Raw genomic sequence first — 72,089 nt, forward strand, 5'->3', positions numbered from 1 at the left:
GTATGATGCTTGATTGATGATTGGATCACGATTAGTGGGTGAGCCATTTGAGGTGACTGAGGACCCCCAGCAGGATCAGCAGTACTCCCAGGATGACTTTGAGGAAGGCAAGTGTACCAAAGGCCCCTTGTTACCTATGAACTACTACCACTTACATTCATGCATGAGTTTAATTTGAATTGCCTTTAAGGACTTTTACTAAGATGATTCTTTGTACCACATATCCTTGATACCTGGGTTTATTGGGTAGGCATTTTGGATAGATGCTGCAACGCTTAACATGAAGTAATTGTTAAACATATTCAAAGACTATATGCAATGTGATAAAATGGAACTTTTTAGCAACAGATAGGGGGCTAGAGTACGGGGTTGAGTACTCTAGTGCCTCTCCATAAGGACTTAATCCTGAAGCGGCAACCCAGGAGGGACCGTACAACCCCGAGTGTCAAATGGCTCTGACTTTAACCTATTATCTAGTTTGTACTAGCTCGTCTGTAGCTCTAGTAAGGGGTAAGAGGGTATCTTTCCTTTTTCTGTTAGGGTGTGCACCGTGCTGCGATGCCCACATGTGCCATTCCTTTGTAGCTATGATCTGTTAGTGCAACTAGCTTAGGGTTTCATAGTGAAACTCTGCCACACTTCCTAGGAAGAGGTGTAGTGGGTCTCGCGAACCCCGGCATTGGGAATCACAGCTCGGTCAGTAAAGATGTACAATTTCTGCAGAAATAATTAACCTGTTATAACAGCCGTGCTCATGGATACGAGCGGTCTGGATCCTTCGAGATTAGTGGTTACTATGGATGATGGATGGTTGGGAATTGAGATAAAGCTTGATGATACTTTAATACCACTTGGGAATTGGGACTGTTCATTAAAGTAGTAATTCAGGTTGCTAAAAATTGATCAACTAAAATTGCGAACCGCAGTCAAACAATGTCAAGCCTATTTGAGCCTCATAGATCCCTTTGTTATACTTGCTAAGCATGGTGAGCTTACACTTGCTTTACATCCAATGAAAATCCCGGATGGGTAACAGATAATGGATATGAAGAGTTTTTGGAGGATGTCCAGGACTACTAGGGAGACGTTCACCAGTTGGAGTCCCTGTGGCAGTTGGGCTAGTTATTCCGCTGTGTTTGTAATAATATTGCTTTCGAGCAAACTTTGTATTTAAACTTTATGATGAGATATGCGATGTAATAAGTACTTTACTTTGATACTATTGCAATTTGTGATATATGTGTATTTGGATATCCTGGGTGCACATATATGAGTACTTGGTTTTGCTTTGCAAAATTGGGTGCGACGTGAGGATGTAACACCCCGGCCCAGGGCTTAACAGGATTAATAGGATACTCATACCAATAAGTTGCAACTTCTTTTCTAAAAGCCCTTCTCTTAAGAACTCCAAGGTTAAGCATGCTTGGCCTGGAGCGATGGGTGACCGACCGGGAAGTCCTTCCTGGGTGCGCATGAGTGAGGACAAAGTGCGCAGAAAAGACTTGTGTGGGTCTGTGAGGGCAGTCTATGTCCTAGAAAAGCTGTCAGATGTAAGCGGGCCCGGCCTTGTAGAGGCGAGACGTTACAACTTGTCATTGGTTCATGCCCATTAGCAAGAGGTTCTGCTCGCATGGTTTCCATAGCGTCCAATAAAATTCAAGCAGTAAACATTAGGCTACAGATAGTGAAAACCCAAGAGATTAGTTCATAACAAGTAACGCAGGTTTCATATTGATATGGATTACATAAGCACAACGCACAGGTACTGATATAGATTACATACTATGAAATTCAAGCAGTAAATAATAGGTTACAGATATGGATTACATAAGCACAATGCACAGGTATTGCAACTTCAAAATTAAATGATTATGCCAAATTTAGGGCCCCTTTGGTTCATAGGATTTCAAAAGAAAAAATGTAGAAATTAGTAATCCTATGGAATCAACACCGTAGATGCCTTGGGTTCATAGGAAGATATGGGGGAAGGAAAACCATAGGAAAGTTTACTATCCTTCAACTTTCATAGGAAAAATAAAGGAAAAACATCCAGTGAAACCTCACTATATTGGTTTCCTATGTTTTTCCTATACAAAACCAAACACCCCTTCTAACAAAATTCCTCTATTTTTCATTCCTTTGTTTTTCACATGCATTCCAATCATATTCCTGTATTTTTCTAGTTCCTATGTTTTTTTGATCCTGCATTCGAAGGGGGCCTTAGGCTCCTACCACTACTGCTTCTATTAACAGTGCACATGAGTTTCTATTTATACAAATGCTAGAGTAACAATAAAATACAACCATCACTTACAAATAATTGCAGTTGTACAGCATAGGAGCGAGATCCTATAGCCTGGTGGTACTTTACTTTTGCACAGTTTTCCTTGTTCTTCTCAGATCCATGAGTCAACTCTCTAGGTCATGTTGACTTTACTCTCTTGGACTGCCTTCCTCTAGGACTGATATCAGTACTGCTTTTTGTCTTGCTGGTGGAGCCTCCTCTGTGGCTTCTTTGAACTAGACGCTAAAATTGTAGAAACAAATTTAAGCAGGAAGCATGTACAAATTGCATTGCTATCCAGACAGCAAAGCATTGCATTGCTATCTGCACCCCCCCGGCCCCTCCCTCCCAAACTCAATACAAGGTAGAACAAGCACCTCAACAGCAAGGGCCACTAGCTCATCTTGTAAAACTAAATATGTTTAATATGTATCATCAAATCCCTCAACAACCACCCCTAGTTCTTCCATCTTCCTATGATTCTTTATGACTTGTGCCTCCTGCTCTCGGTCAAAAGCATTTAGTGGTTGTTCATCTAGATTACAAAGGTATTTATTAACTAAAGTTTCTAGCGAATGTCAACATAACAGAGAGCAAGAGTATGCAAATAAGCGCCTAACTAGTAATTGTATCTTATACAGAAGTCATTAATCCAATAAAGCACATGTCAGCTACACTCAACATAGGAAATATGCAACCCCCTCGCTATCTACATATCCTAGGTTGAACCACTACAATACAGCACCCATCATAAAAGGAATTTGGGTACCTCTTCCTCCGCATACCCTAGCTATGTTTCATCATCGGCACATCTATCTTGTCATCGTGGTTGCAAAACTGGTGTGGCCGGAGTTGACAAAGGGGTACTAGATCTAGCTCCGACTAGGGTTCGGATCTGGCTAGTCATAACAGGTGCCAAAGTAGGGGATATAGATCCAGCCTATACCATCGTCGAGGCGGTCCTTCCACCATCAGTAGACATGTTGTCGATGAAATGAAGGGGATCTAGCTCCGGCTAGGGTCCAGAAAGCTATGAGAGAGGGTACGGCTAGAGAGTGCAGATTGATGAGTCAAGCTACTGTGCCGATGGTGCCTAGGGTCCAGAGAGGGGTTGCAAAGGGGGTGGCTGGAGAGTGGAGAGGTCATGGGGCTAGGATTTGGAGCAGAAGGAGAGATTGTGGTGGCTGGAGGATGGAGATGGAGGCGGAGGCGGAGGCGGAGGCAGAGATGGCGACTCCTTGTGCTTTTATGTGGCCATCACAGTACCACAAGTACCCTTGTATGAAATCGATGGCATGGTAATCCTAATTTCTGCGTGGAGGGCAAAAGAGAGACATCTAATTTTTGGTGCGTGTTGGTGGCACTGCTCGGTGCGGTGCGAAATTTTCGAAGAAAATCAAATTTTCGCGTGGGCAGATCTCCTCGTCTGTTCAGGGCCCAACAACACTGCAAAATGGAATCCTAAGAAATGGACAAAAGAAACTAAAAAACTTATGGCTCCTTTGGAATGGAGGACAAACAAGAATTTTGAAGGATCCAAATCCTATAGAAAAAAAATCCTATGAAGCCCTTTGAACCGGTAGCTCCAGCAAGGACCCCCGCTCCACCACATGTAAGTCCATGTCTGAATGGAGGTAGGTGGCGGCTAGGGTAACATAGCCCATGGCTAATGCCATGCATCACTACCTCTCAGATTCACACTAGCAGAGCATAGATGCACTCAAGGAAGTTTGGCCCTGCCAGCAGCACGGACACAGCGTTCAGCTGCTTCATGACAGCAGGAAGAGCAAGAACGAAGAAAACCCTACCAATTAATAAGATGCGGTGCCACACAAAACAAGAAGATACGGTAATGACAATGCCTTACCAGCGGAGCTACGCCTACACTTAACCCGTTGCGACTTCAGCCGCGGTTGTCTCCCTATTAGCTACGGCGAGTGCCATCTCCATAGCGGAGAGGCATGACCATAGCCACTCCACCTCCTGGTTCTCTGCTCGAAGAGCCTGCCTAGTCATGTCCAGGTCCCGTACCATCATCTCCTCCCTTGGACGCTTCTCTGCCGCCATGGTTCAAGCTTAAAGGACGAGGTGCTAGGGTGGAGGCGGCGAGTAGGAAAGGTGAGTTCACAAGGTTGTAACGCAACTATACTGACTCCACTATTTTTCCTCTATTTTTATAGCAGGGGACGCACACGACCGATGGAATTCCAGCATACTCCTATGTTGGGCGATAGCGGGATTTAAGGCAAGGCCACATCTCCAATATCTCTGAGGAGCACACCTTCCGAGAAATACACATCGAGAAATGAGCTGACGAAATAGAGCAGCTAGATAGATGTTCATATTTTACTGCACTCGCAAGAAAGTCTAGATGCGGAACATTTGATCTCGTTGAACACTATACAGTACAGAGCTGTGAGTAAAACTATTGCCTATGGAGTGCACTCGGTCACAACATTTGTATCAGTAGTAGTAGTAATCATGAGTGGCTTTGATATGTGTTGAACCCAACTCGTAATATTTTTATGTATTTGATAAGATTTATTGAACTTGCATGAACCATGCATCAAGGATTATTTTTATTCAAAAATTTTATACTCTATAGGATCACACAAGGTCTGGTAGTCTAAAATCTTGACTATCTGGACGACGTGCTCCTGCATTCCCATGTAGGCATGTGTGCATGGGTGGCATTAGCAGCCTATTGTAGCGGCGGACATTGCATCTCGGCCCATTGCATTGACATGATGGGGCGAAGCCCCACCACCCACCCACACAAACGTCTTAGTCGTCGGGTGGTCGATGCCCTCAAACTATAGCAACAGAGACAATGGGCAAGAGGGAAGGTTACACCTACTGCCTTCTCTCTCCAGAGCTCCTAATTCCATCACAAAGCTTTTGCCTTCCACCCTACTATGCCGTCGATGCCTCCTGCCAAGACCATGGCAGAGTGGTCGAGGTCGTCTATTGACCAGGCTGAGTTCGACCAGTTGCGAGAGAGGGGGGTGATCCCGGAGGCCGCCGAGGAGCTCAGGTGGAGAGTCTTAGTGAGGAGCGAAGTGGAGCCGAGGCCAAAGGAAAATGAGGTCATCTCTTTCAACCCTTTCCACCCTCTTGGGTTTGGGCTACCGGCACACCCCTTACTTAGGTGATTGCTCTACTACTATGGGCTTTGCCTCCATGACTTAACCCTAGAGGGGATCCTCCACCTCTCGGTATTCATCATGCTATGTGAGGGCTTCCTAGAAATACCTGCCCATTATGATCTATGGTAGATTCTTTTCTGGTTGGTTTCGTCAGCTTGCTCTTGGCACCATCGTTGTCCGATGGGGGCACCTCGATCGAAGTTCATCCTAGATTGGAGGAGCACTACCTTAGCCTTGACCACCACTATGCCATAGACCTAGATTGGGAGCATAGGTGGCTCTACATCCTCAACAATGAGCGGCCGCCGCTGCTGACTTTTTCCCATGACCAGATGTGTCTTGACACGCTGGAATCATGGTCGACGACACCAACCCTATCAGAACCACATCATTTGCGCTTATTGCTTGATGCGATCGAGGAACTGAAGGACCAGGAACTGACGGTGCCGAGGGTGATCCGTACCTTCTTGACCCGTCGGGTCCTCCCCTTGAAGATGAGGGGCACCCCCAGTGGGAGTTCTAGGGTGCGAGGGATGCTACAATCGAGTCAAGTGTCCCCATCCACATGGAGGAGGTAGACAATCTGATGATGACAGCTATTTGAGTGTCCATGCTGGTTCATGGCGATGGGGAGGCCCTGGATGCCTTCCACGCCGACAATCCTCCTCCGACAGACGGACCTCTCGTCAGCATGGTCTCTCACCCACCACCAGTTCCCCGTTCAAAGGTGGATCATCACTGTACCATTGTTCATGTTGTTTATCTTCATTTAACTGAGTATGCGAGCATTGCTCACACTAGCTAGTATGTGTTCATGCTGTTTAATTTAACTAATATTTGGAATTTGCCTACTTTCTCAATAGGTGAACGTGGGCGTGATGGTGTCTTGAGCCTCATTGGCCCTAGAGCCTAGTTCTTCATCCACGGTCATGCTTAGAAAGTGTCCCCATGAGGCATCCCCCAATGGGGGCCGCCACCCGCGATTCCATGCCATGCTACGTCGGTCAGTTCGATAAGTCATTTGCATTCTCAATCCAATCGCTCTCCCCCTTATCCTATATGGGCTTCAACTTGGCTTGCATTGTGCAGTGCTTTCTCCATGATGGCACCATCCTCGGTCAAGGGGCTTCCATCCGGTGTTGCCAGAGAGTTGTCCCATCGCCGCATGATGGTGCCGTCCCTAGTTGTGGAACTGAGGACGCGGATCTAGACCCTGTAGCTGTGCGCGCAAGCCACCTGAAAGCATCTAGGCCCCTAGTTGGATTTTGGTGATTAATGTCAATACAAAGTTACTATGACTAACCTGTGTTTTGCAGAGGCAATTAAGTTAGGTCATGGTAATGGAGATCGATTGGGCAATCGAGGTTATCATGCCCCTACGATGGAAATCGTTTCGGTTTTCAAAGGACGGACGACAAGGTTAAGGATAACTAGTTCTAAGTGTCAATTGGAGTTGGAGAGACACTTAGAGTAGTTTAGGACTTTGTTTTTTCCTTTGGCCGTACTATGAAGGGGGGTATGAACGGGTAGCTTGACCTAGTTGAGTCTAGTAAGTTAGGTGTGGTGCACACTTGTTAAAACTAGCTCTAGGTAGCTCCTATGAATGCCTAAGATCCTTTGGAGCAAACTTCATTCACATATGTTCGAAAGTTGGAAGTGAATGGAGGGTCAAACACTGACCGGACGCTGGCTCCGGTGCAACCGGACGCTGGCCGTAGGGTCCGGTCAGTTCATTTGACTGAAGTGAACAAGTCTGGTTGACCGGACGCTGGAAGGTCATGTGACCGGACGCTGAGGGCCAGCGTCCGGTCGACTCCAGTAAGGGTCCAGACTTGGGAAAGAGTGACTGGACGCGTCCGGTCAGTGCTGACCGGACCCTGAGGGCTCAGCGTCCGGTCGAGTCCAGTAAGGTTCCAGCAAGGGTTTTATGCGACCGGACACGTCCGGTCAGTGCTGACCGGACCCTGCTAGCGTCCGGTCGACTCTTTAATACTGGTTCGCGGGTTGAACTGACCGGAGCGTCCGGTCATCACGACCGGAGCATCCGGTCATCCCGTAGAAGCTCATAACGGTTCGTTTTTTAGGCTGGCTTATAAATAGAAGCTCCACTCGTGAGTGGAGTATCCTTTGGTCATTCCAACAGCTGAGAAACACGTTTGTGAGTGCCAAGAAGAGCAAGATCCTAGTGAGGTGTTTATGATTTGAGAATCCAAGAGAGTAGCCTCACTAGCAAATCAAGAGTAGCAAAGTGTGCATCCATCTTCTCATTAGGCTTCGCGTGGTCAAGTGAGAGTTCGTGCTTGTTACTCTTGGTGATCGCCATCACCTAGACGGCTTGGTGGTGATTGGGAGTTTGGTGTTCACCCGGCGGAGCTTGTGGGTGACCCAACTCAAGTTGTGAGCGGCTTTGGGTGATTCGCCGCGATGGAGTGTCGAAGAATCAACCCGTAGAGAGCACTTGATCCTTGCGCGGATCAAGGGGGAGCTACACCCTTGCGCGGGTGCTCCAACGAGGACTAGTGGGGAGTGGCGACTCTCCGATACCTCGGCAAAACATCGCCGCGTTCCTTTCTCTCTCTATTTACTTTGAGCACTTACTTTGAGCATTTACTTTGAGCAATTCAATACTTGTTTTTACATCCATAGAATTGCTTGCTAGAGTAAGTTTGGAACTTTGGTTGCGAGGTTGTTGTGCATTAGATTGATATAAACACTTTTCTAGGCACAAGGGGTTAATTGGGCTATCCGTAGGATTTGATTATTGAAAGAAAATTTAGAATTAGCCCAATTCACCCCCCCCCCTCTTGGGCATCTTGATCCTTTCAATTGGTATCAAAGCCTCATGCTCATGTTTTTAAGCTTAATCGCTTAGAGGAAGATGTCTCACGGGGATGGACCTCCTCCTATCTTTGATGGAGATGATTTTCCATATTGGAAAATCCGCATGGAGGCATACTTAGAAGCTCTAGATGTTGGAATTCTTAGAGCCGCCTCTCAAGGGTTCCCCGCACCTAGGAATGCCGCACAACTTCAAGGCGATGAAGTGAATTATGAGAAATGGAATGCAAAGGCTCACAACACCATTTTTAGAGGCCTTTGCAAAGAGGTGTTCAATCGTGTAAGGAACCACAAAGACGCCCATGCTCTATGGTCGGACGTTTGTGCGCTCCATGAGGGAACCAAGAGTGAGCGTGAGGAACGCTATCATCTTGTGATTAAAAAGCTAAATTCTTTTGAGATGTTTCCCAAAGAAAGTGCTAATGAGATGTATTCTCGATTAAATGTTCTTGTAGAGGAAGTCAATGGGCTTGGACTTACTCAAATGTCACCATCCGATGTTGTGAGAAAAATCTTGAGTGTCCTCCCCATTGACAAATATGGGCACATTGTGACCGTGCTACATCAAGGTGATCTTTCCGCCGCTACACCGACACAAATCTTGGGAAAGATCAATGCTCATGAGATGTACATGCACATCACACCACAAGATGGCTCATCCTCTACAAAGAAGAAAGAGAAGGACTTAGCATTCAAAGCTAGCCAAGACAAGGGCAAAGCAAGACTTGAGTATAAGAGCTCAAGTGATGAAGATGATGAAGAAAGCCTTGCCCTCATGGTGAAGAAGACCACCAAGATGCTAAAAAGGCTAAACAAGAGTGGCATCAAGTTTGATGGCAAGAAGAAGAAGTTCTTCACTAGCTCAAGAAGAAAGCCAATCTCCGAGATGGATTGCTACAATTGTGGTGAACTTGGTCATCTAGCTCATCAATGCACAAAGCCCAAGAAAGACAAGTTCAAGAACAAGGGCAAGAAAGATGATTCAAGTGATGAAGATGAAAAGAAGAACAAGCCATACAAGAAGAGAGATGGCAAAAAGAGGGAGTTCTACAAGAAGAAGAAGAGTGGCAAGGCCTATATTGTCAGTGATTGGCTCACGGACATTGATTCATCAAGTGGATCATCCGATGATGATAGTGACGATGAAAAGGTGGCCGCCTTTGCTATTGATCTTGCATCTTCACCACCACCATCGCCATCATCCTCTACACACCTATGCCTTATGGCCAAAGGTGAACGCAAGGTGAACTACAAGACCGGTGGAAGTCATTGGGTTATTGATAGTGGTTGCACTCAACATATGACCGGTGATCCTCGTATGTTCACCTCACTAGATGAAGAGGTAGATGGACAAGAGAAAATAACATTTGGAGATAATTCAAAGGGCAAGGTTAAAGGATTGGGCAAAGTGGCAATATCAAATGATCATTCCATCTCCAATGTGCTCTATGTTGCTTCATTGAGCTTCAACTTGCTATCCATTGGGCAATTGTGTGATCTTGGCTTTCAATGCTTATTCACCGAGAAGGAGGTTGTTGTATCCAAGGTAGATGACAATCAAGTGATATTCAATGGATTTAGATACAACAACTTATATCTAGTTGACTTCACCTCCGAAGATGCAAACTTGAAGACTTGCCTATTCACCAAAACAACACTTGGGTGGCTATGGCATAGAAGACTTGCTCATGTTGGGATGAGCTCACTCAAGAAGCTTATGGAGAATGATTTGGTGAGAGGGTTGAAGGATGTGAAGTTTGAGAAGGACAAGCTTTGTAGTGCATGTCAAGCCGGCAAGCAAGTTGCAAACACTCATCCAACCAAAGCTTTCATGTCAACCACAAGAGTGCTAGAACTCCTACACATGGATTTATTTGGACCGACAACATACAAGAGTTTGGGAGGAAATCTCTATTGTCTTGTGATTGTGGATGACTATTCAAGATATACATGGGTGTTCTTCCTTCATGACAAATCCGAAGTTGCATCTTGTTTCAAGAAATTTGCCAAGAGAGCTCAAAATGAATTTGAAGTGAAGCTCAAGAAGATAAGAAGTGACAATGGCAAAGAATTTGACAACACAAACATAGAAGCTTATTGTGATGAAGTTGGAATCAAACATGAAGTCTCCGCAACCTATACTCCTCAACAAAATGGTGTAGTTGAGAGGAAGAACCGGACTTTGATCACTCTTGCAAGGACAATGCTAGATGAGTACAACACCCCCGAAGCTCTATGGGCGGAAGCAATCAACACCGCATGTTATGCATCCAACCGCCTATTTCTTCAAAAGTTCCTTGTCAAGACACCATATGAGTTGCTCAATGGGAAGAAGCCGGATGTCTCCTTCTTTAGGGTGTTTGGTTGCAAGTGCTACATCTACAAGAAGCGGCAACACCTAGGGAAGTTTCAAAGGCATTGTGATATAGGTTTTCTTGTTGGTTACTCATTGAAGTCCAAAGCATATAGAGTATTTAATCATGCCACCGGCTTGGTTGAAGAAACATATGATGTGGAATTTGATGAATCTAACGGCTCCCAAGGAGCACATGAGAATCTTGATGATGTAGGTGATGAACCATTGAGGGAGGCTATGAAGAATATTCCGGTGGGAGACATCAAGCCAAAAGATGATGAAGATGATGTACAAGTCATTAACCAACCTTCTTCATCAAATGTACCACAAGATGGTGATAAAGTTGGGAGAGTAGAAAATGAAGATACTCATATCTCCCATGAGCAAATGGTGGTACAAGCACAAGATGTTGATGCTCCACAACCTCCTCGTCAAGTGGTCAATAGAAGAAATACACCTCTCCTACAAGATCATCCACAAGATCTCATCATAGGGAGTCCAACAAAGGGGGTGATGACTAGATCTCAAAAACTTACTTCATTTATTGCTCATCACTCTTTTGTCTCTTGCTATGAGCCTACCAAGGTAGAAGATGCTCTTAAAGATCCGGATTGGATCAATGCCATGCATGAAGAGTTGAACAACTTCACTCGCAATGAAGTTTGGAATCTTGAAGAGCGACCAAAAGATGCAAGAGTCATTGGAACCAAGTGGGTGTTCCGCAACAAGCAAGATGATCAAGGTGTTGTTGTGAGGAACAAGGCAAGACTAGTAGCAAAAGGGTTCTCTCAAGTTGAAGGTTTAGATTTTGGAGAAACTTTTGCACCGGTTGCAAGATTAGAAGCCATCCGTATCCTTCTTGCATATGCATCACATCATGAAATGAAACTATATCAAATGGATGTGAAAAGTGCATTCTTAAATGGCTTTATTAATGAACTAGTCTATGTTGATCAACCTCCTGGGTTTGAAGACCCTAGATATCCTAATCATGTTTATAGGTTGTCCAAGGCACTATATGGGCTTAAGCAAGCCCCAAGAGCTTGGTATGAGCGCCTTCGGGACTTCCTTATTAAGAAGGGCTTCACCATTGGGAAGGTCGACACCACACTATTCACCAAGAAGCTTGATGGGCATATCTTCATTTGTCAAGTATATGTTGATGATATCATCTTTGGATCATCAAATGAAGACTCATGCAAAGAATTTGGTGAATTGATGTCTAAGGAGTTCGAGATGTCAATGATTGGTGAGCTTACATTCTTTCTTGGTTTTCAAGTCAAGCAAATGAAAGAAGGCATCTTCATCTCTCAAGAGAAATACACTAAAGATCTTCTCAAGAGATTCAAGATGGATGAATGTAAGCCAATCAAGACCCCAATGCCTACCAATGGACATCTCGACCAAGATGAGGGAGGTAACTCGGTTGATCAAACTCTCTACCATTCTATGATTGGTAGCTTGTTATATTTAACCGCATCTAGGCCCGACATCATGTTTAGTGTGTGTATGTGTGCTAGATTTCAAGCTAGTCCTAAGGAAACACATTTAATTGCCGTAAAAAGAATCCTTAGGTATCTTAAGCACACACCAAGCATTGGCCTTTGGTATCCCAAAGGAGCTTTATTTGAATTAATTGTCTATTCCGATTCGGACTACGCCGGATGCAAAGTTGATAGAAAGAGCACATCCGGAGGGTGCCATTTGCTTGGTAGATCACTTGTGTCTTGGTCCTCCAAGAAGCAAAATAGTGTGGCTTTGTCCACCGCCGAAGCGGAATACATTGCCGCGGGTGCTTGTTGTGCACAAATATTATACATGAAACAAACTTTACTAGACTATGGAGTAGTTCTAGAGAAAGTACCTCTTTTGTGCGACAATGAAAGTGCGGTAAAACTTGCAAATAATCCGGTTCAACATTCTCGCACCAAGCATATAGATATCCGCCATCACTTTCTAAGAGATCATGTAGCCAAAAATGATATATCACTAGAGGGTGTAAGATCCGAAGATCAATTAGCGGATATCTTTACTAAACCGCTAGATGAAGCTACCTTCTGTAGATTGCGAAATGAGCTCAATGTACTTGATTTTAGCAACTTCACTAAAAATTGAGTTTGTGTTGTCCCTTGCATTCATTGTAATATACAACATGTTTAATTTGTGGCAATGCATATAGGGCTTGTCTAACATGGTTAAGATAACCGCCGAAAAGCGTGTGAAGAAGCTTAACCTTGGATCAAACTTGACAAGCAACTAGATTTACTTACAAGCATTACATATGCATGAATGTTGTTTTGTCGTTTTGTTCCATTTGCCCTCTTGTTGCCTATTTTCTTAAAAAGAATTATAGCCTAAGGCAAAATATTTTGAAAAATATGAGGGTTTGAGAGAGGTCACTCACATCAGTCCCAATTGGTGTTTATTTGGATCTTATTCAAGTTGGGACTTGATTGGGAACAGGCAGCGCGAAGGAAGGTTGAAGGTTTGCTGGAAAAGGTGCACCGGACGCTGCACCGGATGCTGCTGTCCAGCGTCCGGTCAGTTCACAGGAGGTGAACTGCTGTTGAAGGAGTGACCGGACGCTGCGTCTGTGCGTCCGGTCAGAAAGGGTCCAGCGTCCGGTCGATGAAGAAAAGACAAGCTGTCCTAACCGGACCCTGCCTGCGTCCGGTCATGGACCACCGGACGCGTCCGGTCCCGATTCCAGAGGATTTGGACCTCTCTGGAATCGACCGGACGCTGGGTGGTAGCGTCCGGTCGCTACCACCGGAGCGTCCGGTCAGTGGATCTCGCGCGTCTTAAGGACTCTTTTCCCATTTCCTTTTCTATCGCGTTTTGGGGGTTATTTATCCGAACCTTTTTCTTCTTCCTTGACCTAAGCCCGAGCCGCCGCCGTGCCCTAGCCCAAGCCACCAAGCCGCGCCGCCGCTGCCTCGCCAAGCCGCCGCACGGTTGCGCCGCCGCCTCCTCGCGCCTCACCTCGCGCCCGCGCCTCCGTGCCCCTGCCCAGCCGCGCCGCCGCAGCCTCCTCGTGCCCGCAGCCGAGCCTCGCGGCTCGTCCAACGCGCCACCGCCTGCTTAGCTCCTCGCCGGCCTTCTCGCGCCCAAGCTCGTCGTTCCATCAGTGCCAAGGCTGAAAATCTTCGCCAAGTGATCTTGCCCTATCCTCCCATTGTTTGGGCGTTTGACCTAACCCTAGCCCGATTCCGTGTATCCCCCACGTGATACCTTATCTCTTCTCGGATCGCCGTTCGTCAGGTAGAAAGCCACTCGATTCAATTTCGCATCTACATTGCTTTCTCTATTAGGATTTCGCATCTATTAGATATATGGTATTTATTTGTATATCCATCTATTCTATCGTGCAGCGAGTTGGTTCCGTTGTGTTTCATCTGGCAGTTGGCAGTTAACTCGGAGCCAAGCTCGCGAGTAAGGATCGAGGCCAAGCCTCGAAAGCGGCAGGTTGACAGTTGATCTTCATCAGCATCAGTACACCATCTTGTCAGTTCAGATGGCTCGCACCAAGAATGTTGGTGGTGGCCCAGGTGATGATGATCGGAGGCCCCCATCTCGCCAGCCAGCCGGATCGAAGGGCAAGGCAACCAAGCAGGTGACATCCAAGAAGCGGAAGTACCCCGACGCAGAGACAGCAAGAGCAGCAGCTGTTGCAGAGGCTGCAGAGCGTGCCGAGAGAGGAGGTGCCCGCAGCGGAGTTGTCATTGCAGATCAGCCGGTTTCACCAGCACTCAGAGCTGCGATTGAGGAGGTTGAGCGTCGTCACGGTAGTCCAGCTGGGACTGCCACGTTTGCAGGACGACGGGTCGCCATTGAGGAGGGTCCGTCAGCATAGCAGCAGCCCCCACCAGCAGAGCCTCAGTCAGCCCAGGAGACTCAGGAGAGTCAGGAGACCGAGCCAGCACCTCAGCTACGCCGCTCGAGTTGTACCAGTGCTGTAGTTCCACCGAGGCCAGTTACACAGCGCAGGGGTTCACGCCCTCCGCCCAGACCACAGGGTCCGCCTCCAGTGGTTCACCTCGACTTGAGGGCCGCTACAGCCAGGCAGGTTCAGCAGCTGTGGTTTGTTGAGTTTGAGGTTTGGTTTCCTCCGAGGAGGGATGAGAGAGCAGCTGAGGGGTTCTACACGCCACTGCATGAGGATTTCTACAATGCATATCTTAACAGTGGGGTAGTGTTCAGATCACAGAGGGTCTGTCAGATAGAGTCCATTGTGGCAGCAGCCGGAGAGGGCATTCGGCAATACTTGTCATATTTGCCAGGACTGACAGATTTGATTGGACGGACGGGCATATATGTACCTTCTTGGGTCTGTCAGTTTTATGCCTCGCTCTACATTGATCCTCATCACAGATTCATTCATTTTGCTTTCAAAGGCAAAGACTACAGAGTGACTAGTGGCAGAGTCAGGGAGATACTGAGACTACAGGAGCAGCCTGTAAAGATGCATGAGGTGTGCTATGGACATCAGGGGCCTCCTAGGCGTCCTCATGGAGGGCAGGTGCCCCCTACAGATTTAGTGCGGCATTGCTTCAAGGAGCCGTTTGGAGAGGGGTCGAGCAGGAACCCCAGTAACTTGACTCCTACAGTGAGGATACTAGAGGCCATCATCAGGAGGACACTGCTTCCTAGGTTGGGATACAGGGAGGGCCTGACTCGCTTACAGCTCTGGCTTCTCAATGCCATCATGCAGATGACAGTGTTTGACATCTGGGACCTCCTTCTTTCAGAGATGGAGGATACTATAGCTGAGGGATTCAAGGGTCGCAGGCAGCTTCCCTATGCTCACTGGATCACGTTCCTCATCCGCAGGGTTGTGCTTGATAAGCCCCCTGGCATGATGGATGAGTATACAGGTGCCACTACAGAGTTCCCAGCTTACAACCTGTCACAGAGGATCAGACACGCCACTCCTCAGGCACCCAGTCAGCCTAGTCGTCGCCCCGACGTGCCAGAGTCTGCAGCTCAGCAGGACAAGATCATCAGAGGGATTGCAGCCACTGAGGAGGAGGAGCTAGAGGCACAGCAGGGAGTGAGTGAGTACAATGACAGCTCTGACGACGACTACCAGCCTATACCTCAGATGCCTCCACGCAGACACGATGCAGAGGCCGGTAGCTCCAGTTCTGCTCCACCTGCTCCACAGATAGACCCCGCTCTCATTGCTATTCTTGAGCGGATGCAGCAGGACCAGACACGACAGGCACAGGAGACAGCTACAAACTTCGCACAGTTTCAGGCTCATCAGGACGAGTTTCAGCGGCAGCAGCAGCTCCTTCAGCACCAGCAGTTACTTATGCAGCAGCAGCTCATGGGATTCATGCAGCATGTAGTGACAGCCATTGGGATCTCACTGCCACAGACTTCGCCCCAGCTTGCACAGCCACCTACCACTTCGATGACTCCAGCAGTACAGCCCATCGGGCTTCAGAGTCAGGGACAGCCTCTAGCTCAGTTCACGTCACCTCCAGTATAGGTGTCCCAGTGGTTAGCTTCACCTAGTGTAGCCCCGCAATTCACTCCTTATCACACGGGTTTCTCACCAGAGCAGACTTCTTCGCTATTCGTGCCTGAGTCGTCAGTCTCCAGGAGTCTTGGAGCATCATTCAGCGAGTTGACCGGCATGCCTACTCCGCCTCACATGCATTCTGCCGGTCCGTCTACAGCAGCTCCAGCTATTATGACCACTCAGAGGCTCCCCTTGTCTGTCGCCTCGTCAGATCCTACGACAGACATACTTGCAGCGTCACAGGCAGCACCAGCCCCAGCTCAGACCCAGACCGCTTCAGCGACACTTCCTGCTTCAGAGGGTCAGTCAGTTCAGAGCTCAGGGTCAGATGATGATGGTGCCCAGTTCCATCTTGCTCCACGTACTTCAGCGCCCGACTCGTCTGCTGCAGCCCCGCCGACCGACCCTTAGTTTTTGGTGTTTGACGCCAAAGGGGGAGAGGGTTTTGAGTATGTAGACTCAGGGGGAGCGAGCTTTAGGGGGAGCTAGTTATCCAGTATTAGCTTATTATATACATTTGGAGTTTTATTTGTGTGATACACTATTACTTATGCATTCGTGTGTTTACTTTCATGCATACTACTATATATATGTGATAGTGCTATCTACGTGATTGTGATATTTGACATGTGTGATTTCTATTTTGCATTATCTATATGTCATATCACTTGTGTAATGCTCATTTGTTTTTGCTTCCGCGTTTATACTTCGAAGCAAATGAGCTTTATTAATTGTACTCATGCTTAATTCATATCCTTTGAGTACATTGTGTTGGCTTGGGTCATATAAGCTTGACTAACTCTTTTGTTCTTATTGACAAAAGCTTATATGAACCAAGCCCGTCAAAAACCTCACTCCATAACATACTCGAGGTGGTATTGTCATCAATCACCAAAAAGGGGGAGATTGAAAGCATCTAGGCCCCTAGTTGGATTTCGGTGATTAATGTCAATACAAAGTTACTATGACTAACGTGTGTTTTGCAGAGGCAATTAAGTTAGGTCATGGTAATGGAGATCGATTGGGCAATCGAGGTTATCATGCCCCTATGATGGAAATCGTTTCGGTTTTCAAAGGACGGACGACAAGGTTAAGGATAACTAGTTCTAAGTGTCAATTGGAGTTGGAGAGACACTTAGAGTAGTTTAGGACTTTGTTTTTTCCTTTGGCCGTACTATGAAGGGGGATATGAACGGGTAGCTTGACCTAGTTGAGTCTAGTAAGTTAGGTGTGGTGCACACTTGTTAAAACTAGCTCTAGGTAGCTCCTATGAATGCCTAAGATCCTTTGGAGCAAACTTCATTCACATATGTTCGAAAGTTGGAAGTGAATGGAGGGTCAAACACTGACCGGACGCTGGCTCCGGTGCAACCGGACACTGGCCGCAGGGTCCGGTCAGTTCATTTGACTGAAGTGAACAAGTCTGGTTGACCGGACGCTGGAAGGTCATGTGACCGAACGCTGAGGGCCAGCGTCCGGTCGACTCCAATAAGGGTCCAGACTTGGGAAAGAGTGACCGGACGCGTCCGGTCAGTGCTGACCGGACCCTGAGGGCTCAGCGTCCGGTCGAGTCCAGTAAGGTTCCAGTAAGGGTTTTATGCGACCGGACGCGTCCGGTCAGTGCTGACCGGACCCTGCCAGCGTCCGGTCGACTCTTTAATACTGGTTCGCGGGTTGAACTGACCGGAGCGTCCGGTCATCACGACCGGAGCGTCCGGTCATCCCGCAGAAGCTCATAACGGTTCGTTTTTCAGGCTGGCTTATAAATAGAAGCTCCACTCGTGAGTGGAGTATCCTTTGCTCATTCCAACAGCTGAGAAACACGTTTGTGAGTGCCAAGAAGAGCAAGATCCTAGTGAGGTGTTTGTGATTTGAGAATCCAAGAGAGTAGCCTCACTAGCAAATCAAGAGTAGCAAAGTGTGCATCCATCTTCTCATTAGGCTTCGCGTGGTCAAGTGAGAGTTCGTGCTTGTTACTCTTGGTGATCGCCATCACCTAGACGGCTTGGTGGTGATTGGGAGTTTGGTGTTCACCCGGCGGAGCTTGTGGGTGACCCAACTCAAGTTGTGAGCGGCTTTGGGTGATTCGCCGCGACGGAGTGTCGAAGAATCAACCCGTAGAGAGCACTTGATCCTTGCGCGGATCAAGGGGGAGCTACACCCTTGCGCGGGTGCTCCAACGAGGACTAGTGGGGAGTGGCGACTCTCCGATACCTCGGCAAAACATCGCCGCGTTCCTTTCTCTCTCTATTTACTTTGAGCACTTACTTTGAGCATTTACTTTGAGCAATTCAATACTTGTTTTTACATCCATAGAATTGCTTGCTAGAGTAAGTTTGGAACTTTGGTTGCGAGGTTGTTGTGCATTAGATTGATATAAACACTTTTCTAGGCACAAGGGGTTAATTGGGCTATCCGTAGGATTTGATTATTGAAAGAAAATTTAGAATTAGCCCAATTCACCCCCCCTCTTGGGCAACTTGATCCTTTCACCACCTATGATGCGGCCTTCCCCGTGGAAATAACAGAGAATTTGGTCCCTATAGAGGAGTGCCTTCGAGCTTTGCCGGCCCACCATCGAGCCATGGTGACCAAAGCCATTTGTCAGCGGGCTGTCATGGCACTGGTTGCTGCCTAGCTTCAGATTAGCGTAGCGGTGAACGTCTGGGTGGTGAAGCAGGGTTTTCTGCTAAGATCAATGGACAATGACATCGTCGATCTGATTGAGAGTTTCAAGCCGGCCGCCAATGCTGTCTTACCGAAGGTGGACATGGAGCTGATCCTGCATGCCAACCTCGACCCTTGATCTGTGGGACATATTAGTAGTCATGAATAAGTTTGATCTGTGAGACGTCCTTGCAAATATGTGAACTCTTATTTGCATGTTGGTGTTAACTTTTGTTGAACTTTGTATTAGGTGGGTTAAACTCTATTGACTACTCGGATACTAGTAATGCTAAACATGATGCGCTCTCGTTAGAAGCCTATTCCAGCCCTGGCATCCCTATGTGTACAAAACCTAGCCTCACTCCCATTGTTTTTTTGATGGTCACCTCACTCCTATTGTTTCACTCCCCCCTTGCATTGCACGAAAGCCTTCGCCTCACACTACCTCACAAAATCCCCACCTTTGCCTCTCCATTGATTCCCATGAAGGCCGTCCCCACGAAGCGCTCTAGGTCCTCCTCGAGGAACCATGGCCGGGCTCCGAACCACGCTTCCTCCAATGCGCTGGCGCACCCCGCTTTAATGCCTGCTCATACCCTTCTTGACTGCTGGTACCCATCGCGCTCCCACATGCTATCTCCTAGGCTACCATTTGTCTCCCCGTCGCCCATGATGACACCATTGATGCCTCCATGACCGTTGGTTCCCTCGCCACCGCCGCTCCTGGTGCGGTCCACTCATCGTCATCGCAGGACCCGTTGTGGTCCCATAAGCTGTCTCCTAGGCTAGCATTGGTCTCCCCATAGCCCACAATGATGATGTTGATGCCACCAGCACTAGTAGTTTGCTCACCACCACTGCTCCCAGTGTGGTCCACCACGCCGTCGTCGTAGGCACTGTCGCGGTCCCGCACGCCGTCCCCTAGGTTGGCATTGGTCTCCCTATCACCCATGATGATGACATTGATGCCAACGACACTAGTGGTTCGCTCACCACTGCTGCTCCTGGTACAGCCACCTCGCCATCATTGGTGGCCCTATCATGGTCAAGCTCGTCATCAATGGCCCCATCATGGTCGAGCTCGCCATCACCGGATCCGCTCAAGGCGCCCTACAACAGGAGCGGTTCTCCTATAACATCATGGTCCCACTCGCCATCCGCCGATGACATGTCCAAGGGCTCTACAGTGGTGGCCCCGTCATGGTCTAGCTCGCCTTCACCGGATCTGCTCTACGCACACCACGGTGGGAGCAGGTGAAGTGATCCTCCTATTCAACATGGTGGAGAGGCTTGCTAGTTTCAACCCTAGTAGGTTTACCTTGCAGGCATTGGATTTTGATTGTGCCTGTAGGTACCCTTGTTGCTTAGAGCTATGGGATGGCATAGCTCATTAAATTAATTAGTAATATCAAGTCATGTAAACATTTGTAGTTAGGACGAGTACGCTGCCTGGTGCTCATTACTGCTATGAAGTCATTTTAATCATCTGTAGTTAGAACTAGTATGTTTATGTAGTAGTTGTATGACTTTGAGTAGTGTGCACGTTTCTCCTCTTATTATGGTTGATGAAGGCATGGTTATGTAGCCTGAACTCTTATCGTTGCTGTACTCCACATATATATATGTTATCTTTCTAGTAGCACCGCTCTCCTCTTATTATGCATGTAGCCATGCCTAGCTCTGCAAAACCAACCTAGACCCAGGAATAGGTGCCTAATCTTTTATGCCACAAAAGCATAGTCTGGCCATGTTGTATTAGACGAGGCCAGACCATATATTAGGTGTCTAGCGAGCTCTTTTATCTTGGACATGCAAAATCAACAACCAAAGGACAGTTTGTCTCCCTCGTTTTGCCATAGGCCAGACATGCAAAAAAGGGTGCAGAAGCAAAAGGGCAACAAGATGAGTTAGGCGATGGTTTGAACTTAGTTAATTGTGGTATGTATCTGGATGTCAATAATGTTGATGTATCTCAATCTATAATTGGCAGTGCGCTTGTTTATTCAGTGTTTGTTTAGTGTTTATATTAGTTTGTTTATTTCATCGCAGTGGTGTTCACTGTTCAAAGAAAGCCATTACCTGTGCGCCCTCATCAAAATCACATTCCAAAATACATGAAAAGGACTAAAAATAGTTAAAACCACCATTATATTGATTCCTAATATTTACTATCTGGGTACATGAGGCCATTCGAAATAGACCAAAAGTGCACTACAACGCACCCGCCAATGTACTACTACTAGTTACTACTACACCTACTGCTACTGTACTAATTAACACCTATTGAACAACACCGCTGCCCCCACCATCGCCGTTGTGGCCGCCCTCCTTGTTGTCCTACTCCGATGAGGAGTCATCCTTGTCCTCCATGATCATGTTGGGGGATGGAGGGTTAAGCCTGCGCTTCTTGTAGCGCGGTATGGGGGCGAACCCCGGCGGAATGGTGATGTTGTTCACCTCCACCGGTGCCTCCTCCTTCTCTTCCTCCTCCTCCTCTATCGCCGATGGCACCTCCTCCTCGTTGTCGGTGGGCTCCCCATCATCTTCAGCGGACTCCTCCATCGGCAATGGATACTCCTCGCGCTTGGGGCTCGACATTGGTTGATTCACGTCCTCACCGCCCCCATCTTCATAGTCGGTGGAATACTTGTTGGATGACCAGTGCCCCATTGCTCACTCTATGTTGTAGTCACCGCCAGTGAGTAGGGATTGGAGGATGTGATGTGGTGGACTAGTAAGTTGAGTACGTATGAGAGAATACCCCAGTCGGTGGTGCTCTCTACAGCCTACTGGTCATTTTAAAGAGGAGAGCAGAGCGGTTGCTCTCCCACAGGATGCGATGCTCGAGGCTTCACGGTTGGTTGGCCGTGTTTGTTTTGCTGAAATTTGGCTTATGCTGATGCTTATGCTGATTTGTTATGAGAGGAAAACACTCTTCATTCGCTGAAAAGTACTGCTGAAGCCAAAATACACTATATTTCAGGACAGAGGGAGTAATTCACTCTCACATGTAAAGAGTGAATTACTAGTTTCTTATTCCAAGTTCCCATGTGAAAAACTTAAATTCGTGATGAAGCCTACAGTCCTCACTGTAATACATAGCCCTTCCTTCCCATCCATCTGAATTGCCGCAAGCGCCACCTACGCACGAAAGATCGCCACGCACCTGTGCCAACGATGGTAGCGACAACTTGCCCTAGGCCCACCTCGTTTTGTGGATCACCTCAGCGGCCGCCTCACGAAGGCCCAATGCACACCCCTTGTTGCGTAGCCACCTACTCGTTGGTTCGCCGCTACTGCCAGCCACCATTGCCCACGATTCTTCCTCGCCCTCGACCCATCTCATGTACTGCCTCATAGTATCATTGTCGCGGGCATCGCCATTGTGCTTATAGAGCAATATCACAACTAGATAGGCTGCTAAATTGTGCCCGCCATCAACGGCGCGGGTGAGATCATCGAGGCATGGCCGGGACCTTTGGGTTTCCTCGAATACCATTGGCATCTCGGTGAGGAAGCAAGCCTCTGGGTTGCCGAGTTGGGTTAGGCTAGCAAGAAGGGCGTAGTAGATGCCAACATCATCCCACCCTAGCCCACGTCTGCACTGGTCTAGTGCCACGCGCCGATCGACGATGGGGTTGCCATAGATGCGATGCATGGACAAGCAGGTCTCTCGTAGGCTGCATAGGTCATCCATGGACCACTCTGAGGCCACAGTGAGGTGGCCGGCGATCTCAATGGCCAGCTCGTTAGGGAGCACCAGCAACAGCGACATGGGGTGCCACCTTGTTGCCATGATTGCTGGCATCGACATCGCACGATGCAGAGCACGAGGAGGCCAACCAAGGACTCGTGCGGTGGCATGGATGGAGTTACGACATGTGCATGGATGGAGCTAGGGCGTGTGGACGGCGGTGACATAGAGGGCTAGAGAGGCGGAGCAACACAATCAACTTACGTTGATTACGGAGGAGGCAGGGGAGGTAGCCAAGCGGGGGTTATAGTAGGAGTTCTTAAATACCCTGTGAACTGGTGTGGGAACTCACAACGATGACACGGCTCAAATTACCTGGTGAGTGGGTGACTGGGTGGATGACACAGTTCTAATCTGCATGTTTCATTCTGTTCACATTTTAGTGCACACGCAAGAAAGTTTGAACGCCATTCATTTGATCTCATCGGATAGCTGCAAGTAGAATTATTGCCTAGGTAGGATGTCTTTTGATCTCATCGGACATGTCTACCCTAGGATGAGTGGCTTTGGTCTAATGCAGCGAACCAAGCAGCGATGATTTTATTTGGACAAGTCTCACCTCCATCTAATGCAAAACGGAGGAGGCATAGCTGTTGAATTTTTTACTGCACACGTAAGAAAGTCCATCGTCTATACATTTCATCTCGTAGGATAGTATATAGTGTTGTATGTACATTTGAAAGTCATAGCAAATTGAGTGCATTAGTTCATAGCTGACAAAAGTACTCTCGGCCCCACATCATATATTAAAAAAATGTTATTTTTTATGTGAGTAGAACTTGCCTGATCGGCTATCCTACAAATAGCAGCTGCACCGGTTGTGGTTTCATGCATGAAGTAGTAAGGTATGCCAGTTGGAATCCTGAAGCAGCAGCATCAACCACAGCCCAGGGAGTGTAGTCGATCATAACCTATGAAACCATGTACAGTAGCCATCTCTAGCTAGTTGCTGCCCCTCGGCTGCTGCAACCCTATGACTACTGAGGTTGGAGTGCACTGTATACTTCACCGGATGATAGAAGGTCCGACCATCTAAAATATTCACTACTCGGATACTAGTAATGATGAACGTCGTGCAGTCACGTCAGAAGCCTGTTCCAGCCCTAATGGCCCTATGTATAAAAAGCCCAGCCTCACTCCCATTGTATAGTCATCTCTAGCTAGCTGACTGGCTTTGCTCCTCCGACCAAGAGAAATTGCCTAGGGAAGCAACTCCTCTTCACTCTTTGGTCTACCTGACTGCCCCTTGACTGCTATGAGTCCTCTTCACAACCACACCAGGCTTTCAAGTCTCAAGCAAGTCATGGTGGTCAAAAGCTTTTCTTCTAACACTTCTTGTATCTAGCTTTCCTATGCATTCACTTCACTCTCGGCAACTGCGCAAGGCCTATATGGGAGAAGCGTCCCCCTTCCCTCAAAGATTCTGAATTTTGACCAAAATATATATAAAGAAGTATTGATGATTATGATGTGTAATAAGTATCATTACATTGATCTTAAATTATATTTTCATAATAAGCCTAATAGGAGATCTAAAGATTCTATGTCAAACATTGTTCAACTTGCAAGAATCTTGCAGTGAGGAGGCCTAATTGGTTGGCTTCTAAAATTTGTCCAACTGAAGAATTGGCATGCCATGATTTTGGCTATTGATTGGTTTGTTCACAAAACATGCCAACCTCTCACATTCGGCTTGCCAAATCCATGGCAAAATTTTACCTAATTTTGGAATGCCAAATCCTTGTCATGGCAAATTTTGTCTACAAACCAATCAGGTCCGGAGAGGGACGTTGTCACGTGCACAGTGTACCTTCTTCTGTTTGCCTTCTATATTAAATTCCTCAAAAAAGGGTAAAGTTTTGTCTCCTATAACTTGGGTTCAGGATTTTGGCTCCCCCCTCTCTTTTATAAATTGGCAGAGTAGCCGTTGTGTTTCAAACTGGTTGCCCCCCTCCCCTCTCTATCTCTCTTGCTGGCCCCATCCCTCAGTGTAGCTCTATCGGTGCCATGTCCCACTAGATCCAATCCTCTTGTGGTAGCACCACGTCGAACAGGATGCATGGACAGAGCAGCTCCCGAATAATAGATTGGTTGTCAGATCTTGTTGGTGAAGAGACTGGCCTTCCATTGGTGATTTGCCCTAGCTATAAGCTTGCTAGAGTGATTGAGTGACAGTCTACGAAAGAAAACCCAAACCTTGGACGTGTCTACTTCAAGTGCCAGAGGAATGGGGTGAGCTTCTTATTTGTCACTTCTTCGGCTATAAGTATTGCAATGCTCAGTTTAATTTTTTAAACAAATTTGTGCAGTATTCAAAACTCTATGGTTACTATGTATGGCAGCGACAGTATCTTGAGGATTTGAAAAAGTTAGGCATGATCCAAGTCAGGCTAATGGACTCAGAGGACGAAGACGAGGAAGGAAGCGAAGGCCACTCGAATGGTAGAGGTGATAGGAAAGCATTAGAACTCAGCATGCAGAACCTGCAACAGAAGTTGAACATGTTTTTTCTTTGTTGTGTTTTGGTTGTTGGATTTAGAATCATGTATTATGTTGTATTGAAGTAGGTCATCAACATGTTAGATTTGGAATGCTCTATTTCATACTAGCTAGGAGGATGTATGAAGAATAGGAACTAATGTCCTTGGTTTGTGAAGGGTGTTTGGTTGTCTGCAGCAGTGGATGCAAGCTTAGCTAAGATTGTGTTTGGTATGCTGAATCTTAGGTTGCACGAGTGGATGCAACTTGTTGAGAAGGTGTTTGGTTGTCTGTGTTCTATGAGGAGAGTTACCTTGCATCTAAAGAAGGTGAGCTTACCCCCTCTATGCTAAGATTGGCAGTGAGTAAATTTTATAAATCCACAACTCGTACCAAAATGCAACTTCAATAGCCATTAATAATATTCATGGTACACACTGCATAGACCTTAGCTTACATTACAAACAAGTTAAAGTTGCTGCAAAATAATGACAACGTCCATCTAAGACAATCAAACAATATTGATCCATTTAAACATGTCATGACAGAGAGATACATCATGAAATTTTATTTACTCCTGTGCTAATGACTCCAACTCCGAGAACAAGGGAACATAGGGAAGATAGTAAGGTTTGTCATTGATTTGCGGCAGAATGCCATGTTTCAAAAACTAATTGTAATGTGTTGGGATGACATGAACTTTTCTGTTGTCCATGTTATATGCGACGATGTCATTTTTCACCCCAACCCCAACAAAGAGAAGCAAATTCCATTGTGGGTGAACCGTTGAGTAGTACTCATTAACATCGTAGTACGAGTAATAATTAAATTCAATGTTAGTCTGTGCAAACACCTTTAGAATGCTGATAGTATGCTTCAATGTCCATTTATTAGTACCATAGTCTTCAAGGATCTAGATTAAAAGTTTGGACATATTGCGACCATGAACAGTTCATACACACAAGTGACCCTGAGCTTGATGGATGAAGGACCATGTGGGCAAGAAATTTTCTTCCATGTCTCTCCCTCCATATCCACATCAAGTATCTAAGGGTAAAACCCGAAGTACCCCATAATGTGCAGACAACCATTAAGATAAATAGTTTCTGATGATCTTATTTCTTTTGATCTCTCAATTATCACACAACTATTTGGTCCCCATTTAGATTCCATATAGATCCATGTTGTAGTTTTAGATGAGTAGATGTCCACACCCTTGCACTCATCATCCTGCTCATCTTCTATATATTCAATCACATGGAAGTGCGAGGAGGCTATCAGATCGAACCCCAATTGAACCTCACCAATAGAATGGATGCTAGGCGGCAGTTCCTTGAACTTCTTGGTTGTCGGATTACAAACGACATAGCAGTATAATCCATTAGCCCCTCAACAACGGCATAGGATGAGGCCGTTGCAGATACCTGAGACAGCTACATTGTCCAAGGTGAAGGGTAAGAGGGACAAGGATGGGTGTTCACCGGTGACACTGGTGTAGCATTGATAGCCTTGGTCGAAGTCGTAGAGGAAGCAGACCAAAGTCCATGGCAGCACCTTATGGTTGTTGTAGTCCTTGATGAGGTGAATCTAGGAGTGATAGATACATTTGCTGTAGAACAAGAAGCGGGCAGGGAGGTGGCAGAGGATCTCAATAATGGCATCGTCCGTGAGGCTGGCCAGTGCATTCCTCTTGTTGGGGGCCTCCTCTATATCGTCTGTGTGCAGTAGGATGAGAGCTTGCTCAGTAATGAGATCACTGAAGAGGAAAATAATCAAACAAAGATCCAACAGTGAAGAGGAGGGTGAATAGGCGTATCTAAATTTTTTTTGCGTAATCTCAAAGTCAAATGTCAATGATAGTTGGAAGTCCCGACAGTTTGGGATGGAACTTCTGGCAGCCAGAAGTTCTGACGCAAACAGCCGGGAGTTCCGGCACCTACGAGAATAGCACTACAAGTGCTAAAGTGAACTTTGAGTGAAAGATGTCTTACAACCCCACTCCCTAGTGGTAAGATGAATTGTTGGGGTTGCTCCTTTGATGCTGGAAGGTCACCACTGCGTAGATCCAAGGTTCGGCAACCCCACAAAAGAGCTCCTACGTCCTCGTTGTTGAGGACCACAAAGGTCAGAGTCTCTTCCACCTCCTTGCCTCTCTCAAAGCAACCACAAAGGTCACTCGAGCTTTCCACTAAGAAATCAAGAGTAATACAAACTTCCCAAGGCTCTTCCATAAGATGGAAGCTCTTGGGTGATGCCTAGTCGGCTAGGGTTCCAAGAACCCAAGAGTAATATACACAAATCCAACCGGTTTGATGAAGAAATCAAGTGATCAAGCTTGCCAAAGTGATTCTCTCACTCAATCCACTCTCCTTTCACTCAAAACCCTAGGGGAATCGAAGATTGGAGCAAAAAGAAGAGGAGAGGGGAGCCTTGAATGCTTGGGAGCTATTTTGGCTGAAGGTTGGTGAGTAAAATAAATGAGTGAGTTCAGTTAGAAGAGAGGAGAGACCTATTTATACTCAAAGGCAAATCCAACCGTTCAGATCTGAGTCAAAAGTTTCGACACATATCGTCAGAACTTCAGGCTCAACGCAAAACACTGTTCACACAGACAGTCCACTAGGCTTGCTCGCATATCGTTAGAACTCCCGACGGTCGCCAGGACTTTCAGCTTCTGTTGGGACTTTCGACAGACATGGTAAGCCAGGCAACTAAGTCCCGAAGCATCGGGACTTCTGATGGGAGCCAGTACTTCTAGCACCCGAAACTCTCGACTCTCATCGGGACTTCCGACGGGCGAAGATGCCTAGGTGGCTAAGTCATGAACTATTGGGACTTCTAGAGGGAGCCAGAACTTCCGGCACCCGAAATTCCTGACTCCCGTCGGGACTTCCGATAGGCGAAAATGCGTAGGCAGGTTGCGGCTAAGTCAACAAGCATCGTGACTTCCGACACCAAACGTCAGGACTTCCGACAACCGGAACTCTCGGCTCACACCGGAACTTCCAACTACCAAAAGTCCACAAACTATGTCCAAGTGGTCGTGAGGTGATTTTGTGTCTCTCTTTTGATTTTACTTTTATGCTCGAGCACTCTATCTTTCTCAGACCACCTAAACTTGCATCCCTCTTTATAGTATGACATACGTAAACCCAAAACAAAATAAAAAGGCTTTGGATAGCGCTTTGGGTTCATCCACTTTTTGCACTTGAAAAATTGAGGGATACCATTTTATCTTAGCTCAACTCTTTTAAAGCTTTCAAGGGACTAAAGCTGCAATATATCTCATTAAGATCTCATTAGTCCCTAATTTGGATGTCATCAATACACCGAAACCCACATAGGGGGCAAATGCACTTTTAGAAGTCCACAACTCATACCAAAGTACAACTTTAACAACCATTAATAATTTTCATGGTACGATCTCAAACAAATTTAGAGTAGCACCACATAGATATATATAACTCAAACTAGAGTAGCAGTTAATGGAGCTATAACCATTACAATTCTAGCTAAATCAAGTCTATCCATCACACTTACAATCAGTACACGAGCTCAAAGCTTCTTCCATAGGAGACAGACAAAGATTAAGAGGATGACAATTACAATAGTTTTGAAGGCAAAAGCAATGTGCATGTTTGTTTGCCTAGACAGATAGGTATAATCAAGCAAGCACTTGACAATTAACAGGCCTAGTTGCACATAGGCATTTATAGTAACAAAACTAAACATACGGAGAAAACCAAGACATCAGCAGAAAAATCAACCAGTGCCCCTCCTAGTTCTTTTCATCATCATATCATTGGCCTAACCAGATCTCCAACGCTAGAATGTTTCTTGTATACCTCATGTTCAAGCAAGGACCAAAACTGTGAAGTGAACAAGAAAAGGTGAGAAAGGAGACATACGGATCGGATCTGTCGCCTCTACCACGGCACACAACGGACACGAACACCAATGCCACCACGCTCCACCGGCAAGCCCCGCTGCCTAGCCTCCAAAAGGACACCGGAGCCACCACAACACACCGGGGATCCTCCACCGCCACCGCCGCTAGTCTAACGGGCACATATTTGTTTCCATTTGAAGGGGAAATATCCAATATAGATCAACTTGTAGGGCATCCACATAGAGAATATAATACTATAACGACTCTAAAGACATGTCAATACAACTAGGCATCTAGTGCAATGGTAAAGACCATGCATTCCTTCCTTTGGGTCCCGGGTTCGACTCCTAGGCATTGAGTTTTTTTAATTTATTAGACCCCGGCGGCACAAAAGGTACAAGTGACACGCAAGCCATCGGGTCTCACAGGTTGGATGGAGATGGAGAAAGGTCCCATAGGTACACGTGACACGTGAGCCGTCGGGTCCCATAGGTACACGTGACATGCAAGCCGTCTGGTCCCACGGGTCAGATGAAGATAGAGAACGGTCCCATAGGTACACGTGACACGTAAGCCATCGGGTCCCACAGGTCAGATGCTGAAGGGTCTCATAGGTACACGTCGGATGGAGAGAGGACCGAGCGGAGACTTTTATGATGAATTGCAAGCGTCATGGATGAGTAACTGCAGGTCCCATAGGTACATGTCAGATGGAGAAGGGTCCCACAGGTACACATCGCATGGAGAAAGGATCGAGCGAAGACTTTTATAACGAATTGCAAGCGTCACGGATGAGTAACTGTAGGTCCCATAGGTACACGTCGGATGAAGAAAGTACCGTGTGGAGATCTATGACGAAGCGTCGTTCGTTACAGATCGAATATTGTTCATGACAAATGTGTAATTAGTTCAATGACGAAGCCCTGTTCGTTACAGTATTAAAGAAGATTGACATAGATGAGTTGTGCGAGTGACCTGTGACGAAACCCTATGCTCTTCTATGACGTTTTTTGCGACGATGTCTGATTTCGTCATAGATAGGGAGGGTTGGAGGATCGTCCCCACCCACTGATCTATGATGAAACGGAAATATTCGTCATAAAAAGCGATCTTCTATGACAGTTTCATATTCGTCATTAAAATTTTCGTCATAGAATTGGATGTTTCTAGTAGTGATTGGTGGTCATATTCTTTTTTAACAATAACTTTTGTCCTATTTTTGGAGTTTGATTCCCTCTGGGCAACCTGAATATCTATGTCCTAGGTTTCACCTTACTTAATAACTAGATGTGAAATACGATATAGAAAATATGTTGTAACAAGTACCAGACATGCTAATAGTCTAATAGGTTGATGCTTTTGACGATGAATAGTGCATCACAGGTTTAGTTCTCATCGTATTTTTTAAATCACAGACCATAAAACTGCTAGTTGTCCCCTTCCCATCTCCTTTTATCCGCCACTTCACCCCTCCCTACTCCGCACTGCCCCCTAGGCCACCGCTCCCTCGGGTTCCCACACCTCACAGGCCGAGGCTGCCCCCTCAGCCCCTTCTCACTCCTCACAACCTGAGGCTACTCACCAGGTCTTGCCCCATCAGCCCCTCCTCACAACCTGAGTAGGGGCCGATTTGTTCCTACCACACCGCCACTTGATGACCCCATCCTCCCTGTGTGCGTGTGCCGGCATGGCTGTGTGAGCAGGCAGCAACGGGGAGGAGTGGCTAGCGGCAAGATCATCTTGGCCCCATTTTCGGCGAGAAGCCTCCTTCTCATTATTGTGTTTCTTTGGTTTATGCTTGTCCTACTATGGTTGTGTGAATGTGTACTTGTGGTTGTTATGTGAGCATTTAGTTCATCTATAAACATGTAATTTGTGTTGATTTTTTTTTGTCTTTGCTAAGACCTGAAGTTAACGACTAACTGGGCTAGGATGAGCTATCAGACCGGCATGCATAACCTTGCCTAGTGTTGTACGTGGGCCTAAGGTTGAGCATATTGTACGACACAACACGGCCTGTTATGCCATCTGTGCCAACCTGGCCTATGCCTAAGCAGGCTCGTGTCGTGCCACACAATTGGCCATGCATCCACACTTTCCCGTGTATTAACATGTTCTCGGTCAACCCATCATAATATGGGTGGAAATACCATTATGGATTGATTCCTCCTTTCCCAATGACCATTCTAAATATTGATCATTCAACCAGTAATGCGTAAAGAGAAATAGAGAGAGGATCCAATGATATAATGAAAAACTGTACATTCTTTAAAACGTGTGGATTTGACTTCCAGATATGCTATACATTCCACACCGTGCATACAGCGTTTAGCTGGAAAATAATTTCACTAGAAAGCTGGTATTAATATAGTGTCATATCCAAAGCATAACTTAATAACACAGTTAAAGAGCAAGAATGATTAAAACAAGAGTTAAGATGTCAGTGCAACTATAACCTACTACAACAGCATCCCAGTTCAAGTAGCTTCAGTAAAATTACATAATGAAGCATTAACGACAATACTAGATAAGTATATAGTAGTATCACAATGTGTTTCGATTGCAAGTTCGCAACTAAGGCCGGATTGCTGATAATGTGTTCCTGATGAATGACATGGTAGGCCTCACGGACGGATCTTCCTGAACACAACGGACACCTATATGAATGCATCTTTCAAACTCCCCTTTAGGAGCGTCACCAATTCTTGGATCTTTCAACTGATCAGCCGTTCCCTGGGTCCAATGTTGTCGAACCTTTGCCAAACATAACAAATATCGGTTCTCAGTGAGAAAATAACCACCCTTATGTAGAAATGAAACTTAGCATTACTATTTCAAAATCCATAACCTAGACGATGTCACTTTTGCTGATTATGCTACATGCAGCTTCTTTTAGTTCTATTGCAATTACAGTTGGATGGATGAGGAATGACGGTTAACTTACATATCTTGGGAAGTCATCAGCAAGATCTCTACAAAATGATGTAGCTTTGCTGCCTGTTGCTATCTCCAAAAGTACTACACCAAAGCTGTACACATCGGACTTCACAGAGTACTCGCCATAAAACAACTCAGGAGCGCAGTATCCACTGAGTTACATTCATTAATTTGTAAGCAAACTGTTAGTGGTCGATTCTGTTCATCACAAGTCACAAGAAAAACAAAGAGTTGAGAAACACAAAAGTTTAGTAGCTACAAAACGAACTCACGATGTTCCCCTGAAGTTCTCAGCCTTCCCTTCAGATAGGTCTAGATCGAGAACTGTTGCGTGCCCAAAACCCGAAATTTTCGGGATGAAGCCCTCGCTAAGTAGAATATTACTAGGGTCTATATTACGATGAACGATTCTGCAATGTTCATGCAGATATAACAATCCTTCACAAATCCCTTGCATAATGTGGAAACGCGAAGACCAGTCAGGGACTCCACTTTTCTCATCTTCAGCTGCACGACTCAGATTCAGGACCGGTAATAAGATCAGCATCTCTCTTATACAAATATCTGTAATCGCATATAATGATATAAGGAATGCATACCGAAAAGAACTGCATCAAGACTACCAACAGGCATGTATTCATAGCATATCATCTTCTCATTATTTCCTATGCACGATCCCAACATCCTTATGATGTTTGGATGGTCAAGCCTTGCCAGCATTTTCACCTCATTATTCAGCTCCATAAGTCCTATTTCCATGTTTAATCTTTTCACTGCCAAATCCGAAAAATTTAGTAGTATTCCCTGCACAGCGTCAAAGGTGCAGGTCAAATATTCATCCTATGAATGAAGTAGACTCATAATCAAAAGGGAAATTAGATACCTTGTAGATGGTTCTAGATCCGTTAGAAGCAATAATATTTTGTTTGGAAAAATTATTGGTGGAGACTCTAATAGTATCCAGGTCTAAATTCTTCTCAAGGGGAGCCGCAAGCTTAGGCCCTGGTGCATGCTCATGTTCTGCTCCAAACACTTCTGCTTTCACAAGATTTTATCAATGAAATATGTGAGCACATTTATCTAAAAAAAAGATGAATGACAAATAGTAAGAAAGCAGTCCACTTATGTCCATGACGAGCTATCAATAAAGTATTTTTTTCTGAACAATCATTGATAATTTCAGTGCCAATCTGTGTTTATTTCTTTTGGACCTGGGTACAGTAATGCAGCCAACCCATAAATAGCACCAATAGGGGTACCGTGATATCCATATACTAGCACGCAAAATCTGTGTTCATCACAAAGGCTTGCACGGAAAATGTAACTATCCATACCGGCATGGCCGCACTCAAATATAACTGGCATAAATAATACTCCATCTGTCCATCATCTGTGCTAAGCTTCTGCATTGGCGCCAATACACTAACTTATCCATGCCACCTTTGGAGCGCTAGATTTGACAACCGGCATGGACAAGGTTTTTTTTGTGGTGTTACAAAAATAACAACAGGAGATAACTTATACTCCCTCCATCCCAAATTGTAAGTCATTCCAAGAATCTTGGAGAGTCAAACTTTTTCAAGTTTGACTAAAATTATAGAGAGAAACACAAAGATTGATGACATCAAATAGGTATAATATGAAAATATAACTAATGAAGAATCTAATGATACTTACTTGGTATGATAAATATTATTATTTTGTTATATAAATTTGGTCAAACTTGAAAAACTTTGACTCTCCAAGATTCTTGGAATGACTTACAATTTGGGATGGAGGGAGTACCTGTCTTCCATGATTCACAAATAATATCATAGCTGATTCTAAATAAGAACCATGGAAGATAATATTTTCACAATTAAATGTTTTGTCTAAAAGTAAACAAAAAAATCATTTTAAATAAAAATTATAAATAAAACAGACATGGTACTATTAAAAAATATGTCATATAACATCCTTCATAAGTGACTGTAACATTGATATACCTTAGGTCACTCATGTTTCTCACATATCCCTAGCTGTGCACAGTGTCACAATTAGAGTAACATGGCACAAATTGACATGGTCGCTGGGTGATGAGAACTGTTCTGGAATGTGCTCAAAGGGGTAAAATGCATATTCACAACCCATTATTGTTGTCCGATTTGGTGTTTGAGGATGAAAGCTGGACTATATATGCTGATAGTTTCAGAACCAAAATTGAGCTTTCAACTAATGATTAGTAGAGAAGAACATGCAATGAATTGAATAGTTACCATTCGATAGTGGCAAATGCTTTTGTCGTGTTCGATGATAACAAAAACCTAGCAATGCAGAAATCACCAGCACCGTCCCAATGGTGGAAACAGAAACAATGATAGCAATGTTTCTATCTGTACAACAAACAGATGATCGATACTTAGTAAACAGTGTATATAAACAGTCGAAAATAAATGAACTGATTTTGAGTAATCACACAGAGAACCTACAACATATTTATAGGAGAAAATGCTTCATGTCTGATGTCTTCACAGAAATTAAAGATGATTCGTGAAAAAGAAAAAGGAACAAAAACATTTTTACAGAAGTAAAGTTTATATATAGGAGGAAAATCAATCACTAATTAGTTATGAGGCAAATGCTTTAGCATGTTTCATTTGATACGAACAGGTGTGTAACAGCATAGCATATGGAGACCATGTAACTGAAAAATATTGTAAAAATAAATAAATAAATCATTCTGTGTTGTCTAAGTATGTTGCTAAAAATAATCCAATACCTCTATGGGAATGGGATGGATCGCCATGAGAAATTCGAGTGTACAAGTCATTGATCCCTTCTGTAAGCTGAACAATATCTACCAGATCGCCTGACCAGGTCACACAATCACTATCTCCAAAAACAGTATAAGCGCTGCAAGAGCAGTTTCCCAAGCACAACTTCCTGCAGTCGTCCCATCCCTTACCAACCACCATGGTGGCATTCAGCGTGTCAGGCACCTTGACATGTGACAGATGGGCGAAACCATGACCCATTGGCCTTGAGCAAGGCAACACCACATCTCTCACACAGCCACCTGCATATGTCCTCTGGTTCCAGTCGCTCTCAGACTTGGGGACAAATTCTTGTAGGCAGTGGCAATCAGAGTTGTAGCACGCGGCATTTGGACCACAATACGCATAGGCGTCACATTGATCCTGAGGCAAATGCCAGTACTCGACCCACTCGTTGCTTGTGTTGCTGTGCCAGCGATGAGCATGAGCATCTGGGCTGGCGACAAGGCGCCACTGCATCGACCGGTCCAAAGCAGTGAACGAGTAATACGCACTGCCTTCACCAACAGTCATGTTGTAGACCAACACATTTGTCATCTTCAGGGCGGGAAGACCGCTGAATCCCTGGCCGTTCCATGGCCCAGTCCTGTAAATCAAAAGAGTGCCCTGGAACAAGAGCAACTCAGGCAGTCTATTTGGATCGAGCCCAATATAGTAGTCCCCAGGTGACGGATCCAGATTGCTCTTCCAGGATCTGAGTCCCACGTTGTGACTAGTGGACATGTCATACCCAATCCTCATACCGGACAACAGTGTGTCGCAGGGCTGATCAAAACCTTGCCATAGTGGATTTGGGTTCTCAGACGCTGAGTCGTTGATGATAAGGTTGCCAGAATCCAGAAGGAATGCTTGTGGGCTGTTGGTGTTGAGTGTACCACTCGACCACACTTTGTTTCCTCTTCTATCCAGAAGGTCAAGAGAGCTCGTGCTGACGAAAACACTCCCATTGCCTCCCTTGATTGGCGTGTCACGGTTAGCCACCCAGACAATAGTTTGAGGTTTCAAGTAATTATACCATATCCCTAGATACGAGCTGTCCCCGTTCGAGAAGAAGCCTAGCACAAAACTACCTTGCGCTGAAACTAGTGTTTGCCCATTTACTAAAGACTGTCCTATGGTCAGCGAGTCATCTGGAACAAGATATTTAATTATAAAATTGTGAGACACAGTTATTATCCTGAAATATAAGGTACTGAATCGTTCAAAATTTATCATAAATTATAAGGTCATTCTTAGTGGAGTGTTTCGTAGCGTTGTTTCTAAGAATAATGTAGAATGCAATAAAACATGGATCAAACAATCATTCTCAATTCATAGTTTTTTTTATTTCATAGACATTTAATTATATGGCTCATCTAGAGTTGGAAACCAAGCCAAGAGCACGTCTCACTCTTCTTAAAAACGTTGTTACACTATCAAAAATGCTTATGTAGCAGTCTATTAAATGCATATGAAACTCTCACTGAGATTGACCTATCTATCATTAATGTCTATTGTCAGCAAACCATGTTCAAAATATAGTAAGCACAATATCTTCCCACGATTCATGGAGAGTTACATGCGTATTTGCTTTACCTTGTAACTTATTTTAAATTTTCTAAAATACCTTATATTTATGGATGGATTGAGTATTAACTATTTCTCCTAACCAAAAACAGCAAAAACATAAGTCACAACCACGGATTTGATAGTGAATCGAATCAAGTAAGATGATATTAATTTATGACATTACTTGTTAAAGAAGACACCTATGTCATCTTACCCAAACCCAAGAGGCCAAGACTATGACGGGTGTCTTCTTTAACAACCAAGTAAGATGACATTAATTTATGACATTTCTCTGAAAAGGAATTAAGTTAGGGTCACAACACTATATTTTTAGTGACAAATGAAATCACTGAGGCTAAACATGAAACATCTTAGACACTACATCAAAGTGTTGTGACAAAACAATTTCATCATAAGACTACGATTAGACAAAATGATAAAGTTTTATTGTCACAAAATTATGGCATGGATAAAACAAACATAGCTCACGAGTCAGATAGGGTCCCACGCCCGTGTAAGTATGAGGTGGGGAAATGCAAAGGCCCCCTATTACATACCAAAATAGTAATACAAATAAATTATAGAAAATAACAAAATAAAGAAGATGACTATTTTTGGCCATACAATTTTGTCAATCAAATTTTAAAATTGGATATTTTGGTCATCAAGCTATCAAGACCAAACAACTTTGGCATAAGATTGGTTTCGAAAGTGGTTTAGCCTATATATGTTTTTTAAATAATATGATTAACTCTTTAAAAGTTAATAGCTAATTCATTATAAATCAAAAAATATGAAACCGATACCAATTGTTTAAGAAATATAATCTATATATTGACACCTATTTAGAGTTCTTTGATCTTACTTGTTCATGTGGCTAGTGTTTTACTAATTGTAATAGTGACCTTTATTTATTTAACTTATCATTTTGCGCTATATTAGACCCCAAAATAATCCAATGGATTATGAGTATATGGAAGGTCTCAAAGGTGATGCCAACCTCTCATGTGCCATGCTCCACCACATATGGTTCCTATGTAGGCACTGCATAGCTAGTGCTTTACATTATTTTGATCAATTGACTACATAATAGGTTTCAAATAAAGCAGATGCTCCAACATCAAGCAATCAACATAAAGTAAATCCCTAATAAATAATGATCACGACTACAAGGAATAAAAACTAGCAACAAGAATAAGTAAGATCTAAAAAAAAACTCTAAATAGAGCACCAATAGATAGATTGTATTTTTAGAAAACTTTTGCTACTAATTTCGTATTTATTCATTCATTTAAAATGAATTAGTTATGAATATTTAGAGATTTAATCATATTTTTTTAGGAAAAAATACCTATATATGCAAAACCAATTTGAAACGCGTCTACAGTTAAAGTTGTCTGGTTTTGATATTTCAATGGCCAAAGATATCTATTACTCCCTCCATCCTATAATATAAGGTATCCTTGCAATTTAGGACAGCTTATCGGGCAAAAAAAATAATGCATGTAACCCTCTCTTAACTGTAGAGAGATCTTGTGCTTACCATATTTTGAGTCTGGTGGTAGACATTAATGGCAGGTACGCATATGATTGGTGGTTTTAGGAGTTAATTCACCTAGAATACCTTATAATTCGGGATAAATTTTGAATGCTTCAATACATTATATTTCAACACAGAGGGAATATCAGAGTTTGATGGCCAATATCAGACTTAGGCGATAATTCGATAGCTCTTACTTTCCTCTGTTTTTGTCATGATTAAAGTTCACTAAACCCCCCCCCCCCCCCCCCCCCCCCCCCCTCCACCCCACCTCCCTCCTGTTTACCATAAATAACCAAATGTGCAATAAATTTCCAAACATGGCCACATACCTTCGAAGACATCAAAGATAAAAACATAGACAAAATTCAGTTGACTACAGAGCACAAAATGAACTAGAAGAGTATTTGTACACATATATCAATCCAGGATTCCAGGTTCTAGCAAACTGTATACTGCTAGAGTTACGTCTCTGAAAAAAGGGAAGGTGAGAGACAGAGGATCGTACTTAACTGCTGGGGCTGAGCGATAGTAGCAACGAGCAGCACCAACGCAGCAACGAGGGCGGGCTTCGGCATCGCCACCCCAGGCCGGAGGGATAAGCAAGCCAGTGGTTGCGTTTGCGTCCAAAAAAAAAAGCAAGCCAGTGGCCTAGTAATCAGGCAAGGTCCAGTCAAAGCACACTTTGTACTAGTTTCCTGCTACAGGGAGAAGACAAGAAATTTATCATAGAAGTCCTTTATCTCATGTGAAATAACAACTGCGTGCACCTTCACTTTCTTTTTTTTTCAAACCATCTTCTTCAGAGATTTATTTGGTCTCTATTTTGGAATGAGGTGAATTTATAAAAATCTGGCTTCAATGAAGAAGTTTCTACATAGATTGAAATTCATTTTATCAGAGTAAGTGCAAGAGGATTAACTTGTCATCTCACTGTATCTTGGACTTTGGCCTCTCATCACCTTTAGAACCTCGTCACCCAACGGATCTGTATTTATGTGAAATGGTCTGTGTAAGTTTATGAACATACAATCATATTGTGCAATCTTTTTGTCCTTGAATAAAAAATACATGAGCTCACCAGAAAAGTATTTGCCATTGATGAGCACATGTGTTGAACCAGAGGTCTGATCTGAAGATTTTTTTGCATCCACTGCTTTTTTTATCAATGATTGATAATTGACTTGGATATTTTCAAGTATTCCAAGTCAATGAAAGCAAACAACCGAAATTGTGTTCAAAGAAACACGATAGACAACTACATGCACTTGAGACAAGGGTGTCACTATATGATGCAATTATTTCTGACCAAAGAATGATGTTATTATCGAAGAGACTAACGAGCTTATTGTCCAAGCCCTTGACTTTGGCTACAGCAAATGGATTTTAACGAAGACACAAGGGCAACCGATGGGACAACTCATGATCAATGAATGTCATATCATAGTATACAGAAACACATTATTTATAGCAGCACTATTCATTTGTATGGACCTTTTTACCCCTGCCCACCAGCTAGACCCTTGGAATATTCTAACCTGACTAGAGGCAAAACGGTCCATTTACAACCAATAATACAAAGCTCACTCAGATTTGACTCTTCAGGCCTCATCGCTGACCATTGCTTTGTTGTTTTCTCCCAAAGACCGCATTATCGTTTTTGTCATTTGACATGTGTGCCGAGAGAAAATAAATAAGAGAGTAAAATGTTTACAGTTAAGAAACCGATTTTCCCATCACAGAAAGACAACAACTAGTAGAAAACCTTTGCGGGCGACAGTATGGACGCATTCTGTTTTGCAACTTTTTAATATAAGATTCCAAAATGATTACTGAATGATGCATTTTCCTTTCAGTCAGAGCATATAATAACATAATGAGATACAATCATGTATAGTAACTAGATGTTCTGAAAGCCTGTTCTTTTTTCCATGCATGTCATAAGGACGTAAAAATTTCACCAATGGAACCAAAGTGACTATGTCACAATATCTCAATAGCTTTGTGGTTATTTCCTGATCCTGGGATGAGCGGAAAATAACGAAAATAGCAGAGATCCTGTTTCGAGTAGCAGGGAATCATGTTATCAGCTATATCGGTTTACTAAAAAATGTAGAACCAACTCAAAACTGAATACGATAGATCTACAACATATGCAATTTAGTAACAAGTGGCCATCTAGAAATCATAATGAGTACTTATAATAGAGGAAGTTTCTCAGACTGATGAAGAGATAGCGGATGAGATACTGACCTGAGTGTTCAGGAAAAAAAAACGTTAATGTTTGGCCTTGCAAGGATGTCACGAAGTTCTGAACAACTCCAGCTTCATTAGTCACTGTGCCTGTGAATTCTGCCGTGTAACGCATAGCCAGGTTCGGTCCTTCTCTAGCAAGCCTTCCTCCGAGACAGGGATATGCCAGTGACCTTTATCAGATTCCTGAATTTCTCAGAGAATTGATGGAACAATCATAAATACCTCTCCACATAAATGACACAAGACTTATGGACCTCAATGGAAACTTTGATATCTCAAAGCCCCGTTTAACAAGACCTTTTATCATTCATAATGTTCATTTTAAGTGTCTCAGTATCCGAGTTCATATAATCTATTTAGCTATAAGCTTATAACTCACTTAATCCATGGAATATATTCAAATACTAATAATTAAGCACCTAGAAATTTTTCTTAGTTTTCAGTCAACTGTGTCAAAAGAATATTGGAATGGATCTCTTACACAACTGATACACTATTTCATCTTAAACTCATACCTGAATTACAACTGAGTATGGAGGTGGCATTTGAAATGTGACGCAGCTGTCTTCAATACTGAAGTGTACCTGTTAGTGAAAACGATCCTGTGAAGAAAATCTGCGGTGAAATGCAATGAGATATAGGCTTATCGAGCAAAGGGAAAGTCATTTCATGATACATGTTTATGTTAGTCAAGCCATGATTCATGAATAACATAGTGCGTACAAAATATTAGGTAAGTGTGCTACTGCTCTGTCTAGTTTTGTCTTCAAAATCTCATGCTAATTGTACCTACTGTGTCTAAATATTCGGTAAAACATATATAGAACTAAGATATGATTTGATGGCTTTATAGTTTCTTAGTGGTGTATGAATCCATGACATGTGAAAAATTCTTTGTCTTCAACATGTTTAAATTTTCAGATGAAAATGATTTATTTGCCAAAAATATTAGCTTTTTATCTGCACAAGATCAGGTCCAACAGTGGTGTAAGACAACGTTGTGGTAGAATATAGCAATAGTACAATTAGCTTCAACTTCCATAAATGAGAAACTTCTCTTTTGTAAAATACATGATCCCACCTGATGCCTTTCCTTCCACTTGGGGAAGAAATTCCTTTCCAAAATCTGAAATGTGTGGTCTCTCATTTCATCATTGGTAATGATCAAGCATTTGCATCTGATAGCAGCGTACAGCCAGTACCTGAACTACATGGCCGAAATACAATCAGGAATAATTTATGGACAGCAATAATAGGGGCAAGCAAAGGTGAGGATGGCAGCAAGTAGCAAAAACCACTCTGCAGGCACAATCGCACAGATAATGAATATAAGTGATCTATCAAGTTGATAACAGATAAGTTTTTTCTCTTATATACACCTACTTTTTCTGAAAAACATAAACTGATACTTTTGAGGGAAATAGTGGAATTAATTAAGTAAATTCCACTGGGCCACCAAACTTGTTTGATGGTACCAAGAGGTTTGAACTAGTAACCCTAAACTGTACAGTTTTGGTCACCGAACACATAAAAGTCTTCATCTTATGTTATTACCAGGCTGGACCGGAATCTGAGGATAATCAATGATGAGACAAAGCTGGATTAAAGACTAAAAGATATTAACTGGGATAGTGGGCATTACTTGTATAGGTATAAACATGGTAGCAGTTTAAGAGTTCTTAGGTGATCTACTTGAACCAACGGAACAAATTGGTGACTTTAACACAATTTCATCAAATGATTAATTCAATATGCAGAGGGATAGTTGCTGCAAAGAGTCATCCAAAATCGTACCAATCATCATTTGAGCCAGTAGGGGTTGCATATATTGAATTTGCTTGCTTCCACTTTTCTACCAACTTATGATGGCCAGGTTTTTTCATGCGTTCTCCAGTGAGATGCTTGTTATGTAAAACTATCAAAGGTCGTTTTCTTGACCTTTGCCTTATTGCATCAGCAACAGCATTAACCTGTCCAGTTAAACAAGGATAAGTGAAAAATAAGCATGCAAAATTTTTTCACAATTAGAAGAAAGAAGAAAATTTAGGAATATAGAAGAAAGATGTAGCACGATGTACATGCCTTACTCAAAGAAAGATGTCTGTGGCTAAACAGGCCAACATTGGCAGCATCCACGACTGCCTCAAAAGGCCCATGTTTTTCAAGCCATTTCTGAACATGGAAAAGAGGGTCCAAAAGTTAAATAGATGATTAATGAGAGTCGAAGGATAAAGGTGCTCCAAGAACTAAATATCAACAATGTGGACCTCAACTTCACACATTATAAGCACAAATATAACCTTGCATACAGAAGCTATGAGCTAGGAAGAACAAGCCAAATACGTATTTCTGACGCATGAGGTTCACAATTGAAGTCCTAACGAAATCATACTTGTCAATGATAGGTAAAATTACTTCAGATATGAAGGTAAGAAAATAATTATTTCTCCATGATAGTAGCGGGAAGCTTGCTGATAGATTTGATACAATGTAGAATTGAGACATTATAGATTATAGACAAATTTAACACACTGGTGTCATTTTTTCATTTTATTATTTACTGGATAATGTTCTGAGCATATATCATTTATTCAAAACCAATACATTCGTTTTATTTTTCATCTAAGGCATTCATCTGCAGTCATCCCCAATCAGTGGTTTTGGAAATATTTAACATAATATAATCTGTTGTATATGCAAAACTCTTTTGACTCATGTGCAACCTGGTAAACCAAAATATAAAAGATCGAGGTAGATAACCTGAAAGTTCTCAAAGTTCGAGTTCCTCTCTCTCTTGATAGCTATTTTTGCCACAAATCTGGCAAACTCTTCTGTTTCTTTTGGGTCAAGATCTATAATAGCCAGCTTTTCTCCACAAGCAAGGCAGACACCATTCTTGTTGATGTTTGAGCGTGTCACTGTCCATTTCCCCCTCCCCAACCAACCAAACCCATGCCAACCCCCTCCATTATTCTCAATAGCCTTCGCTATAGCACCTGCATCCCACTTTCTCTTCCCAACTTTAGATGCTGTTGGGCTCCGAAACCAAGCCTCAAACAATTCAGCTGTAGAAGGGGATACCTGTCTGACAGTAGTCCTAAACTTATGCAGCAAATAATATACCTTGTCTCCGCGTCGACCAACCACACTAGCCCTGAGAAGTGTCTCCAACTCAGCTTCTCCTGGTGTGATTCCAGATTCCAACATATGGGCTTCTACTTCAAATGCTTTTTCAACATTACCACTGTTGCAAAATGCTGTTAAAGCAGGACCATATGAGCGCAACTTTGGCTTTAAACCCAGGTCTTCCATCTGTTTCACAATCTCAAAGGCCATGTCACTGTCACCCATGGACAAAGCCATACGTGCCTTTGCAGTCAGAGCAGCCTCACTCATTTGAACCCTCTCTTTCTCTGAGCACATTTTCTCGAATATCTCAAATCCTCGTGCACATGCATACTCTCTGAGATCATCTCCTACTGGTATGCTAACTGTTTGTGCCTTCGAACCACCTGGAAGCAAACTGGCCTTGTTTTTCCCCAGATCTTGAACATGACCTTCAGATGCATCATCTCCCTCTGAACCTCCCAAGTTTCCACTGGGTAAAGGATCAAGTTTCTGTGAAGGACCAATACTGGCGATACCGCTACTGGTATTACCACTTTTTGCTGGCTGCACAAAACCAAGAGAAGCTGAAGAACACAGGTAAAGGAGCACATTGTAGTGATGCTGCCCCAACCTGATCCCCTCCTCAACTGCGGAATCATACAGAGCGATCGCCCCCATCACATCTCCTCTCTTGGAGCACATGTCCAGCTCAACTCTCAGCTTGCCTGCATGCTCACCATCCTTTGATCTCTTCATTTTTCTTACTCGCGTTTCGTGTTCCTGTACCCTCATCTCTTGAATTTCCAACCTTTCCAGATCCTTTTGCCCGCATTCCATTTCCGTCTCTAGTCGAGCGCTTCCCCGCCCTGGGCCCTTCTGACCCCAAACTCCGTGTCAGTCCTCGCCTCCAGCTCCTCTCTTGTGACTCCCCCTCCGCACGTTCTTGTAGCACAACCCTGTCCCCTTTCTTCCACGTCCTTGGCGCGCCACGGCTCCCTTCCCTCCACAACGGTGTACGTGCCTCCTGTGCCGTGGCGTCTTCTCGCACAGTTGGTCCGTTTGTGGCACGCGGTGCTCCGGTTGTGCCTGCTCTGCTTTCCTCCGTTCCTGGGGGCCTGCTGCCTTTGTTGGGCATTACGTCGAGCAGATCGCGGCCGTGGTATGACAGTGTACGGACAAGGCACCGTGGAGTGACGACGGGAGGCGAGGAGGATGCAGAAAACAAGAGGCAGCGGTGGTAGACGGGGATAAAGCGCATGGTGGAGAGGTAGGCCATGGCGGTGGCAGAGCTGACATGAGATAAGGTTTTAAAGGTCGTTGGGACGAGGAGATAAGGTTTCGCCACATGAACAGTAGCAATCCCATCCGATTTGTATGTTTGTCAAGATATATATACGGCATTGCCGTCTATTTTAATAATCTAAGCGGGTCCTCTTGAATTTTAGTTGGTTTCGTAAACATGCATGGAGTATTAAATATAGATTAATTATAAAACTAATTGTACAGTTTACGACTAATTTACGAGACAAATTTTTTAAGCCTAATTAGTCCATGATTTGACAATGTTGTGCTACTGTACATATGCTAATGACAGATTAATTAGGCTTAAAAATCGTCTCGTGGAGTACTGATAGATTATGTAATTTGTTTTTTTATTAGTATCAAACACTCCATGCGACACTCTCATTTGACACCTCCTAAATTTTAGTCACCCCAAACACCCCCTGAATCTGCCGTTACAATACATCTAAATAAATCAAATTTGATACTACATCCGTTCTGAGACGTTGGACTTTTCTAGATATATTGTTTTTACTATGCACGTAGACATAATGTATATCTAAGTGCATAGATATATTGTTTTTACTATACATGTAGACATAGTGTATATCTAAGTGTGTAACAAAAGTTATAAATATAGAAAAGCCAAAGCATCTTATAATTTGGAACAGATTCAGTACCTCATAGTATGTCAAACTCATCTAATATCTATCTAATACTCCATCCGTTCCAAATTATAAGTCGCTTTGACTTTTTAATATCTATTTCGCTATGCATCTAGATATAATAATATGTCTATATACATAGCAAAATGTATAAGTCAAAAAAGTCAAAGCGACTTATAATTTAGAACGAAAGGAGTATTAAAGAACTAAACGTTTTTTTCAATCTCCTTTTTAATTTCCAAAGTACCCTTCATTTTGTCTAAGGGGCTAGGGACCGAAAAAAAAGGACACGCCATTTGCTTTGCCAGACCACTAAATCACGAACGCCCGATTAAAATCGGGCGAACCATCTGACACATCCCTCAGGTTTCCTTTTTAGGAAAAAAATAGTTTCTATATATCTTGTTCGGTTCATCCCACGCTCACCCCTGCAGTACAGCGTGCTCAACCGCGGAAATGAAATCTGTGTTATGTCACTGCTGATGTAAGCATGAAAAACGAAACATTTATTTTAAATTGCTACAACTTCTGAATGATGTATTCATTTTTAATTTCATTGTGTTCTACGTGACGAGATGAACAAAATTAGACTCTACTTGCATATGTTTCGAAGAATTCTATTCTAGTAGCAAATTATATGTATTAACTTATAATATATAATTTATAACTTATAGCTTATACCAAAACTTGAAATACAAAAGTTATGAAATTAAACTTATGTACAAAAGTTATTAAACATAAATGAACGAATTATCTTATAATTTGTACCAAAACTTAGAAACACAAAAGTTATTAAATACAAATAACGAATTAACTTATAACATATATCAAAACTCAGAAACACAAAAGTTACGAAACACAACTTATGTACAAAAAAAAAAAGTTATCAAACATAATTTGTGTACATAAGTTATTCTATACAACTTAGATGTACAAATTAATATCATAACATATTAGCAGATATGTTGATACCATACATAAAAGGAAAATCGATAGACTACTATAAAAGACAAAAAAGAGAAAAAAGAGGGAATTTAAAAATAGCAATGTAATACATTATTAATTAATTAATAAAAAAAGCGTTCACGGATGATAGTACTAGTGTGCTAATCTACAGCAGCCGCAACCAGAAGTGCTAGAAAATAAATGGGAAAGAAAAGTCGTGGGAAGGGGACTAGGCACCGAGAAGGGAGTGAATCTAGATGCAAGATAGACCCCACCACGTGATCAGTTGGTATAAGTCGCAGCGGTTAGATCGTTCGCTGGATTAAAAATGGGTGAACCTCGTCAAAATGGAATTGGGTTTGCCCTGCCGCCAACAGAAAAAAAAGGAGCTGACACGTCAGTCGTTCTGTGGATGCACGTGCTTTGAGATTTCAAAACATTACTTCATCCGTCCCAATATAAACGCGCATTACTTTTCTCAAGGAGTCAAGCTCTTTGAAATTTATCTTATTATATAGAAAATAATAATTGTATCTTCAAATAAGTTGTTGATGAAAATACATTTTATGATCTATATAATGATGTTTATTACATGTTACGAATATTAATAATTTTGCACATATATTTGGTCAAACTTTAAAAAACCTGACTCTTCGATAAATGAGATGGACATTTATTTTGGATGGAGGAAGTACATCTTTAATAAATCTAAATAACTTTGAAACTGTCCACTATATTTTGTTTTAAAAGCTTTTTTGCTAGCATATGGGTCCCACCTGTCATACATAATCCACTTGTCTTTTAAGTCCTTGTCAACTTGATTTCTTTCTTTCTTTCGACTTGTTGCGTAGTGACAGTGCAATGTCTTTTGTTGTTTTTCCACTGAACCCGCTTGACGCCCAAAAGGAAGTTGTTTGCCCATTGCCGATCGTGACCACTGTTGAATTTATTCAAATCACTCCTGTCACAAAGGAATGTCCAATTTATTCCATGTTCTGCCTTTTTTGCTTCCAACATAGCCAAAGTCATCTTAATCTCAATGCCCGTGCAAAGTGTCCTAAGTTTAAAATGAACCAAAGGTATTCTTTGGGGTGTTACCAATGATGATGGAGCCATCTTGTACAATTTATAGGGAAGGTCTCAATTTTGGATTAATTAACTCTGAGTCCGGAGCATTCCCCAAAAGTTTATATAGAATTTTGTTTAAAGTGACTGAAAGCTCAAGTTTGGTTTTGGTTAATTGATGAAACCCTAAGTGCTAACCTAGTTTATCAAAGTGATTATGAGATAGGTAGCACTACTCCAAGTGATGAAGCAATGGCGAAGATCATGATGATGGTGATGGCATGGTGATGATCAAATGCTTGAACTTGAAAAGAAGAAAGAGAAAAACAAAAGGCTCAAGGCAAAAGTATAAATAGTAGGAGCCATTTTGTTTCGGTAATCAAGACACTTAACGAGTGTGATCACATTTAGGTTAGATAGCTATACTATTAAGAGGGGTGAAACTCATATTGAAATATAGTTATCAAAGTACCACTAGATGCTCTAACTCATTGTATATGCATTTAGGATCTAGTGGAGTGCTAACACTCTTGAAAATGGTTGTGAAAATATGCTAACACATGTGCATAAGGTGATACACTTGGTGGTTGGCATATTTGAGTAAGGGTTAGAAACTTCACCGGCGCCCTATACAGAAAAGACAGGGGTTCACAGAGTGACCGGACGCTGGTGGTGCAGTGACCGGACGCTGGGTTCAGAGTCCGGTCAGTGACAGCAGTAAGCACACGGTCTCGGTCTTGTGACCGGACGTTGGCGTGTAAACTGACCGGACGCTCATAGTCTGAGCCCGGTCAGTGCTGACGTACGCTGACGTGAGGCGCACAGAGGAAACGTTGAGTGACCGGACACCGGGTGAGTCTGGTCGAGCATGACCGGACGCGTCCGGTCGTAAAATTTCACATTTGAAACCTTACTGGAAACGACTGGACGCTGGGGTCCTGCGTCCGGTCACTTTCTAACTGACACATCTGGTCATCACTTGACCGTTAAGATCGGGCAATTGACGTTTGAAGCCGGTGACACGTGGCAAGCATCGGGCGACCGGACGCTGGGGTCCTGCATCCGGTCGATCTGACCGGAGCATCCGGTCACCCCGTGTTGTGCCTAGTGAAGGGGTACAACGGCTCTATTTCATGAGGGCTTCTATTTAAGCCCCATGGCTGACTCAAGCTCACTCTCTTGGCCATTTGCATTGACATAGCAACCTTATGAGCTTAGCCAAAGCCCTCCCCACTCATCTCTATCATTGTTTCATCATCATTGTGAGATTGGGAGAGAATCCAAGTGCATTGCTTGAGTGCTTGCATCTAGAGGCGCTTGGTGTTCATGTTTTGCTGCGGGATTCACTTGTTGCTCTTGGTGGTTGCCACCACCTATACGGCTTGGTGCAGCGGAGGAGGATTGGCACGAGTCGGAGATTGTTCGTGGATTGCTCGTGTCATTGAGTTACCTCACTTGTGGGTAGGTTCTTGTGGTGTCCAAATTGTGTGGACGAGGTTTGTGCAACACCTCTTAGCCGCCGAACCACTAAGTGTTGGTCGACACAACGGGGATGTAGCGTGTTGGCAAGCACGTGAACCTCGGGAGAAAATTGGTTGTCTCTTGCCATTCGGTATTCTCCCGGTGATTGATTTAATATTCACCTTGTGATTGGTTCACTCCTCTACACGGTGGTATAATCACCCTACTCACTCATTTATATTCTTGCAAACTAGTTGTGGCAAGCTCTTTAGTGTAATTAGAATTAAGAGCTTGCTTTGTTATTTTAAGTTCATCTAGTGGAGCTCTTTAGAGTAGCAAGATTGAGAGCTCTTAGTAAGGAGTAACATTGCAAGTTGTGTGCCTAGTAATCATTGCAACTAGAATTGTTGGATAGGTGGCTTGCAACCCTTGTAGAGCTAGAGTAAGTTTGCATTTCGCTATTTGTCATACTAATCAAATTGCTCTAGTTGATTTGTAGATTTTTAAATAGGCTATTCACCCCCCCTCTAGCCATATTAGGACCTTTCAAGTGGTATCGGAGCCGTGGTCACCGTTTGATTGAAGGCTTAACAACCTCGGTGTCAAATTATGGCTCAAGTTGTGTTCAACCATATGGGGGGAAAACCACCGTTCTTTGATAGCACATGCTATGATTATTGGAAGAGAAAGATGAGGATGTATCTTGGTTCAATCAATGATCAAGTATGGGAGGTGACCGAGAATGACTATGCTATCATTGATCCCGATGACCCCACCAACCAAGACAAGACCAACAAGCAATGCAATACAATGGCTCTCAACACCATATACAATGCCATTGATTCTAAGGTGTTTGAGCAAATCAAGGATTGTGAAAGAGCAAATGAGGTGTGGAGGAGATTGGAGGAAACATATGAGGGCACACCGGTGGTGAAGGCTATACATTCTCAAGGATAAGTTGACAAGCTTCAAGATAAAGGAAGATAAGAGCATTCTAGAAATGTTCCATCGGTTGCAAGTGATTGTAAATGACTTGAAGGCCTTGGGAGAGAAGATCAAGGATGATGATGTCTCTCATCGGTTCTTGATGTGCTTACCTCCAAGATTTGAGATATTGAGATTGCTTATCATAAGAGGAGGATTGAAGGAGATTACCCCTAACCAAGTACTAGGTGATGTTATGACCCAAGAGACATACCATGTGGAAAGGGAGGGGGATGACAAGGATGACAAGAAGGAAGAAGAAGACAAGAAGAAGAAGAAGAGTATAGCATTCAAGGCTAGCTCATCATCATCCAAGAACAAGGGCAAGTCCAAGAAAGAATCAAGTGATGATGATGATCTTAATGATATTGATGATGAAGCTATGACCCTCTTTGTACGCAAGATGAGAAAATTCATGAAGAAGAAGGGCTATGGTGCAAGAAAGAGAAGAGATCACACCAAAAGCAAAGAATATGTGAGAAGATGCTACAATTGCAAGAGTCCCGATCATGTTGTAGCAAATTGTCCCTACAATAGTGACAATAATGAGGATGAGAAGAAGAAGCACAAAAGGATAAGAAAGAAAAGAAGGAGAAGAAGGAGAAGAGAATGACCTTCCAAAAGAAGAAGAAGGGTGGAGGCTATGTGATCACTTGGGATAGTGATGGCTCTTTGAATAGTAATGACTCTAGTGATGATGGCAAGAAATCTATCAAGAAAGCACTAGCAAGCATTGCCATCAACAACAAGCCCTCCATCTTCGACACTCCTTTGACATGCCTCATGGCAAAACCTACCAAGGTAAAATATGATGTGAGTAATGATGATGAATGTGAAAGTGGTGCTTGTAGGAGTGATGATGATGATGAGGAGTACTCCAAGGAGGAGCTCATGGACATGTGTGAGCAAGTGCATACTTGCTTTGAGATAAAGAGAAAGGAGTGCAAGGAATTGAACAAGAAAGTCAAATTTCTTGAGAAATCCCTTGATGGGCTCAATGCCACTCATGAGAGGCTAATGGAAGCCCATGAGAAGCTTGGCAAAGCTCACTCTAAGCTTGAGAAAGCTCACTCCTCTTTCATCAAGCAAGTCAAAGAGGAAGTCAAGAAGGAGCAAGTGATTGTATCATGTGATGTGGGACTAATATGTGATCTTATTGATGAATCTTTTTATAAGCCCATTATAGTTGCTCCCACTAACACTTCTTGTAGCACTACTACTTCTACTTCACCTTTGAGTGATGGTCTCACTTGTGATGCCTTATTAATGGTGGAAAATGAGACCCTCAAGAAGGAGGTGAATGAGCTCACTCGTGTCTTAGGCAATGCCTATGGTGGAGATGCCTGCTTACTAAAGTGCTTGGGTAGCCAAAGGTTTTCTCTCAACAAAGAGGATACCCCCAAGAAAGGCAAGGTGGCCTTTGTTACTCCCAAAGTTAACTTTGTGAAGGGCAATGGTCAGTTTTGCAATAGATGCAAGCAAGTTAGGCATGTAGAGCAATATTGCAAGATTAACAAGAACAAGCTACCTATTGTATCCTCAATTAAATTTGATTCTTGTTACATGCTTGTTAAGGGTGCCAATGGTATGAAGGCTAAGTTCATTGGTACACCAATTGTGGGCCCAAAGAAGGCCATTTGGGTACCAAAGACCTTGGTAACTAACCTTTAAGGACACAAGCAAGTTTGGATACCTAAAAGGAATTGATCTTCTTTTGTAGGTCAATTATAAAGCCGAAGGAAGTGAAAGGTCCTAGTATGGCTAGAGGGGGGGGGGGGTGAATAGCCTATTTAAAATTCTACAAATTAACTAGAGTAATTTGATTAGTAAGACAAATAGCGAAATACAAACTTGCTCTAGCTCTATGAGGGTTGCAAGCTACCTATCCAACAATTCTAGTTGCAATGATAGCTTGACACACAACTTGCTATGATACTACTCACTAAGAGCTCTCAATCTTTCTACTCTAAAGAGCTCCACCAAGCAAACTTAAATAGCAAAGCAAGCTCTCAAATCTAATTACACTAAAGAGCTTGCTACAACTAGTTTGCAAGAATATAAACGAGTAAGTAGGATGGTTATACCGCCGTGTAGAGGAATGAACCAATCACAAGATGAAGATTAAGCCAATCACTGAGAGAATGCAAATGACAAGAGACAACCGATTTTTCTCCTGAGGTTCACGTGCTTGCCAACACGCTAGTCCCTATTGTGTCGACCAACACTTGGTGGTTCGGCGGCTAAGAGGTGTTTCACAAACCTCGTCCACACGATTGGACACTGCAAGAACCTACCCACAAGTGAGGTAACTCAATGACATGAGCAATTTACTAGAGTTACCTTTTGGCACTCCACCGGGGAAGGTACAACTCCCCTTACAATCACCGGAGATGGCCACGAACAATCACCAACTCGTGCCAATCCTCCACCGCTGCTCCTATCTAGGTGGTGGCAACCACCAAGAGAAACAAGCGAAATCCGCAGCGCAACACGAATACCAAGTGCCTCTAGATGCAATCACTCAAGCAATGCTCTTGGATTCTCTCCCAATCTCACAAAGATGATGAATCAATGATGGAGATGAGTGGGAGGGCTTTGGCTAAGCTCACAAGGTTGCTATGTCAATGAAAATGTGCAAGAGAGTGAGCTTGAGCTGGCCATGGGGCTTAAATAGAAGCCCCCACGAAATAGAGCCGTTGTACCCCTTCACTAGGCACACTGTGGGCTGACCGGACGCTCCAGTCAGACTGACCGGACTCTAGACCCAGCGTCCGGTCAACTGATGTAAGCCACGTGTCATTGTCCATTCAACAGGAACCACTCGATTGCAACGGCTAGGTAGCGACCGGACGCTGGACCCCCAACGTCCGGTCATTTACAGTAAGGTTCCAAACTAGGTTTTCTTCGACCGGACGCATCTGGTCCACCTCGACCGGACACACCTTAGCGTGCGGTGCAAAACCCTGGATACTATGCTGACCCGTAAGTTCGACCGGACCCAGACTTCCAGCGTCCGGTCAATTTAGACCCAGTGTCCGATCAATAGACCGACGCACGCACCCTCTGCTGCCACTGACCAGACACACCGGTCCAACCGAGGCCACCATCTAGTCACTTACAGTGACCTCCAACTTTTCTATCTAGGGCGCTGATGAAGTATCTTACCCTTGCTCAAATGTGCCAACCACCAAGTGTATCACCTTGTGCACATGTGTTAGCATATTTTCACAAATGTTTTCAAGGGTGTTAGCACTCCACTAGATCCTAAATGCATATGCAATGAGTTAGAGCATCTAGTGGCACTTTGATAACCGCATTTCAATACGAGTTTCACTCCTCTTAATAGTATGGCTATCTATCCTAAATGTGATCACACTCACTAAGTGTCTTGATCACTAAAACAAAATGGCTCCTACATTTTATACCTTTGCCTTGAGCCTTTTGTTTTTCTCTTTCTTCTTTTCCAAGTTCAAGCATTTGATCATCACCATGCCATCATCATCATCATGATCTTCTCCATTGCTTCATCACTTGGAGTAGTGCTACCTATCTCATAATCACTTTGATAAACTAGGTTAGCACTTAGGGTTTCATCAATTAACCAAAACCAAACTAGAGCTTTCAGGAAGGCATTGGGTGCTTGATAGTGGGTGCACACAACACATGATCGGTGATCCAAGAATGTTCAATTCAATCAATGAAAACAAGAGCAATGGGATTGATAGTATCACATTTGGTGACAATGGCAAAGGCAAGGTCAAAGGGCTTGGTAAGATTGCAATATCCAATGACTTGAGCATTTCTAATGTGCTACTAGTAGAGAGCTTGAACTTCAACCTATTGTCGGTTGCTCAATTATGTGATCTTAGTTTCAAGTGCATATTTGGTGTGGATGATGTAGAGATTATAAGTGTAGATGGCTCTAACTTGATATTCAAAGGATTTAGATATGAAAATCTATACTTGGTTGATTTCAATGCTAGAGAAGCTCAATTGACAATATATTTGATCACTAAGTCTAGCATGGGTTGGTTATGGCATAGAAGGCTTGGTCATGTTGGAATAAAATAATTGAACAAGTTGATTAAGCATGACTTAGTTAGAGGTTTGAAAGATGTCACATTTGAGAAGGATAAGCTATGTAGTGCATGTCAAGCTAGAAAACAAGTTGGTAACACACATCCTTAGAAGAGCATGATGAGCACATCTAAGGCATTTGAGTTGATGCACATGGACTTGTTTGGACCATCCACATACACAAGCATTGGTGGAAACAAATATGGATTTGTGATTGTGGATGATTTCACTAGATACACATGGGTATTCTTTCTTATTGACAAGAGTGATGTGTTTGCAACAGTCAAATCATTTGTTAAGGGCATTCACAATGAGTTTGAAACAACCATCAAGAAAGTTAGAAGTGACAATGGTAGTGAATTCAAGAACACTAGAATTGATGAGTTGTGTGATGAATTTGGAATTAGACATCAATTCTCGACCAAGTACACTCAATCAAATGGTTTAGTTGAAAGGAAGAATAGAATTTTGATTGACATGGCAAGATCAATGTTGAGTGAGTACAATGTGAGTCGTTCATTTTGGGCCGAGGCAATCAACACAGCTTGCTCTTATAGCAACCGACTCTATTGTCACCCCATGATGGAGAAGACACCTTATGAGCTTTTGAATGGAAGAAAGCCCAACATAGCTTACTTTCGGGTTTTTGGTTGTAAATGCTACATATTGAAGAAAGGCGCTAGATTGAGCAAGTTTGAAAAGAAATGTGATGAAGGTTTCTTGCTTGGTTACTCCACTACTAGCAAGGCTTATAGAGTTTGGAATTTGGCTAGTGGTACTCTTGAGGAGGTTCATGATGTGGAGTTTGATGAAACAAATGGTTTCCAAGAGGAAGATGAGAATCTAGATGATGTAAGAGGCACTCAATTGGTCAATGCAATGAAAAACATGGATATTGGTGATATAAGGCCTAGAGAGGTGATTGATGTTGAAGATGACAAGAATCAAGTGCTCTCTAACTCAAATGTGCAAGCTAGTGGTTCTCATGATCAAGTTCAAGGAAGAACTAGTGATGACAAAGTGCAAGATCAACAACAAGTGGCTAGTTCATCATCTCAACCAAGTGATCTATCAAATGCAAGCAATCAAGTGCAAGTGCTTCAACCAACCAATGTTGCAAGAGATAATCCCTTGGACACTATCATTGGTGATATTTCAAGAGGTGTGCAAACTAGATCAAGATTGGCTTCATTTTATGAGCATTTCTCATTTGTGTCATCCATTGAACCTAAGAAGATAGATGAAGCTTTGAAGGATATTGATTGGGTTAATGCTATGCATGAAGAGCTAAACAACTTTACAAGAAACCAAGTATGGGAGTTAGTTGAGAGGCCTAAGGATCATAATGTGATTGGAACCAAGTGGGTCTTTCGCAACAAGCAAGATCAAGATGGGATAGTAATAAGGAACAAAGCAAGATTGGTGGCTCAAGGTTACACTCAAGTTGAAGGTCTTGACTTTGGAGAAACATATGCCCCAGTTGCAAGATTGGAAGCAATTAGGATCTTGTTAGCCTATGCTTGTGCCCACGACATCAAGTTGTATCAAATGGATGTGAAGAGTGCATTTCTCAATGGGTACATCAATGAGCTTGTGTATGTTGAGCAACCTCTCGGTTTTAAAGATGAGAAGAAACCCAACCATGTTTATAAGTTGAGAAAGGCTTTGTATGGATTAAAACAAGCACCTAGAGCATGGTATGAGAGATTGAGAGATTTCCTACTCTCTAATGGATTCAAGATGGGAAAGGTTGACACCACTCTCTTCACCAAGAAGCTTGGAAATGACTTGTTTGTAATGTAAATCTATGTTGATGATATCATTTTTGGGTCAACAAATCAAGATTTTTGTGAGGAGTTTGGCAAGATGATACCAAGTGAGTTTGGGATGTCCATGATTGGAGAGCTTAGCTACTTCCTTGGTATTCAAATCAAGCAAATGAAGAATGGCACATTTGTAAGTCAAGGCAAGTATATCAAGGACATGCTCAAGAAGTTTGGAATGGATGATAGTAAAGCTATTAGTACACCAATGGGGATAAGTGGAAGCTTGGATAGTGATGCTAGTGGCAACATGGTGGATCAAAAGATGTATCGGTCTATGATTGGAAGCCTACTTTATGTGACCGCATCAAGGCCGGATGTGATGTTTAGTGTATGCATGTGTGCTAGATTCCAAGCCTCACTAAGAGAAAGTCATTCGGAAGCAACAAAGAGAATATTGAGGTACTTGAAGCATACACAAAATGTTGGATTGTGGTATCCCAAAGGAGCAAGATTTGAGTTGACTGGATATTCGGACTCTGATTATGCAGGATGCAACGTTGAGAGAAAGAGCACTTCGGGCACATGTCAACTATTGGGAAGATCACTTGTGTCTTGGTCATCAAAGAAGCAAAATAGTGTAGCACTTTCAACCACCGAAGCGGAGTATATTTCGGCCGGTAGTTGTTGTGCTCAATTACTTTGGATGAAGGCTACTTTGAGTGACTTTGGAATTAAATTCAAGCAAGTGCCATTGCTATGTGACAATGAGAGTACCGTAAAGCTCACCAACAACCCGGTTCAACATTCAAGAACAAAGCATATTGATGTCTGCCATCATTTCATAAGTGATCACCAACAAAAAGGGGACATTTGCATTGAGAGTGTGGGCACCGAAGATCAACTTGCCGATATCTTCACCAAGCCACTTGATGAAAAGAGGTTTTGCGAGCTAAGGAATAAATTGAACATACTTGACTTCTCCAATATGTGTTGATGCACCCCCCATTATATGACATGCCCCCCAAATTGGGAAAATGATTCTCATTTCACATGGTTTCACCCCAACCTATCTATAATTTGAGCTCACCTTTTGTGCTAATTGTTGACAAAGGTGGAGAAATTCACAAAGATAGTAAGATAGAAGGAGCAAACAAATGAAATGAAATGACATTGACATTGTAAGGGGATCATAAAAAAATGCACACAAGTAGGGGGAGCAAGCTCATAAACTTGTATATTGCATTTAAATGTGCATTTCATATATTTGCTTGCATGGCACAAGTTCTAAATTTCAATATCCATGCTTGTGTGGTGTATGCTAGTTATATGCTTGAATGGTGAAATGAAAAACTTGCATGCATAGGCTAAAGTAACTAGACTTATGTTCATTTTATGGAAACTAGACCCTTGTAATGTTGATCTCATGGGGTATTCTAGTTTTTGTGTATGTATAGTTACTAATGGTGCTAAGGATGGTATATTGGTGCACTCCAATTGGTATCACGCTTCAAAGGTCCATCTCTTATACCTTAGCATCATATGGTAGAAATTATCTCCTATATTTCCTATCTAAGCATATGTGCAAGCTACAATCCAAACTCTTAGCACATATGTAGGGGGAGCAATTGCTACTATTTAGAGTTCATGAAACTTGTCCATATTCTTTTACACATGGTAAATATGCTTGGGCAAGCAACGTGGATTCAATTAAATCTCAATTCATATCTTTGTGTAAGGGTTGTCATCAATTACCAAAAAGGGGGAGATTGAAAGCTCTAGTTTGGTTTTGGTTAATTGATGAAACCCTAAGTGCTAACCTAGTTTATCAAAGTGATTATGAGATAGGTAGCACTACTCCAAGTGATGAAGCAATGGCGAAGATCATGACGATGGTGATGGCATGGTGATGATCAAATGCTTGAACTTGAAAAGAAGAAAGAGAAAAACAAAAGGCTCAAGGCAAAGGTATAAATAGTAAGAGCCATTTTGTTTTGGTGATCAAGACACTTAGCGAGTGTGATCACATTTAGGTTAGATAGCCATACTATTAAGAGGGGTGAAACTCATATTGAAATGCGGTTATCAAAGTGCCACTAGATGCTCTAACTCATTGCATATGCATTTAGGATCTAGTGAAGTGCTAACACCCATGAAAATGGTTGTGAAAATATGCTAACAGATGTGCACAAGGTGATACACTTGGTAGTTGGCACATTTGAGCAAGGGTTAGAAACTTCATTGGCGGAGTGTCCGCTTGTAGAGTGCGGACAGTTCGACGGTGCCACCGGTGCCCTATACAGAAAAGACAGGGGTTCACAGAGTGACCGGACGCTGGTGGTGCAGTGACCGGACGCTGGGTTTAGAGTTCGGTCAGTGATAGCAGTAAGCACACGGTCTTGGTCTTGTGATCGGACGCTGGCGTGTGAACTGACCGGACGCTCATGGTCTGAGTCCGGTCAGTGCTGACGTACGCTGACGTGAGGCACACAGAGGAAACGTTGAGTGACCGGACATGGGGTGAGTCCGGTCGAGCATGACCGGACGCGTCCGGTCATAAAATTTTGTGTTTGGAACCTTACTGGAAATGACCGGACGCTGGGGTCCTACGTCTAGTCACTTTCTAACTGACGCGTCTAGTCATCACTTGACCGTTGAGATCGGGCGATTGGCGTTTGAAGCCGATGACACGTGGCAAGCATCAGGCGATCGGACGCTGGGGTCCTACGTCTGGTCGATCTGACCGGAGTGTCCGGTCACCCTGTGTTGTGCCCAGTGAAGGGGGACAACAGCTCTATTTCATGGGGGATTCTATTTAAGCCCCATGGCCGGCTCAAGCTTACTCTCTTGGCCATTTGCATTGACATAGCAACCTTGTGAGCTTAGCCAAAGCCCTCCCACTCATCTCCATCATTGTTTTATCATCATTGTGAGATTGGGAGAGAATCCAAGTGCATTGCTTGGGTGATTGCATCTAGAGGCACTTGGTGTTTGTGTTTTGCTGCGGGATTCACTTGTTGCTCTTGGTGGTTGCCACTACCTAGACGGCTTGGTGCAGTGGAGGAGGATTGGCACGAGTCGATGATTGTTCGTGGCCATCTCCGGTGATTGTGAGGGGATTTGTACCTTCCCTGGCAGAGCGCCAAAAGGTAACTCTAGTGGATTGCTCGTGTCATTGAGTTACCTCACTTGTGGGTAGGTTCTTGCGGTGTCCAAATTGTGTGGACGAGGTTTGTGCAACACCTCTTAGCCGCCGAACCACCAAGTGTTGGTCGACACAACGGGGATGTAGCGTGTTGGCAAGCACGTGAACCTCGGGAGAAAATTATTTGTCTCTTGCCATTCGGTATTCTCTCGGTGATTGATTTAATATTCACCTTGTGATTGGTTCACTCCTCTACATGGCGGTATAATCACCCTACTCACTCATTTATATTCTTGCAACCTAGTTGTGGCAAGCTCTTTAGTGTAATTAGAATTGAGAGCTTGCTTTGTTATTTTAAGTTCATCTAGTGGAGCTCTTTAGAGTAGCAAGATTGAGAGCTCTTAGTAAGGAGTAACATTGCAAGTTGTGTGCCTAGTAATCATTGCAACTAGAATTGTTGGATAGGTGGCTTGCAACCCTTGTAGAGCTAGAGCAAGTTTGCATTTCGCTATTTATCATACTAATCAAATTACTCTAGTTGATTTGTAGATTTTTTAAATAGGCTATTCACCCCCTCTAGTCATATTAGGACCTTTTAGTGTCCAATTTCGAAGTAGAGGGGTTAGCAAAGATGGCGGCATCCTTCTACATATAACAAGCATCTTGTCGGTACAAAAAGTGACCAACACGTAAATATTTGTAGTTTTGCCGTACGTTGTGATCGGAGGTGGCCTAGCACTCAATGACATAGGGTTTATACTAGTTCAGGCAACGTGCCCTATGTCTAGTTTGAGTTGGTCGGTGACATTGTTCCTAAGCTTAGGTGCTCGAAGTTTGCAATGGGGTTACAAATGAGAAGGAGAAAGATGGGGTGTGCAAGAGGTTCGGTCAGACTCTGGTTAGAGGGGACAAGAGTGACGGGAGCTCCGCTATGTGTTATGTGAACTTGACTGATCTGAATGAATCTAAATCAAGTTATCTATTGGGAGAGAGCGCATCCCCTTTTATAGATGAAGGGGATGGCCTTACAAGTGAGAGGGAGAGAGTACGTATGCTACTAAGTCTTGTTGCCCACGCCGGTGGGTATAGGATAATGGTAGGCGCCCACAATACTGTTGAATGTCAGATGCACGTGGGAGGTTGTGTTGTCTTCTTCGGGTATGGCAGACGTCGGCGCCTGCCACACTGTTGATACCTAGAGGCTTGCAAGGGGTTTTACCATGTTCGCTCGGTATGGTAAATGTCGGAGCCCACAACACTGTCAATGCCCAGAGGCATGTGGGGGGAACCTTACCGTATTTGTCTGGTATGGGAGTTAATGGCACCCACAACACTATAGGGGAAAATGTCAGCGCCTACAACATTGCTTGAGTTCTGCCATGCCAGGCAGGACGCAGGGTACTATCTAGCAGGTGTACAGGGTATGGTCCCTGGTATTGCGGTTTGACTTGTGCGCCCTGCCTTACTTTCTCTATCCTTTTCCTGGTCCTTACCGAGTGGCTGTCCCTGGTCGGTTGGTCCTAGTCGGCTCTGATTACGCCAGTCGGAGAAGAGCAGTGAGCAGGGGTTCGGCATATCCCTGGTCGAAGACGCGGGTTGGAGTCGGAAGCGGTGTTTGGCCAGGCCTTCCGGTCGGAGAGGCCGTCTGGAGGCGGGCTAGAGACCGAGGTGAGTGCTCTTGTTAGAGAGGCGGGCTGGAGTCGGAAGCGGGTGCTGTTCCTCCTCGGCCAGGCCTTCTGGTCGGAGATTGGATCGCCCTTCTGGCCTATTGTTTAGGTACTTGGGCTAGCCCATGAGCTGCGTGTTGTCTGCTTGGGGCGAGCCTTTGTTAGGAAGCCAGTCCGCGAGGGACCTTGGGTTTATGAACCCGACAGGAGACCCTGAGCCCCTAGGCGATTCGGGTAGAATCATCTGGGGGATTTTTGTCTTTGATGGCGGGTGCGCGTGAGCGCACCTGCGTGTGTAGCCCCTGAGCCCCTGGGCGATTCAGTCAGAATCATCTGGGGAGTTTCGTTTCGTCAGTGGGTGCGCGCGAGCGCACCCACGGATGTAGCCCCCGAGCCCCCGGGCGATTCGGGTAGGATCACCTAAGGGGTTTTGTTAGCGGGCGTGTGTGCATGTTTTTTAGTTGAGACGGAGTTGTCAACCAAGGCGTCATTGCGTAGCCGAGGCGGTTAGTTTTAGGGATTGGGTGAGACAGAGCTCGTGTTTAGTTTAGGGATCGGACGAGATGGGGCTCGCGGATCCTGGCGTCGGTGCACGCTATGGGATCGGGCGAGTCAGAGTCATGGATCCTAGTGTCGGTGCAGCCCACACAGCCAAGGTAGTTAGTTTAGGGATTGAACAAGACAAAGCTCGTGGATCCTAGCGTCGGTGCGTGCCATGGGATCAGACGAGTTGGAGTCGTGGATCTTGGCGTCGGTGCGTGCCGTGTAGCCAAGGCAGTTAGTTTAGGGATCGGACGAGATAGAGCTTGAGGATCCTGGCATCGATGCACGCCATGGGATCGAGCGAGTCAGAGTCATGGATCCTGGCATCGGTGCAGCCTGTGCAGCTAAGGCAGTTAGTTTAGGGATCGGACGGAGCTCACAGATCCTGGCGTCGGTGCGCGTCATGGGATCAGGTGAGTTGGAGTCATGGATCCTAATGGGGCAAGTTTGGGGTCATAGACCCAGGCGTTTGGAATGTAGTTGAGGCATAGCCGAGGGATGGGGTGAGTTCGGGGTCATAGACCCAGGTGTTTGGAGTACAGTCGAAGGATGGGGTGAGTTCGGGGTCACAGACCTAGGTGTTTGGTGTGTCTCGAGCCCCTGAGCCCCGTTTGGGCATGGTAGGGGTCGGTTTGAGTTGTGTGAGTTACCCCATCCTTAGTTCCTCACAACTGGAGGGGCTGAGCTTGGTCGCTTGCCTCAATCGCTTGGGCTTGAGTGACGCTCTCGGTGAACTCGCTAACAGGTATGATCGAGTGGAATCTGGGTCCGTCATTCGTGATGGGGTCGGCATAGCCCTCTTGTGACATTCCACTACTCATTTACCTGCAACCCGGCAGATGCCTAGGTTGTTTCGGAGACTGACCCGGGTGGCCCGCTGGCCTCCCCTCGATGGAGATTCTATGGGTTTGGTAGAGGCTTAGGATCGAACGAGAAGGTTGAGACGACCCTGTCAGCTTTGGGGCAGACTGGGCTAGGGCCGCACGGGGCTCATCTATGTTTCTCCCCTAACTCTGTTTGACGTGAGGCAGCCTTGAGCCCTTCGTGGGCCGGCCTTCGAACCCCAGTCGGTCATTGCTCATGTTGAATGAGGCAACTACCACTTTGTGACGCAACACGGAGCATTGTGATGCATTTAGCCGCATGTGCTATGCCTTAGTTCCTGAGCCCTCAGGCAATTCAGGGCCCAAATCGTCTAGGGGGCATGAGCGTATGGAATGAATGTGTGTATGGACGTATGAATGATTTATATAAAGAAAAAGCGGGGGTCGGTAGTGTTACCTTGATGACTCGAGTGACGGGGTTTGAAGAGCTCCAATTAGAAATGTCCGAGCGGGACCCATGCTCATCGTTCATGATGGAGTCAGCATGGCCTACATGGGGTGTCCCTTTGCTCCTTACCTATCTCTCGGTGTTTGCCTGAGCCATTCGATCAGACTCAGGAAGCCCATTGGTCTCTCCTGGTGGAGATCTCGTAGTTTAGGCCTTTTCCAAGTCCCACCTAGGGAGGTAGAGAGCCGCCTGCACATGGTGGTGCTTTGGTTCTTGCGCCCGGTGTGCGGTAGTGGTGGGCCATACCCAGGCCATGTCCCGTCTGATCAGGCACTGTTCCATCGGGCAGGGCGCATCTCATCGGTCAGGGCGTGTCCCATCGTATCCCATCTGCATTAAATGAGGAAGGGAGAGGGTTTTTCGCCCCCATCATTTCGCTTTTCCCTAATCACCGCTCCTTTCCCAACTGCTGCGCCCTTTTCTTTAAGTAGGAGAAGAGAGAGGGCGTTCGCCCCGTTCCTTCGCCTATTCCTCATCTGTTGTCTCTTCTCTTTCTTCCTTCTTGCTAAGAGCGTCTGAGTGCCACGGCAGTTCCTAGGAGAGAAAAGGGAGAGAGGAAAACTCACAAATCCATTCGCGAACCTAGAGCAAAATGTTAGGCTAGAGATCATCCACTGTGAGGGAGCCAGTGCTGGAGGCCTTCGCCATGAAGGGGTTTCTGCCGCCAAAGGAGGTGGCGCACTAGAGGGCTCCCGAGAGGGAGGATTTCCTGCAACCTCGGCCTGGTGAGGTGGTTTCCTTCCTCGCTTTCCATGAGCACGGGCCAGGATACCCCATGCATTGAATCCTGCGTGGGCTCCTTAATGAGTGGGGTGTGGAGTGTAGCCAGGAGCGGTCCTCGCCCTATGGGCCCATTGGGTTTCAGAGTCGTACCGCTTACATCCCGGTACGCCTTTCTTTGTTTCTTTTCAATCTTGCTGTTGAGTTTTTTTTGGAGTATGACTGACTGTACTTTTTGTCAGTGGCCGGATAGTGATGGGGTTGAGTATCGCACCAACTCCCGTGCAGGAGGTTTGGAGGCCCACCCTGCAGCGTGCCATGGCGAGCGGCGGAGGGAACATGGTGGTGGTGGCGAACCCTTCCCTTCCGGGAGTGGCGCTCCCTGGGTTGGTTGCTAGTATGACAACTGTGGTGGCGTCGGTGCTAGCGGTGATCCCAGTGGTGATGGTGGAGGCTGCGTCAGAGGTGTCCCTTGCAGCCCCTCCTCCACCGGTTGTGGCGGAAGAGGAGAGGGAGATCGGGCCCCCTTCCTCGCTGGGCAAAGGGTCGCATGGCTCACCCTCCTGGTCAGAGATGAAGGTGCCTAGGGGTGCGGTCGGGCCAGAACCTGAACGCCTGTCGGTGGCCTGTGAAACCGAGGTGGTGGAGATCCCTTCCGACGATGAAGCGGATGACGTGGTGGAGCTGCTGGCACTGTCATGGGAGCTGGCGGTGGTCCGGTCAGAGGTTGGGCCCTCCAGCAAGCCAGAGGAGACTGACCTAGAGTGGCCCTACCCTGAGGACCCGACCAAGGTTTGTTTTGTCCTTCGAGATTCGTAGGAGTGTTAGCTCTGGGACATCCCTTGGGGGAGAGGACTCACCATGGAGTCCGATCTCGCCAAGCTGTCGGTGAAGCTTGAGGATGCCTAGGAGCAGGTTAAGTCCGTCCAGCAGTTGGTCAAGGTTGGCCTATAGCTTGTCATGGAGGTGAGTTTCCCGCGCTTGTCCTTAACCTCTTAGTCTCTGGTTGGTTGCCTCAGCATGCTTGCTTCTCATTTTTGCAGGGTCTGCAGGAGATGTCGTGCCACAAGTCCCGCTTCCTCCGGATGGAGCATGCCTAGATGGCCGAGCTTGAGCGTCAGCTAGAGTTCGCCCACCGTGAGTCCTAGGACCAGGCGGCGGAGGTGTCCGAGGTGCGTGCGACGGAGCGGGTGACCACCACAGAGCGGGGGCTTGAAGCGACGAAGGCCCACTAGGCAAAGACCGAGGCGATGCTCCAGAAGTCCCTGGTGGACACCGAGGTGGTGCTCCAAGGTACCCTGGAGACCTTGGAGGTAGAGCGGAGTGCCCTGGCATCAGAGCGGAAGGCCCGGTCAGAGGCCAACCAAGAAGTGCTCGCACTGTGGGGCTAGGTGATGGGGACGGAGGAGGCGAACGCCCGGTTACGCGAGTAGGTGGCCTGGCAGGCGGAGGGACTCTCCGCCCTTGAGAACTTTCACCTTGGTATATACCTTTTCTGTTTTTCGTCATGTTGGTTTCTTCCTTTAGCTTGCTTTTGAGCTTGTCGCCCTTCCTCCAGAGCCAGGTGGGAAGGTGGAATCATTGGAGCGAGACCTAGAGACGGCCAAGGTGACTTTTGGCCAGAATGCGAAGGCTCTGGCCAAGTCCCTTGAAGAGCGATGTGCTCTCGAGGGGGAACTTGACCAGATCCACAATGTTTCCTAGCTTATCGTCTCGGAGGTCTTCGGGTCGACGCTAAGTACTAGTCCACCTGCCATCTGATTGGCGAAGGTTCTGGATGAGGTCCGGGCCCTCATGACACACGGTCTATTCTACAGAGCATCGAGGGTGTTGACTTCGGTGGCGACGTACCACCCAGACCTAGACTTCGCCACTATTTGCAGTGGGTATGCCGACGGTTTGAGCATGGAGGACATCCAATCGCTCGGGGAGAGCTTGCTGCCGCATGCAAAGTTGGTGGCAGAGCAAGTCTCCGTGCAGTGGGTGATGGATGCCCACCATGCGGACCTAGCCGATGGCGCGTGTCAAGAGGATGTCGCCCATCCTGCAGACGGAGTGGAGCCTAGGTCAGAGATGAACGTAGCCCCACTTCCGACAGAGTCGAATGTCGTCCCACCGGAGAGCGAGCAGCTCATGCCCTTGCCGGTCGCACCGACAGCCGATGTCACCGGGGAGCCACAGTATAATTTCTTAGCATAACTTTGTTTTTTATTCTCTTCTTTTTCACACCTACCCATTCACACCGTAGGCTATAACTTTAAGAGCCCAGGTGTGGCCCATGAGGCTAAGTCGCTCATAACCGTAGGTAGAGGCAGGGCACAATCGGTCAGAATATTCTAAGCAAAGTTACGTAAGAAAATTGAAGGAATGGACTGCCCTTTCGTTCGGGAAAAAATGTATTTATCATGTGAAAGAAAAAAGAGGGGTGACATTGCATCCACATGGGGCCCCTGAGCGACCCGGGCCAAAAGTGTTTAGGTCGAGGCACTTTACAGGAGAGAACGTTTAAGTAAAAATGATAAGACTGAATTATAGCGGAAAAAATGACGTAGCTATTCGCTGTTCCAAGTGTTGATGAGAACATTGCCGTTGTCGTCCTTCAGTCGATAGGCGTCCAATCGGTTCACCTCAGTCGTCGTATAGGGAACTTCAGTCGTTTGGATCCTTGCCCGCTACACCCCCTTTCTTGGCCGCTGCTTCTTTGCCTTTTCCTTCCTTCGGCCCGCCAGCCTGTCCTAGAAGGTGCTTGAGGAGCTCACAGTCCTTGTAGAGGTGTTCGACGGGGTAGGCGTGGTTGGTGCATGGGCTCTCCATGAGCTCATTGAACTAGTCTGGAAGGCCCCGCTGGGGCCGCTGGTCCGTGTGATTAGTTGTGGCGACCAACACAGAGTTGGCCGATCGGCGGCGATCTTTTCTGTTCTTTTTGCCCCTCTGCATGGAGGGGCCCTCTTCCTAATCCTTGCGCTTGGCCTTGCCTTTGCCTCGGCCTTCATTGAAGCGAGCATCTCGGTTTCAGCCCGAGCCGCTCGCGTACAAGGCGTCGGTGTGGAGCGGGCGCCAAGTCAAGCCGAGGCATAGATGCGGCCTCCTATGCCATGCTTGGCGGTTGTAGTGGTGAGCAGGTGGAGCAATTCATCTAGTGCATCCCCACTCCCCTGGTGGGGTGAGAGGCCGCGAGTCGGTGTCGTGATGCAGAGCTCTCCGCCTATTGAACGGCGGCGGTTTCCACTAGTGCCCGGAGGTTCCGGTGGATCGCCTATTCCTTAGGGTCGTTTGGCTCGGGAAGGCCGCAGAAAAGTATCACCGCAGCGGTGATGTTCTAGTCAGCCTGAGCGAACTTTGGGGGATCATTCCCCCCATACATGATGTTGCGTTAGACCTGGCAGGCGCGACCCCGGGTGCCGCTCGCCAGTTTACGCGCTCGGGGCGCAGCGTGGTGCGCCGAGCGCATCGGTGTAGGTGGTGGCTGGTTTTGCCGCCATTGTTGTAGCTCCTCGCCATGCTCTCGTGTGAGCGTGAGGGTTCCCGCATGAGGGCCTAGAGGGGTGTGAGTCTACAAGGACTTCGCTTCCACCGGCGGCTATCCTAGAGCGTCCACCATAACGCACTCCTAGGATGGACGGTGGCTAGGTGCCACATCGTCGATGCTAGAGCCATCACTCTCAACATCATCATCCATGAGGTCGAAGAAACAGGTGGGAGCATAGCTCGCCATCCCCACAAATTCGGACGTGAGAGGGGGTGGCGCCGGCATCCTTTGGAGCCCCCGGGCGTATGCATCCATGGGAGACGTGAGGCCATAGGGGAACCAGTTGCATGGTGGTCGAGGTAGGGACAACGGGGTCTCTCTGGATAATTGGCGGAAGATAGTAAATAGTAAGTAAGTAACAGCATGTACATTACTTACAGCGGGGTTTGAGCAAAGAGTTTGCTCGGAATGAAGCGCAGGTGCCTCATCGTTGAAGTCGTTGTGTGTCCTAAAGCTGATGGAGGGCACCCCTCCGATGAGAGCCAGAATGAGTGCCTCCTCGCGGAGGTGTAGTACGTTGAGCCAGTCGGCGGCGAAGTCCAAGCTTCCGAAGAGGAAGGCCTGGGATGGCTCGAAGATGGGTGGAACCCACATCCCAACAAGTGGGAGTGCGGGAAACTCCAGTGAGCCAAAGCGAGTTGTGTTGCTTGAGCCCACCATGGAGATGGTGGCGGAAAAGTGGGCCATCCGATGACCAAAAAGGTGTTGAATGTACAACGTCTTCCCCACGGTCGGTGCCATCTGTCGGTGCAGAAAGTGACTAACACATAAATATTTGTAGTTTTGTCGTACATTGTGATCGGAGGTAGCCTAGCACTCAATGACACATGGTTTATACTGGTTTAGGCAATGTGCCCTATGTCCAGTTTGAGTCGGTCGGTGACTTTATTCCCGAGCCCAGGTGCTCGAAGTTTGCAGTGGGGTTACAAATGAGAAGGAGAAAGATGGGGTGTGCAAGAGGTTCGGTCGGACTCTGGTAAGAGGGGCCGAGAGTGACAGGAGCTCCGCTATGTGTTATGTGAACTTGACTGATCTAAATGAATCTAAATCAACTTATCTAGTGGGAGAGAGCACATCCCCTTTTATAGATGAAGAGGATGGCCTTACAGAGTACGTATGCTACTAAGTCTTATTGCCCACGCCGACAGGTATAGGATAATGGTAGGCGCCCACAATACTGTTGAATGTCAGATGCACATGGGAGGTTGTGTTGTCTTCTTCGGGTATGGCAGACGTCGACGCCTGCCACACTGTTGATACCCGGAGGCTTGCAAGGGGTTTTACCATGTTCGCTCGGTATGGTAAATGCCGACGCCCACAACACTGTCGATGCCCAGAGGCATGTGGGGGGAACCTTACCATATTTTTCTGGTATGGGAGTTAATGGCGCCCACAACACTGTAGGGGAAAATATCGACGCCTACAACACTTCTTGAGTTCTGCCATGCCAGGCAGGACGTAGGGTACTGTCTGGCAGGTGCACATGGTATGGTCCCTGGTATTGCGGTTTGACTTGTGTGCCCTGCCGGTTGGTCCCAGTTGGCTTTGATTGTGCCAGTCAGAGAAGAGCAGTGAGCAAGGGTTCAGCGCATCCCCGGTCGGAGTCAGAAGCGGTGTTTGGCCAGGCCTTCCGGTCGGAGAGGCCATCCAGAGGCAGGCTAGAGACCGAGGCGAGTGCTCCTATCAGAGAGGTGGGCCGGAGTCAGAAGCGGGTGCCATTCCTCCTTGGGCAGGCCTTCTGGTCGGATATTGGATCGCCCTTCTGGACTGTTGTTTAGGTACTTAGGCCGGCCCATGAGCTGCGCGTTGTCTGCTTGGGCCGAGCCTTTATTGGGAAGCCGGTCCACGAGGGACCTTGGGTTTATGAACCTGACATATCTTATTGGATCATCCGTTTTGGAAGGACATGTTGCAACATACCTTGTTCAGTCGCAAGTTCAATAACACGGAGGATGAGAGCATTGGAGAGAGCGGGTCTCCCAAGCGTAGACTCTGAGCATACTTAATGTTTTTCCCTAGTTGTCCATTAGTAAAAACCTTAGATGATGTTGTGCTCATTATGGAGGAGATCCAATCGCACCATTTCCTACTAAAACCTAGTGCAGAGAGGACCTTGAGGACGAAAGGCTAACTAATGGAGTCGAATGCCTTGGAAATGTCAAGCTTGATGAAAAGGGCCAATTGTTTTTTCTTGTGTGATATTTGTATCACTCTATTTGGCATAGTGTTGAAGTTATCATGCATGGATGCATCTTCTCTCAACGAATGCATTCTAGGCATTAGGGACAAGGCTGTTTAGATGTGGCTCTGACAAAGGTTTCAAACCCTAGAAACCTCCTCACCATGAATTATTTTTTAGTTAAGAGTGTGCTAGTTTTGATACACCCATGGGGAATGGATGATCCAAACAAGCCCTTAAATTAACATGTCTCTTTCAAGTCTGAGTTGTGCCGAAGCTAAGTTCCATAGGAGCACAATGCTTATTAGTAACAATGCGACTCCTTCATGATAGTGAGTTATCGACTATGGAAGTTGATCTATCGGGTCACTATACCTCAAGCAGTTGAAGTTCTGTAGCTAGGTGCATATGCTAGTTTGCTTCATAGACATGTCTATGGAGTTGATCTGGTCACAATACCTGAAACCCAAGTTTACTTATCATATTTTGAAACTAAAATTGTTGAAGTCATCGTAGCATATATTGCAGGTGGAAGCTAATTTTCATAATAAAGACCTGTTCTGGTCTTCATCATGTAATCTCGTGTAAACAAATCAAACAAGTGACACAGGTGAATGTACTTAAACACAAGAGAAGGATGATCTTTTTTATTTGCGAATTAGAGTTTCATTCGTTCATCAGGGAGTATGAGAATTACACTCTTTAGCCAATAGGTTTACAATGCAGGCCGTAGCAAATTGCCACTCTCCTAGCCTGGTGTCACCTGTGACTTGCTTTGCTAGTACGTGGGCTATACGATCACAAGAGCGACTAGCATACAATAGGGTAAAATCAAGAAAACCTACACTAAACTTATGGATCTCCCTAAGGATTGGTGCCAGCCAAGATTCTTGGATTGTCCTGTTAAATAATCTACTGCTCCTCTATATGAACACATGGTAGGGATAGGCGCCAAAAGGCTCCCTGCTATTGCACTGTAGCTGCTGCAGGGGCAGGCACCGAAAGGCTCCCCTATGGCACTGTAGCTATAGCAGGGGCAGAGGCCAAAGTCAGCCCTGCCGTCACATCTAGTCACTGTAGCAACATGGCAGCCTGACATATCTGTGTACTAGGATTAGAGGGGTAGAGTTGTATATATGGTTTCCCACTGCAACTCAGTAAGGAGAGCGAGTTCAGTTTTGCCATCTTCTCTGTAGAGCTCCGACCAACGCTGGTGCTTGTGCTGTGTGTGCGTGCTCTGTTCTTCCTCCCTTCTTCTACCTCTAACCATAGTGTGTGGTCACCAACGATAGTCTGTGGTCAACACCGCTGGTGAGTGCTCAGCTCACCCGTGCCGGAGATCTAAGGGCCAACAAGTGATATCGGAGCCGTACAAGCGCCGTCGCTGGACTAACCGCTGGCGATGATGGACTGTTTAGAGATGGGCGACAGCAGCGGTGCTGTTGTGGCCGCCCAGCCATGATAGGAGGTCGTTGTGCGCATAGTGTGAGAGGTCAGCGGCACCAGTTGGCCGACGCTGACTCGCACAAACTATGGCGAGTGGTCGGTGACCATGAAGGTCAAGCTCAGAGCCTGACGGCTCTAGAATGCTATTGACAAGGGCACCAACAACGAAGAAGACGACATGTCAATGTTGGACGCTATCCTCGCTGCTGTGCCAGCGGAGTATAGGGAGCCATTGGGGGCGAAGAGCTCTGCTAAGGAGGCATGGGAGGCCATTGCGGTGATGCGCATCGGTTTCGACTGCGTAAAGAAGGCAGCGGCCTAGCTTCTAAAGCAGGAGTACGCCAACCTCAAGGTCAAGGATGGTGAATCAGTGAAGGACTTCTCCCTCTGCCTACAGACGCTCATCAGCAAGCTGAGGAGCCACGGCATCACCATCGATGAAGAAGAGGCGGTCTCTAAGTACCTCCACTCCGTGCCAGCGAGGTACATCCAGATCACTCTCTCCATAGAGACGATGCTGGATCTGTCCACCCTCACCATTGAGGATGTGACCGGTCAGTTGCAGGTGGTGGACGAGCGCTTGGAGCTGGCAACAGCAACGACGGACAGCGGCAAGCTGCTACTGATAGAGGAGGAGTGGGCTGCGTAGAGGAAGAAGTATGGGGAAGCCTTCTCTAGCTGTGGTGGCGGTGGCAAGCGCCGCAGCAAAGCTTCTTCAGAGAAGAAGAAGAAGGTCAACCCCAATGCCTGCCAGCGCTACGGGAAGACGGGCCATTGGGCAAAGGAGTGCCCAAATCGCAAGCAGGAGAAGAAGGCTGAGGCTCATCTGGCGCAGGCTGATGATGATGAGGCCACTCTCCTGATGGTGACATTCTGTGCACTGCATGACGTTGAGGCCAAGGAGAAGGGGAGGTGATGGCGGTGGAAGGGCCTGGGAAGGTTCTGAAGGCTGTCCACCTCGACGAACCACGCGCCCAAGTCCACCTCGGACATGTGGGCGGCGAACAAGAGCAGCGATGGTACCTGGACTTCGACTCCAGCAAGCACATGATGGGCTCCAAGGAAGCTATAACACCCTAGGTGTTAGCCTTGCATAACTTGACTTGCATAGCATGAGCATGATCATCAAGCATTCATATATAAGCATTTACACTTGAAACATTCGATTGAAACATATGCAACATTTCTTATTATTTCATGTTTCTATGTGTTTATGCATATGATCATGAGTGTAAACATGTAATTGATTAATATGAGTCACAAAAACATATTGGCAACACTTAAGTTAGCAAAGGGAACATTGTTCATAAATGTCACCATTCATGATCAAGCATTTAAGTAAGATTTCATGTGTTAACCTGGATAGCCCTATGTGTGACTAATACATGAAATGAGTGTGTGACCTTGCAATTGGCTTAAACATGTTTAGAGTATCATTATGAACAACTTTGATATTCATGGTTAGGGGTAAATAGGTCATTAAGCCCTAGTTTGAATGTAGACCATCATTTGAATGCGACATGTTTGACCAAGTTTGAACTATGTGCTAGAGACCTGGCATGGAGGTGGTCACTAAAGCAAAGTTGCAGTATTTGATATAGGGAACAACTTTTATTTTTGCGTCATTGGCTGGTTTAGCTCCTAACATGCTTGATTGGGGCTCACAAAAATCACTAATACACTGATTCCTACACTTAGAAAAATTTTCTAAGTCTAGATGATTAACAGCCTGACGAGCTGACCTTTAGGGTGATTTAACTCGGTTTTGGCTACGAATTATGTGGGGGTATTAACCCCTATATCCTTACGACTAGGATTGGGCCGGCCCGGACCAGGGGGTTTAGCCCACTAGAAGACGACGCGCAGCCCAGCCGATCTGCTTAGAGTCCCGCGCAAGGAATCAAGGTAGACTTGGAGATCAAGCAAGATCCTGGTCGGTTAGAATAGGAATCCTTATCTGGCCACCTATGGCAATTGTAACTAGTTAGGATTAGTTTCTAGATCTGTAACCCTGCCCCCCAGACTATATAAGGCGGGCAGGGGACCCCTCTCAAAAATTATCTCATTTACATACAGCAATACAATCAGACGCAGGACGTAGATATTACGCCTTCACGACAGCCGAACCTAGATAAAACCTCGTGTC

General features: G+C 45.1%; 1 protein-coding gene and 1 pseudogene across 1 annotated transcript; both read right to left on the bottom strand.

The window, feature by feature from the left end:
- Positions 1 to 31,356: 31,356 nt before the first annotated feature.
- On the bottom strand, positions 31,357 to 38,435 carry LOC136467005 (receptor-like serine/threonine-protein kinase SD1-8; the record flags this gene model as incomplete). Its single annotated transcript, XM_066465562.1, has 8 exons — positions 31,357 to 31,693; positions 31,884 to 32,028; positions 32,149 to 32,383; positions 32,476 to 32,680; positions 32,760 to 32,911; positions 34,132 to 34,248; positions 34,635 to 35,819; positions 38,291 to 38,435. Coding segments are annotated over 8 exons (2,364 nt in total), but the record flags the coding sequence as incomplete, so codon positions are not given.
- Positions 38,385 to 44,481, bottom strand: LOC136467004 (proteinaceous RNase P 1, chloroplastic/mitochondrial-like; annotated as a pseudogene).
- Positions 44,482 to 72,089: the final 27,608 nt, after the last annotated feature.

Source organism: Miscanthus floridulus, chromosome 7, assembly GCF_019320115.1.
Source record: "Miscanthus floridulus cultivar M001 chromosome 7, ASM1932011v1, whole genome shotgun sequence".
NCBI lineage: Eukaryota > Viridiplantae > Streptophyta > Magnoliopsida > Poales > Poaceae > Miscanthus > Miscanthus floridulus.